Source organism: Lampetra fluviatilis, chromosome 25, assembly GCF_964198595.1.
Source record: "Lampetra fluviatilis chromosome 25, kcLamFluv1.1, whole genome shotgun sequence".
NCBI classification, from domain to species: Eukaryota; Metazoa; Chordata; class Hyperoartia; order Petromyzontiformes; family Petromyzontidae; genus Lampetra; species Lampetra fluviatilis.
This window is the reverse complement of record NC_136299.1, coordinates 12,598,436-12,670,524: the sequence shown is the minus strand read 5'-3', so window position 1 is coordinate 12,670,524 and position 72,089 is coordinate 12,598,436. Positions and strand designations below refer to the sequence as shown.

Below are 72,089 nucleotides of genomic sequence, written 5' to 3'. Positions count from 1 at the left end.
CGACCACGGGGAGACATGCAAACTCCAAATATACAGCAGGCGTCAGGGTCGAGATCAAACCCATGACCTCCTGTATATTAGGCGAGGTAGTTAACATCTCGGCACCGTGGCAAATGGAATACAGATGATGTGACAATGCAGTGGATGGCACGATTAAACAATACAGTGGAATGCAGTGGGTGGCATGAAACATAACAAAATAAATTAAACTTAATCTATTGAAAAATAATTCTACATGAGATGTTTTGTAGAATGCAACAGACATCTTGAGCAATGGCAGAGATATCAAATGATATGGTAATAGCAATGGCATAAGCCTACATTATAAGAACAAACATATTTTACCAGTTAATTTAATTGGCCAATCAGTACTACATTTGCTAGGACAAACCATATGCTGCAAAGTATGACCCCTGTAAACATTCCACATAACGAATAAATCATGAAGAGGAACGGAGAGTGTAGCACGTATGCGCATTGAAGACGTGATTCGAACTGTCGTGAAGAGTGAAGGTGGGGATTTGGCAGGAAACGCTGTCGCTCGAAGGGACACGTCGCTTGGCTGACGGCAAAGAGTGGTGATGGAATGGCAGCGCAGGGATGGAGCGACGACCGCCGAGGCAATAGAGCGAATAGAATGTGCCTTGCGCACACACAGCAGGTGGATTACTACATCGCAGGATCGTGAGGGATTGGGAGGGCCTTTATCCAGCAGTGGATTGATCATGGCTGATGATGATATTTAACATTGTTGTGGTGTAATACGTTGTCGTAACTTGTATATATTCATTATCCAATTCCATACAGAAAAAACTGACTTGACAATTGGAAAAGACTGACAGAGATGTGAAAATGAAACACTAAATGTCGACATCATGGGACCTCCTTTGCCAGTACCAAAATATGAGAATAGGGTTTCCCCTTTTTTCTGGCAAAAAAACAGGTGTTAAGATGTTAAAACACCAAACTGAAACCTTTCACAAGAAACCACGTCTACATTAACCACAACACTTGTGGTCGTCCTCTGGTCTTACACCGTTTTGAGACGATGAAAGCTGTCTCTGGTGTGGTCCAATCAGTTTCAAAGACAAAGCATATATTATCAGAAAAGTTTTTGTTTGCATTCTGACTACAAGAATTGTGGTTAATGCAGACATGATTCCTTGTAAAAGGTTTAGCTTGGTGTTATAACATCTTAACACCTGTTTTGTTGCCAAAAAAAGGAGAAAACCTATTCTCACTAAATGTCTAATTACAGTACATACAGTACGAGGTTTTGTTTTACTGCTCCGGTTCATGGTGCAGTATTTTCTTACCGTAAATCTATTTTGTTTTTACAGACTGAAAGTAAAGTACGCGTTGGCACGTTGCACATAAAACATAGAGTACAGCTGATGACGTTTATAGGGCGTGACAAGATTAATATATCATGAGACATGAAAAAACAATTAATTTACCAGGTTAATTCATCTATCCCATAAATGCCTAAATGATGAAATGATATTATAGCTATGGGCTGATGCTGTGGTGTGATGGTTAGCACACTGGACCTGCAATACGGAGGTCGTAAGGATTCATCTCTCAGCGTGGCAAGTTTCTGAAATCCGCCTGCCTTGTTCCAGCCGGCAATGTAAAGTTGTAAACGGATCGACCACGGTTGATCGGCAGGTCACGTGTGGCGGGGTAAAGCGTGGGTAGTCCCACCTCTTCTAAGACGTCTGGCCAGCGTGGAAGAGCAGGCCAAATACCCTCTAGAAAGCACCCTCTCGTGGAGGTTCTACCACCAGCAGTGGCACGAGATAGAAATAGCATGTCTGCACCGTTATACATTTTTTATGTAGCTATTCTGTAAACAGTAATGTTATTATGACTGGGCATAGTTTGTTCATATTAGTGCAATTCAAGAGCCGAAGAGATCCCATGTCTTTCTAAAGCTCAAGATCGGCCAACCTTGACAGCGTGACATTGAATCAATGTTCACATTCTATGTATGTCTGTACTGAAATGTTTATCTCTGTGTTAGGGTTACATATTTTTTTCACGGTAAAACTGATGACAATAAAAAACACACACACAAGGTAGTTTCTTTTTTTCATGGCATTTTTTTTTCGAACTAACGAGAGCATTCCACCGGAACGTAAACAAATGTGATATGGGAACAAGTGGGAGAATCTTCACATGAACACGACCCTGCGATCCTTACTCCACTCGTGTCCTCGTGTTCCCCTCTCACTTCATCCGACAAGTTGAAACGCACGGCGACAGCCAAGCCTCGGGGCTTTTATTTGTGCACGGGTGGATTACGCAATCGTTCCCCCGTGCAGCACAGGAGACAATGCACGCTTCACGTCTCCATCTCTTGCGCGTTATCATTTGAGAATGTTCAATCTTGGACAACTTTTTGTCAAATTGTGTGTGCTGACTTTCACGTTGTTTTTCGCGTTTTTCGCGAAGAATTCCCCCGAGTTGAGACGTCTGACAAAGAGAGTGTGCTGTGGAGCCACGCTTCTTATTCATGTCCCCACTCATCATAAGTCACAACCCTTGGCCTGCCCCTCAGAGACCGCGTAATAATCCCCTTGCCTTTTAGAACCATGCAACTCCGACTTTCCAAACGCCATAAATTTTGCGCTGCAGACATTCCACATTTGAATAGCCTGGGGATATTTTTCCGAGTGAAATCAAATTCTCGGTTGAAAGAAACTTGCGATGGTTAGTTCTGACGATAACTTTACGATTTCTTTATCATCCCGCGTTAATTAAATGATGCACTGTGGATAATGAACACTCGCAAATCAGTAATAAATCATATTTCTAAAACATTTACAAGCGGCTGTAGCTAATTCCTGCGCTATTTATGGGTCGCCTGTTTATGTGATGCACGACTTAATTCATTAGCATCATTTCCCCATGAAGCTAATTGTCTTCTCTAACCAGCACGGTTACAATGACAATAAAGCTGAGTACAAGAGTCAGCAGAATTATTTATGAAAATACAAAGCATGGAAAAGTACGCTGCCAAGCCAAACAGCTATACCACGCTGTTGTATAATAATGTACAGGGCCAGCACTTTGAACACCGTCCTCCTAATAATTAAGTCGATTAATTCGATACGATTTCCCAAGGTTCAATACCACGGGGCAGAGTGCATCCAGATGCTCCTGCTTGACTGCGACCTACCGCGCCCCTTGGCAATCTTCCAGGTGCTCTCCCATTTTCCCAAATGACCCGTTGATATATTGTGTCCGACCACTCCTTTCTGCTACCCCTTCGTCTTCGGTCAATAAGGCTGCCCTTACCGGGACCTCATTATACAGGGTCATGACTGGGTTAAACAGGCCCATAATGACATCAAGGAAGACAATATCCACGATTTGATCGATGGAAAATACCTGGATGGCAGGGGCGGGTACAGCAACTGACGGACAGTTGTGTGTGAAAGTGCTTGAAGGGGGTTGTGTTATCTCGTCTGTGTATGCTTGCAGAGTAGTTCCACAGCTATGAGATTTACATGCCTGCGATAACACTTAGCAAACAGTTCACGGTAAACACGTGCTGTTACGGTTTACAATGCATCCCATTTCTTTTTAGGTTCTGGACAAAATTCCAGTTTTAATTGTCACCGCCTAAACTCTCCCTTACATTCTAAAAACAATGCTCAAATAAGCTTCGAGTTGTATTTTATGTGACCTTAAAACCGGGGTATTGATTCAGTGCTGCATGCCCTGCGTTCATTTACAAAGAAGCTTTTAGTATCGCGCCAATGTCACATCTGCGCCAGCAAGAACTTTTTCAAGAGGGCACCAGAGGTCAGAGTGTGAACCAATAGTTGACCAATGGACACCAGACAACACGGCTTCGGATCATTCTCATTAGGTATTTATTTAGTCTAAGTACTAGGCTGTGGTAAACCAGAATAATCATCATACCTGTTGTGTAATGATATCTTTAGCAGAGTATATATGCAATGTAAATGCAAATGCATTTCATGGGAATCATGCATTACACAGAGTACTGTATAAATACGACAGTTTTCACATCATCATCACGACCCATGGGCAGATAGCACGTATGTGTCCGCTGCACCTTTCGTCATTTGTATCCAAGGTTTCACATCGATATAAATCCGTTTACTGTCAAACATACCCAATTACAGCTATAGCCGCACTTCTTTGCAATGCTGAATACGGCAGTGGCAGGTATACAGCGGCTAAGCTGCAGTGTGGACAATTCATTTGGGTAGGGAAGCGCATGCAGATAGATCCACGTTGTTACTCTGCTCGTCACAGGCAGAGGCGTTGCAGCGATCCACGCAGCTCCAGAGTCTGTTTATTTGCATAGAAAGTCGATCGTGTGCAGCTCATCAGCAACGAACACCCAACGGCACAGCGTAGAAGAGTAATGATTCGTGTTGTTCATCGACGTCTTGACTCGAGTGTGTTCATGCAGCTCTTAGTAGCGTCCAAGGGAGTGATAACGCGTGGTGGGCGTTCAATGTTTGGATATTTCGGTGTTGTAGGTTGCGAAAACTTGGCAGAGTGGGGACATTGTAATGTGTGTGAGTAGCAAGGTTGATGTTGGCATTGTGGAACATTGCAAACAGTTTTCTGTGATTATGCAAAACTATCCACCGGTTCTGTGCGCATCACAGAGGCGTGTGCATGCCCTGAAGGTGACATGCAGGTGATGAACGCCTGTTTTATTGCCAGAAAGGGTAAAATCTACTATTATATTTTCATAATTTTTCATACTGGAACTAAAAAGTTCCCATAGAGGTAACTGCTTGACCCGTGCTAGACGTGCGATGATACGCGTGCGATGATACGCGTGCGATGATACACGCGCTATGGTACGCGTGCGATGATACGCGTGCTATGGTACGCGTGCGATGATACACGCGCTATGGTACGCGTGCTATGGTACGCGTGCGATGATACACGCGCTATGGTACGCGTGCGATGATACGCGTGCATTATCTCCGTCCAGTTCGCTTTTTGGCGTCTTCTGGTCCGACACTGGCGGTGAGACGCGGCCACAGAGAAGGTTGTCTCTGGTGGAGGCGAATCAGTTTCAAAGACGATACATCAAATATCATCATCATCAGAGCACGTTTATTTTCATGTTTTGCCACACGTGTGTGTGGTTAATGCAGACCTGGATCCTTGCTAAAGGTTAATAATAGGTGTAAATTTCGATTTAAAGCTTTCGTGACTGCAGGGATTCATCCTCTTGGTTCTTTCGGTAAAGTCACGTAGAAGGGAAGTAATAAAATAATAAAAATAAAACATAATAAAACAATTCTCACGACGTTTCGGCCACAACGCAAGCAGCCGTCCTCAGGCGAAGAATGAGAACATTATCAAGCTAGGAGCTTATATAGGTGTAGCGAGGAGGAGCGCCTTAACAAAATAATGTGCATATGAAGAGGAATTTAGCATACCAATGGACAATGCGTAGGGGGTGGGCGGAGGGGTTTCAAAGTCCCATTATGCCCATGCATTATGCAGGATCAACAGCACCACGGGGGGGCGCAAGGAACAGCGTTAATAAAGGAAAGGAATGTTAATGATATGTAGCTGCATTTACCAAACAACCACGTAGAAAACCGAAGTGAAAACTACATAAAAAAAAACTAAAATATAAACTGATACTTACTATACTCTACAATAAGCTGAGTTACTAACAACAAATAATAAAATTACAATTCTACGTCGTAAGAAGTATATAATATACTTCCATCTAAACTTTATTCTCTTAGCATATACAGTACTATATACTGCCATAGATAAACCCAACATTAAATTATATACTGTATTGCTGTAAACCACCCTATACTTTATACATTTTAATATAACACTATGTATTATTCAACTCACCCTAATGTGTATCGAAATGGTTTATTACGTCCTTCCAATGATTGCTAAGCCTGAATCCATCTTCTCGGTTAAAATTGTCTCTGTGTTTGTATATGTGGATCGCCTCATGAACGAATCTCTCATGATAGCCAGATGGCTTGCAGAGAACCTCCGTCTTGGAGAAGTCAATGTCATGTGAGCCCACTGAGTTGTAACAGTGGTCTGCCACGGCTGAGGTGTTTGTCCTACCGTGTTTTAGATCAGCTTTATGTTCACGAATGCGGTCTGAGACGTGTCGTTTGGTTTCCCCAATGTAACTGCTACCACAGAGGCAACTTAGTTTGTAGACGCCAGGGTACTGTATGTCTGGAATCACATCTTTTACAGATGGTACCAGATCACGGATTTTATGTACTGTGTTGAATCGGACCTGGATCTTGTGTTTAATCAGGATTTTGGAGATCTTTTTTGTGACCCCAGCAATGTAGGGTAAGGTGATGGTCTTGAAAGGCTCCTCAACAGGATCTTTCTTGATGGTTGGAGTGATGGCTTTGCGGATTGTGTAGTCGGAGTAACCATTAGCCTTAAGAGCTTGGCGTACGTGTTTGAGTTCACTGGAAATGTGTTCATGGTCGGAGATGCATTGGGCTCTATGATATAGAGTCTTGATGAGGGAATTCTTCTGGGATGGATGGTGGTGGGAATCCGGTTTTAGATAAGCATCCGTGTGGGTGGCTTTCCTGTAGACAGAGTGGCTCATTGAACCATCAGGTCTCCTTTTGATTAGGACATCCAAAAAGGGTAGCTTGCCATCATTTTCGACTTCCATGGTGAATCTGATGGCTGGGTGTATGGAATTGATGTGGTCGAGAAATTGGTCTAGAGCAGGCCGGCCATGTGGCCAGATGACAAAAGTGTCGTCTACGTACCTCTTCCATAAGGTCGGGCGTAGAGTGGCAGTCTGGATGGCGTCCGTCTCAAATTTTTCCATGAAGACACGTCTCAGACCGCATTCGTGAACATAAAGCTGATCTAAAACACGGTAGGACAAACACCTCAGCCGTGGCAGACCACTGTTACAACTCAGTGGGCTCACATGACATTGACTTCTCCAAGACGGAGGTTCTCTGCAAGCCATCTGGCTATCATGAGAGATTCGTTCATGAGGCGATCCACATATACAAACACAGAGACAATTTTAACCGAGAAGATGGATTCAGGCTTAGCAATCATTGGAAGGACGTAATAAACCATTTCGATACACATTAGGGTGAGTTGAATAATACATAGTGTTATATTAAAATGTATAAAGTATAGGGTGGTTTACAGCAATACAGTATATAATTTAATGTTGGGTTTATCTATGGCAGTATATAGTACTGTATATGCTAAGAGAATAAAGTTTAGATGGAAGTATATTATATACTTCTTACGACGTAGAATTGTAATTTTATTATTTGTTGTTAGTAACTCAGCTTATTGTAGAGTATAGTAAGTATCAGTTTATATTTTAGTTTTTTTTTTATGTAGTTTTCACTTCGGTTTTCTACGTGGTTGTTTGGTAAATGCAGCTACATATCACTAACATTCCTTTCCTTTATTAACGCTGTTCCTTGCGCCCCCCCGTGGTGCTGTTGATCCTGCATAATGCATGGGCATAATGGGACTTTGAAACCCCTCCGCCCACCCCCTACGCATTGTCCATTGGTATGCTAAATTCCTCTTCATATGCACATTATTTTGTTAAGGCGCTCCTCCTCGCTACACCTATATAAGCTCCTAGCTTGATAATGTTCTCATTCTTCGCCTGAGGACGGCTGCTTGCGTTGTGGCCGAAATGTCGTGAGAATTGTTTTATTATGTTTTATTTTTATTATTTTAATAGGTGTAAACCTCATTATTATTTTTTCATAATTTTTGACACTGGCATAAAGGTCCCGCGGGTAGATGTGGCGCAGAGTTGAAGGGTGAACTCGCGCTGCGTCCATGTGGCCAGGCCAGTGCAGACCAGGGGACTTTCTTAGAGGAGGCAGACCTCGACATGCACAGCAGTGCGAGAAATACGGGTATGGTCACGGGGCCGCGTATTGATTCGCTCATCTCGAGCGATTTGATTATCATGATCAGGGGTCGCGGAGCAAATCCAGAGTCAATTCTTGTCTGGGTTTTCGTTTCACCGTTTTTGTTTTTCCGTGTCGTTTGTACAGTTGTGTCTGCTGCTCCATTCGTCTAATGCAACACGGCTACTGTAAATTGTCAGCACAGAATTTTTTTTTAACACAAGATTCTAAGGGTGTATTGTGAGTGTAAGAATATCCGTTGTTTTATGACTTCATGAATTATTACATTCTGAATCAAAAGCCTTCACCAGACACTTGCTTGCCGCATTGTCCACGAGAGGAGCGGTGGTGCAGAGGTTAGTGCACTAAACTAATACTACTTTTATTTTACCGGTTAAAGCCCTTAAGCGTGGCTACAAATGATAGCTCAACAAAGTGGCTTATCATCGTGTGCAAATTTAAAGTAGCAAAACACTTTAAAGGCATTTTTCTAAATGTGGAGGGAAACACCGAAGGACCTGAAGAAAAATCCACGCGACCACGGAGATAACACGCACACTCCACATATACAGCAGCAGGCGTCAAGGTCGGGATGAAATCCTCGACCTCCTGTATATGCGGTGAGTTAGTTAACATCTCACCACCGCGGTACCCACCGTGCGCTATGAACCCAACGACCTGAGTTCGGTTCCATGCCACGGCTAACATGAGTGACGAATGGTATTGGAACCGGTTCCAGCACCCCCGTCCACAAACCCAAACCGACCAGCGTGGTGAAGTATGGTTAAACAGATCCCATGGCTGACAGTGTGGGGACGACTTTTCCCAGCAGTGGATTGACACAGGGTGATAAACAATAATTATTTTCAAATGCCATGTTTTCACGGTGTTGATGATTATCATTGAAGCAAAGCAACTTGTGTTTTACATGAACTGATTGGGTACACCAGAGTCAATTGGCAGGTCACGTGTGGTTGGTAAAGTCCGGGTACTTCCACCTCTTCCGAGACGTCCGGTCAGCCTCAGAGTAGGCCACAAGCCCTCTCCTGGAGGGCTTCTCTTGGACCTCCCGCGACGTGGAGGCCCTTCCACCCACGTAATTGCTGGGCTCTGCCTCGACCTTAATTGGCAACTAAACAACTCAGTGGACTGTGGCCCATAACTCAGTTGCTTTTCCTTGCACTCATATGACTGATGAATACTCATATTTGTGCATCGTTGTTACCAGGTCCGAGTGGTCCATACCATCGGAGTTAAGCCGCGTGACGAGGCAGAGCTTCCAGTGGGACCCACAGCAGCTGCACGGCGCAAAGGTCTCGGCCCCTTCGCTGCCGGTGAAGACGACGGAAGTGGGCTTCTCGTTAAGTCCCAGGCGTCAGGGCACAATCACCCAACAACAACAACAACAGAAGGCTGTTGTCTACAGCCAAATGGCTTCTGAAGAGAAGGGGGGAGAGCAGCACCAAGCACGTGGCAGTGCAATATGAGCAATTAGGAATATGAACAATTAGGAATATGAACAATTCGGCTGAAAGTGTTAGCAGCGAAACTATATTTAGGTATTTTTTCAAGACGTGACCAAACATCTAATTATAACTTTCCCGTGTTTATTGATAGTGTACTAAATGTAGCATGCCTCGTTCACTGCTCACGAGTTTCAATCCAAATTGTAACGTTTGTCTGTGTTTGAGGCATAAATATTAGGACATCAGATTTTTTAAAATTCTAAATTCCACAATAATTATGCATTGGTTGATAGATGCATAATATGATAAACGCATCATATTATGCGTGTGCCATTACGTAAATTTAAATGTATATATGTTTCATGCGATTGGTGGTTTCATTAATTCTTAATATCATACTGTATCACCATTAATCACTTAATTTCATATTGAACATTGAACTACAAAATAATAATCCACAATATATAGCTTGGAACAAGACAAAGTTTTAGTTCATAATCCACAATAAATCCACAATCACTGTTTACCAATTAATCAGACTTTTAACCTGCTTTATTTATTTTGTAAATGATTGCTTTACATATTATATCCACATCAATTTTGTGAGATTATTTTTTTGCGAAAGCACTTCGTTGACTGGATAAGTTATTATAGTAATAACTAAATGTTTGAATTTAGGCTGTACTATTGTATGGGGTCTGTAATGTACATTTCAACAATGACCACGTTGCTTTGGAATGAAACTATCAGCTGCGCAAACTGCCCAAATCGCTCGCATTCCAACCTGCAGGCAATCTCCTCCTGTGTCATCTTGTATTACAGCTGTGAAGATGAAATGAACAAATAAAAAAAACTGTGGCATTTAAACCTGCCTTGTAATTTCTTTAACCATTGTTGTTCCAAGTTTATGAAATACAAATTATGCTAAACACGGGGAGTTCTTTTGCAGCTTTGACTGTTTTTTTTAAAACCATGTTCAGACGTTGTACAGACATTTATTTCTATAGCGACCTAATAATTCGATATAACAAGCAACCCTACGGCGATGTGCGCGTTTGCTCTCCTGCGCTCACCGTATGCTTCACTTGCCTGCCATCAAGCACCTTTCTAAAAACCATTAATGCTCGAGACTTATACATTTATTCAAAATTCCAAGCTGAGTCAAGTGTAGGAATGCAAAGGCGTGACGTCTAAAAGCAAAGCTCTCAAGCTCGCCAGAGGGCCAATAACCCCTCCTGACTGCTATACACTGGTTCTGCTGGAAAAACCACTCCTTGCCTGGCAAGTCTCTGGCAATACACAGCAAAGTGCTTTTGGCAAACAGCGCAATCAGGTACTTGCCGAATACAACTCAGCTGGTCTTCTGGGAAGAGGTTGTTTTCTTTTCTTTTTCTCATCGATCACCAGAGCCATGGTGTTTTATCCCCTCCCTTTGCAGTGAGCTGCCAATATTTTCCAATCTGCTATGCATGAAATTACGTCGTGGATTGGTGTAATTTATTTGAAAGCCCATGTTTGTAAAACTATAACCAGACTATGACTTATTTTTATGTTCCTGGTGTACACTTTGTTTTTGTTCTTAACAAGACATGCAGCCATGATTTGGAATTATTAATTGCATCCAATAATGGAAAATGAAAAATTATTGCCAATAACAGCTTTTGGGGAGGATAAAACAACAACCCATTTAATATAGACTCATAAACAAATATATTACGACAGTTTTGAGTAATACAAGAATGTGGCTCATATATTCGGTATGTAAACCAAATTGCAGACGGCGTAGGTTTGTCGAGATTGTGCTGCACGGCTCTGCGATGCATTGTCGGGTTGCACTTTGCGTCACGTGACGTGCGGAGGGTTTGACTCCGCATGCGGGCAGCTTCGCCAGGAGCTGCAAACGATAAGACATCATGCTGATCAAATTACAGTTGTTTAAACATCACTATTAGTACAAAACACCAACCACAATGGCATGCATATGAGCATTAGCATTTAAATTATAAATCAATAATTACATTCGCTATCATTACAATTATATTTTTTTATTTACAAAATCCTTCATCAATCTATTGCTGGATGAAGGCCTCTTCCATACAGCGTGGGTCATGGGTGTTGTTTGACCATACTTCACCATGCAGGTCAGTGTGGTTTAGTGATGTAGTAGGGCTCGGTTTAGTGACGGAGGATTGCCCGTTAACCACTGTGTCATCAATCTACCCACCCCAATATCATTCGATTTGAAGTTGTTTCATGATATTTTCAAAGATAAGATATACTTTTGAAAAGTAATTCACTACAGCGCCCTACATGTAGTAAAACACGGAAAGCAAAATGCGGAACGGCAACACAATTATAGTCTTCATCATTATCAGCCATCACCATCTTTCACGATCCTGTGATCCACCTCGCATCTGCACACAATTTGTTTTTACTAGGTAAGGCCCACTGAGCTATAGAGCTGTTTTTCAGAAGCGACCGGGTCACAAATGGCAGCTCAACAAAGTGGCTTATAGTTTGGAAATGTATAGCAGCCAAATATTCTAAACGCGTGATGTTGATTCTAAATGTGGAGGCAACAACCGGAGGACCCACGGGAGATCGCGCAAACTCCAAATATACAGCACCAGACGTCAGGGTCGGGATCGAACCCACGACCTCCTGTACACCGGGCGAGGAAGTTAACATCTTGCCACCGATACGCCCCGATCTCACGAGCCGATGTCATCCCTTGTACGTGATGTGTTTAGCCTGCGGCTGTTATCTAACACGTGCACAGATTTTTTTTCTCTTCAATTTCGGTTTAGGTTCGCGAAAATCATTCTCCCTGCGCTCCCGTGTTTGCTCTTGGTCATTGTCAGTTTCTAAACATTGGCGTGGCTAAACACAACGCTGCATATATACGCAGATAGTTCATCGGATGCCTCCAGTATAAATAAATGTTGTGATTCTTCCTTGTAATATTGTCATATAACTACTGTGTACAACGTGTAGTCCTCTGTAATGATGTTACGTCCATCAGCACTGTGTAGGGGAGCTGTGAGAAGCAGTGGTCCGCACATTGTGCTTGGCAGGCAGTCTGAGTCTGGTTTACAGTCGTCTCTTCACCAGTGAGTGCTGACCAAATTGGTGAAGTATGGTCCAACAAAGCCCAGGAGGACCTTGGCTTGATGGAGTAGTTACGATGGTAACGCGGGCGCAATCGACACTTACGTTTCCACCATTCGTACACCACAAAGCTGCGTCCAGTCTAAATGAAGTCAACGCACACGCTTCACTCGCTACGCGTGCTCTCAAGAAGGAGCATTGACAAATAAGTAGTTAAGTCGTTTTTTTATTGGTTCTTATTGTGCACCACTGTCGACGGAACATCGCAAAGCGATTTATTTCACCCGATTGTCAAGACCCATTCCCAGCTTGTATTTGCTTACAGAGACAAAGATCCACCGTGTAGCCTGTAACACTGTTGGGACAAGTGCTGTTCGCGAGCACCTATGAAGGCCGGCACGGTACACGAGAGGGTGGGTGGCCAGCACCACGCCCGGCCGTCTTTGTCTCCCCAGTGGCGATGTTTATACACAGCACCAGATAACTCATTTGAGGCTGAGTCGACCTAGCGGAGGCCCAGGACCGGTTCAGATAATCGTCACCGGTATTGGCCGTGAGCGGGAATCGAACCCAGGTCGCCAGGGTCGTAGCGCAGCGTAGCGCTAACCACTGCACCACCGCTCCCCTTGACACACACACAGAGTACAGTCCACGTGCGTCTTACAATCCGTGGCATGCAGCGGCGTGTCAGTGCTCTGTTGTCGACAATGACTTCATTACTCCCAGCCACGCTTTCCCGGAGTCCGACCTGACATTTCAGCACACACACTTAAGCTAATAAAACAATACACACACACACTTAACACGATAATACACCAATACTAATCACAAAGCACCCGCAATGAGTCACGACTGACGGAGTCACGCGCACGTGAAGAGCCAAGTGACGCAGCAGCAGCAGCAGAGAGAAGACTGACTGGAGGTGGCGTAGCGGCGCGATGATGCCCTGCAAGAGGCAATGCGCATATTGACATGTACACACGCGCGCGTGTGTGTGTGTGTGTACACGTGCGTACGCGCACACACGCACACCCCGCCGCTATATAAGACGCGACTCCTCCTGCCGAAGCCCGCTTCATTGCAGCACAGCGCGCACAGGAACCTGCCGCATGCCTCTGGGTGGCAGGGCTGACAGTTTGCGGATACTGACCACCGGCAGCTCAGATCGACTGCTCTACGATCTCAGGCAGACAGCTTCTACAGCAGCAGCAGCAAGTCACTCAAATCTACAAAACAAGATTATACTCTTTTCGCCGGTCTAACCAACGGGCCCCGCTGCCCCTTGCGTTGTTCGTTGACTGCTTGTGCAATTTTTTAGTGTTGCCGTGTTGCTTTGGTTCGGAGTTGACTTGTAGCCGCTGGCTGCGGCAAAGGCTCCCAGCGAGCGGGCCCAGCACAAAGTGAAAGTTGCTGGCGCGCTGCTGTTCGCTGCTGGTGGGTCACGTTGGTGGGTCACGTTGGTGGGTCACGTTGGTGGGTCACGTTGGTGGGTCACGTTGGTGGGTCACGTTGGTGGTTCGGCGCAGGGAGGACGAGGATGAAGATGCTCGCGATGCGCCTCAATATGTGCGCTGTCGCCTGCGCGCTGCTCGTGTTCGTCTCAGTGCGTGAGTAGCTCCGTGCTGTCCCACGCATCCCCTCTCACTCACAGCTGCCTATTCGGTTTGTCTGACTTCAGCCGTTCTTAATATCTGTTCACCGTCTGTCTATTCACCCAGGCGTGTCTATGAATGCAAGCGCCTATTCACCAAAGCTGTCTATCCAGCCATCGAGCTATTCCTCTGTCTGTCTATTAATTCAAACGGATTTATCAAATCTTCCCATTCATTCTTGATTTGAAGCTTTCGTGGCTGCAGGAATCCATACTCTTTGGTTATTTCGGTAAAGTCACGTAGGTATAAAATTCATCTACTCATCCGACTGTCAAATCAATCATCTGCTCACAAAATGTGTTCATCCTCGAATGTTTGTGCTGTGGGCGAAATCCATCCAATCTCATCGTGTGGTCGTCAATTCACCCGTCTATTCATACTCTTGTTCATAAACAATGTTCATACATGCGGCTAATCATCCGTCTGTATGTGAATGCAGTGTCAATTAATCAATTCTGTCCATCTATCTACTCATCCGTCTGTCTATTAATCAGTGTATCCATCCGTCTCTACACATGTCTATTAACCAGTCTGTTAATCCACCGGTCAATGTGACTATTCGTGCATCTATTCATCCACATGTCTATCCATCTATTCCTACCTCTCTCTTATTTTCCCCTCTCTTTGTTTTTTTCATCCATCCCAATATTTGTTTTGCACTTCAACGCACCAGTTTTCTGTGCCCATATACGGAGCAATTTAAATTGCATGTCAGTCGACGTTGTAACTTGTAAGCATGGGGAGTGGGGGGGCTACGGGCGAACTTCACTCGCGCAATGATATAATTCACGATGACTCGTGCAGAGGTAACGGTCTGACTCTCGCGCGCGCCAGAGGGAGCGGCGGCGCGCAGATCGTCCGCGCGCTGTGCCGCCAACACGGCAGTCTCGGTTCGATCCCCGACCGCGGGCTCACATAAGTGGCGAGTGGAACTAGTCCTGCACACCCCCAGCTTTACCAACCAGCACTAACCAGTGTGAAGTAGGTCTTCGTGCAGCAGTGGACTAAGCAAGGACTGAAAAAATATTTTAGAATGATCTAAAGGAGTAATTCATGGTACGCACACGTTATCGATCAACTCTGCAGTCTGTTGTTGTTTTTTTTATTTTTGGTTCTTTCTACGTGACGTTACCGAAAGAACCAAGAATATGAATCCGTGCAGTCACGAAAGCTTTACATCGAAATTTGTTGTTTTCTTTAGTTTTTTGTTAGTGGTTTTAGACATGACATGTAAATGCCATATACTCACGATGGTCTTGATGGTAATATAATTTAATGAGTTAATTTAATGTAAACTTACTCGCAGGCTGCGTTGTTTTAAAAACTTTTCCATCTCGTGTATTATACCTCGTAGAATTTTATTTTTAACCTCCAATGATTTGATTACACATGTACTTTATACAATAGCTATAACACAATTTAAATCGCCGTAAATAAATGCTTTGTTGTAATAGGCTAATGCCCCGTTGAATAACTGAAACAAATGTCCCTTATTATACCACTTCTTATTCCAAGAATGTCTTGGGTTTTTTTAAGAAACGTGATATCGGCACAAGTCGCGTATACAGCCCTCAGGGTGACGTGCGAGCGCTCGGGGCTTCTCGCAATGTCAAGTGCAGTATTAGCGAAATGTTTCAGTCCTTTGTGTGCACTTATCCTCTCCTCAATAGGACCCACATATATGCAGTGCCTGTGTAACTTGCATTGGTTCCATAAGCATCCTTTAGCCACGTGCCATATGTTGTACAAGCAGAGTAAAAGAAAATCACCATCATAATCCACTGCTAGATGAAGATCCTGATAAACCTCCACCGTCTCTCACGACTCTGCGATGCGATTCTACATCCGGCACCTGCAGCACACGAGCTGATTTCATTGCTCCATCTCCTTCAATTGTTCTCTGAGACGCGTTCCATTCCTCGGCCACTCCGTCAGAATTCTTGACCGTCTACCATTGTGCTTTCTAGCGACATGTTCTGCCCCGACCGTATTTGACATAAAAAAATACGTCTTCTACCAATTAGTTAATCATTTCTCAGACAATTACAAATTCTGAGAATGCGCTGCATGTGTTCCAGCTACCAATTATTTCACATTCCACCCAATTAGCTCGTATTTCCCCTTCAGCCACCGGCGAAGCAAAGACAGTGATTTATATGTCACGCCAGTTTATTCCCTCCAACGCCACCAGGTTTACACAAAATCCCGCGGGTAATCACAAGCTCCAGAACAGAAGTGTTCTCAACTGAGAGCCGCACGTGACATATCAGCGCATTGTGAACCAGTGAGTCACATTATAAGTGGCCTGATGAATATCGGGGAGTCACTGGTGCCGTACCCATACATTATTAACCGAGGGTGTTGCCTCGAGCGCACGCGTGTCAAGCGTTTGCGTTGTGCACAAGAGGGTGTCCTGTTTAGTTTCAGCAGTCGCAGTAGTTGTGGCCTCAGACGGAGAGAATTCAATTGGGCAGTGCGGGCACCAGCATTTTTATCCATAGCTTTGCCATGGCAAAAATCCAGGATATAGCAATTTCCGTGAGATCTGAAAGGGCTGCCTACTAATACTTGAACTAGTGCCAAGGCTGCAGGATGGCCATCCGCTATTTTGAGATGGTGAATTGTTTTGCGCGCGCGCGCGTGTGTGAGTGTGCAGCAGTTGCTCAAAAGAGCATTTCTTTTAAATGTGGGTTTTATTTAACAGTATCCTATTCTCGCATACTCTCTGGATTGCTAATACAGTACATTGCCATTATGTTGCCAATCTACTACTGGATGAGGAGCACCCCTCCCCACCCCATGTGGTCACAGAGGGTTGTTTGAACATACCTCATCATGCTGTGCTTTGAAGTTGCATGAAGTGGGGTCCACTCCGGTACAGATATCACTTTCCAATTGTGTTAGCCGTGGCTGGGAATCAAATTCAGGTCACCAGGTGCAGAGTGCATTATGCTAATCAGTGCCCACGGCTCCACCCTGCACATATAAATATATAACACACATTCACATCCTATTACTTGACTATAGAGTGGACGGTGCTGGCTGTGCTGCTAGCGATCTTGTCTAAGGGGATCTTGGTGTTTTTCAGCTCAAATGTAGCATTAGCACCTTACCCTGAGCAGCCCACTAACTGCCAGTGATACATTATCAGAGCCAAATATGGATAAAAGCTGCGATGATTTAATTAGAAGACTGGGACAATATAAATAGTCCCGAATTTTTCTGTGGCTAGGCACCCCAGTATTGAGTCTGGGAATTAGCTGTCTGATTTCAAAACTGGCACAAAGCAACACATGCTTTGAGATGATGATGTTGATGAAAAACACCTTCCTGGGTGTTGGGAGAACAGCAGATTGCGCTGGTCCATTTAGAGTCGATTGATTGGTCCAAATGTCAACATCATCAACAGAGGTACTGCTGTACGTTTTAAGGCACACAGTCATTTACATTTTCCCTCATTGGAGCTGCAGGTAATTTCCATAGTTTTGATTGAAAATCCGAGAGATTAAGCGAATTCTCATAAGAGAAGGCTGTGTCTGACTTCCCGTGTCCTGTATTTGGAGTCAGCTGCTGTGCCTTCTCCTCCACGCCAAATATATTTAGAATACAAAACAAACAAATCCCCGTGATTTTGTATTTAAACAGTTTAGAAATGTAAAAGCTGTCAGCCACATTGCAGTTTCCATTGATATATTAGGAACACGGCCACATGGTAAAACATTATTTAAGAGCAGCATATATTTTCAAACAAGCAGTTCATTTTAAACTTCAGGATAGTGTCATAAATGAAACACCAATGTGGCATAACATTACACACAAACATTCATCTGCACGGCATATATTTGGCAGTTGTGGATTGTTCAGGCCATGGCTTCAGAAAACTCGCAACTTATGTAACGTAGACCTTCACATCCACTTCATGGCAGATGGTACACTTTAGGAGAAATTCCAGGCGACAATTACTCCGCAACGGCATGAATCAACCCATTGAGTGCACGAAAGTAGAGGCCAGTCCCAGTGTTGGGCGCTCTGACCACGAGGACATCTCAGCCACCCATGGGCCAGGCAATGATTATGTTTGAAACCATCACCCTCATCTACCATGATCAATCCACTGCTGGATGAAGGCCTCCCCAAGCCATGGACCGGCACCCAGGAGTCTGTACCTTCTCACCTTGTTCTGCATTGGCTCCCTCTAGGGTCTCCGGTTTCCTCCTACAGATCATAAGAAACCCCACACAATGTTCACCGGTGTTGGCCAAATTATCCCCAGTGCTCACAACAATTACCTGCGAATGTACTCAAACGGGATTACGCACAGCACCCCCTTACCCCCCCGACTACGAAAACCTCGGCAGGACCCCCCTGACGAGCACAGCCTTGGAACTATGAGCGAGGCCTCCCCCTGGGCCACGTCGCCGCTTGTCCGCAACGATGTCCGTGCCACGCTGTGCCCGCAGTGTGCAGCGTCGGCGCGAGCCACCAGCAGCAGCAGCAGCAGCAGCCGCGGCAGCAGCAGGACTGGGTGGAGTGCTCGGCGGCGCTGCGGCTGTGCAAGGCGGAGGCGGCGTGCAACCAGTCGTTCCGCAGCCTGGACGCGTGCGTGCACGGCTCCCCGGGGCGCGCGGGCGCCGACTGCATGGACGCGCTCATGGCGCTGCAGTCGCAGCCCATCTACGGCTGCAAGTGCAAGCGCGCGGAGAAGAACGAGCAGCGCTGCCTCAAGATTTACTGGACCATGCACAGCAGCTTCGAGCAAGGTTGCGCGCGCGCATACCCACCCACGTGCGCGCACCCACCCAGCCACGTGCGCGCACCCACCCACGTGCGCGCACCCACCCACGTGCGCGCACCCACCCACGTGCGCGCACCCACCCACGTGCGCGCACCCACCCACCCACGTGCACGCATCTTTGTGCGTGTGGCACTGGGGGAGCGGTGGTGTGGCGGTTAGCGCTACACTGCGCTACGAAACCGGCGACCCGAGATCGATTCCCGCTCATGGCCAACACCGGTGACGATTATCTGAACCGGTCTTGGGGCTTACCTAGGTCGACTCAGCTTTAAATGAGTACCTGGTGGAATGTGTAAACCAGGGGGGACAAAGGTGGCTGGAGAGAGAATGTACTTGGGAGACAAAGGCGGCCTGGGCATGGTGTTTGCCACGCCACCCCCTCGTACGCCGTGCCGGCCTTCATAGGTGCTCGCTAACAAAAGTCTTTTGACGGCTCCATGGGGCATCCTTGTCTCCGTGTGCAGGTAAGAGTGGGGGACACAGATGGTGCATCTCCTAGTTGTCTCAGTCAACCCTCTGCCACGTTACCTGCTGCCAGCAAACCCTCGACATTTTGCGTGGCCTCAAAGCACACCTAGCCTGGCACAAACGTTGTGGTGACATCACCGTCACGTAATTTCGAACGGCGGCTGTTGTTGAGCATTTGCACAAAGAAACAAAGACAAAGCTTGCCTGTGTAGCCTACATAGACTGCTGGGGCGAGTGCTGTACAGAATAAAGTCGGCATGGCGCACGAGCGGGGGTGGTTTGGCTCGCACCAAGGGTTGCCACCTGTGAGACACAACTAGCCGGGATATATCATGGGAATAAGATGAATTTCTCACAAGACCTGCAGATGGGAGAGCTGCCTGCAAATGCGTTGTCTTGAGTGGTGTGTTATTAGCATCTGTCAAAAACGGTACTTTTAAAGTTTAGATTTTTGTCAGAAAATCAGGACAGGTGGCAACCCGACTGGCTTAACACCAGGTACTCACTTAAGGCTCAGTTGAACTTCTTTCGCACCATACGTAGGCAACCGTACTAATGATAACCGTGGCTGGGAATCGAACTCAGGTATGCTGTATGTGTAGGGCAGTGCGCGAGCCACTGCACCACCACTCCCAAGACACTTAAGACCTATGTAGAAACAAAGTGTTGCCACGTTAGTGTGACGTAATTATACACACGGTAGATTGATTTTTTTGTTATCCATTTCCTTCCTGCGTGACTTACCTGCACTGCTACTGTGACGAGCCCGTTGTTTTACAACAGCGGGGTCTAATTAGAGTACACGATTGTAGGTTTTTAGTTGCACAAAGTCCCTGTGGTCGGAAGAACACGTTGTGCGGCCCTCTGATTTCGCAGCCACCTATTGGACCTGTATCTCAATCCAAAGCGTTTAAAGATGTTTCTCAAATTGTTGCCATACGCTGCCTTCGTGGATGTGTACCCGATCCCAGCTGGTGGGTAACGACAGTGGGACGCAATCAGGCCTCGGAAGGCTTCGTGCCCGTACCTGCCAATGAGCAGATGCCCATAAGAGAAGGCACCACCAACACGGAGAGACATTGAGGCTTCTAGACAATGCTGTATGCAATGTGCAAGTGTGCTGTGCATACCACGCGTGCATGGTAGAGCCAGTTGTGTCAATGCACCGCTGGATGAGGGCCTCCCCACGTTGTGTGGGTTGTAGGGATTATTGTATCATACTAATCTAAACTAAAACTATTTTATTCATACAAGGTAAAGTCCACTGAGTTGTATAGTTCTTTTTCAGAAGCGACCTGGCTATCACAAATGATAGCCCGACGAAGTGCCGTATCACGTGGACATTTATAGCAGCCAAATACTCTAAACGCGTGATGTCGATTCTAAAAACAAGAAGATCCCGAGAAAAATCCACGCGACCACGGGGAGAGAGACACGCACACTCCAAATATACAGCAGGCAGTCAGGGTCGAGATCGAACCCACATACCAGGCGAGGTAGTTAACAACCCCCCCCACCCCATGGGTTGGTCAAGGTAAGGAGCGGAGATGTGGCATATACAGAGCATAGCACGGCACAGCAGTGGATTGTGCTGCACTCCCCCTCTGCTGGCCATAAGGTAGTCGCGCAGAAGCCTATAGCACCTGTTGGCTCATATGTGATTGCGCGTCCATGCAGGATCCAGGCTGAGGTACGGTAGAGTGCAACGCATGTACCACATACGTGCTAAACGGGTATTTTAGATGTGCTTGTTAGTCTGGGTGAGGATGTTTAGCGTTGATTTTTCAGTCTTCGTGCAGTTGTCTTCATTATTGTATTCGCCTTTATAAGTCAGGAACCCCTTGATGAATCGACTTGATGGGTTCTCTCACCTGCTTGCACTATACATTAGCTGCCGTGTGTGCATGTCAGACTTATATTTTGACATAATGACTTTGGGGGTATAAATGCATACATGCAGGTAGATAGATGCAATTAAACAGACGATAAAACACAACAGCACGTGGAAATAACATCTTGTTGTTTGCTTTTGAAAGATGTTATTCAGCTACATTGCTACAATTAAGGTTGCCGAGGTTGTGCTCTTGACAGTGTGATTAATTCGCGTTTTGGAATGTTGCCTTTGACTAACGTGAAGCCATATTCTTTGCAGAAGACGACATGCAGGATACGCCTTACATCCCTCTCCAATTGGGTAAGTCGTGCAGCTCCAGTCACCCACAGGAATCTTTGGCTATTGTTGTTGCTATCATGAGCACTGAGTTGTAAGTAACAAAACAATCCTCCCACCTGGACGACCGCTGCATCTCCTTATGCGTTGCAAACCCGAGAGGAGAATCGATGTCAACACTCAGAACCAGGGGGGAAGCAGCAATGGCAAATGGGAACCTGAGAAATTGCTTTGGGGAATATGTTGTTTTCAAATTTGGTATTTCAGGTCTCAGTTGTGTCATCATCGTCATCGTCATCATCCATGATCAATGCACTGCTGGTTGAAGGCCTCCCCAACCAAATCGCCATCCCTCATTGACTCATGGCACAACGATCCATTGAGCTCCGACGCACAATCATCGCTGAAACTACCTCGATCCACGTGAAAACTCTTCACAAGTTGAAGCGAGTCACGTACATACAAAGCAAACATACGTATGCAATTTTCTGTAATACACACAATGATGCAAACCTTTTAAACCAATCACAATGCGAATGCCAAGTTGCAATCTGCTCTTATTGCTCAGTGCAATGTATATCGTACACGAAAAGAAATGGCAGGTTACAATAAAGTCTCTTCTTATTAGTATTCTGTGCAAAGATCATTTTACTTTCGCAAATGGAAATATCGCCACGTTTCATGAAGAGTTATTATGTGCTGTTCTCTTAATTAATTGGATGCAAATTCATTACTGTGCAAACGGTTGAATAATTGAACTATGCTATTAATTGATTATTGCTGTCATGGAGCTGTTCAAGTTATAGGTCCTGACTAAGGATTTCCATGTTACAAGAGCCCAGCCATGTCTCTGCTCAAGTCCTGTGATATTAGTACCTATCTGCGCACGACATTGACGGTGTGTGTATGTGGCAATACGCAACGTATAGCCATTCATGAAATATATGGAACTAAACTTTAAAAGTGTGCAAAGAATCATGGAGAGATGCATGCTTGTAATTGCACTGAGAGGCAGAGAGAGGATTACGTGGATTGTAGAATATGCGTGGGCAGCTTAGTGATTTATTAACTGTTGGGAAAGATAAGTGGGTTTGGGCAAGCCAGGTCACTTATAGAATGGCCGATGTTCAAGAATAATAACAGAGGGTCAGCCAAGGAATGTAATCCGTCGGATCACCGAGTAGATTGAGCGATGAATTCAGTTCATGTGCAGGCACTGGTTAGATTCCGACATGGCCAGATCAAGAGGGCTAGTGGTAGTGAGGAGAGGCCTTCATACAGCAATGGCTTGAACATGGCTGGTGATGATGCAGTGGATTACAGTTCAGAAAATAAACATGACATACTTGCTTCGATGGACAATTAGTGGCTGGTCTTTCCAAAATACATAGAGTTTTGTTCCTTCACAATGTGAATGACTTATGCAACACAAAAACACGTTTGCCAGGGTCATGTGGACATCTGCAATCGCTTTAACTCTGAGCCAGCCTCTCGCTTGTTACACTCGACGGCGTCTTTTGATGGAATCCTGCCTCACTCGCACGCCTGAACTGAGCTCAAATCCGACGCAATCTACTTGAGAAAATATCTCACATCACAACATCAATACTGCGTGGCAGACACTTGGAGTACGAAACCAACAGGTTACGTCTGGATATAGTTTTTGCGTGCTCTGCACTCTACGCTTTGGAACTGTTTTTATTTCAAGATGACGGGTTTCGGCCTCACCACATTTATTAGCTCTCAACTTCACATCTCCTTCTAGTTTTTGATTGTCACCTCCACGCTTGAATGGGCCAGCCTCGCGTGAGCGATTCAACGCAGATGGCTCGAAGAGACAAGAGGCTACGACGCTAATTCTTGAGCTGAGAGCCAGGAGTTGTTTAGCCGATTAAATAAATCATATCATCATCACTGGCATTGTACGTATGTACTGTCTGTATGTTGAACTTCATGTATGTATGTTGAACTTCTTGTCTGTATGTTGAACTTCATGTATGAGTGTTGAACTTCTTTCGCACCGTACGTAGCCAACCGCGCTAATCGGCAGTGCGGGGAGGGACAACAAACTAAACACAACAACAAGCAGCTCTAAACAAATGAGTTTTCAATTCAGTTGCCAGATTTGGTACGAGCTTTGCTGAGTGCTGTTCGCCGTGGATGCGTGGAGAGCTCATCGCGTGCTGGATATTTCCCGCGGCGATGCCGGAGGACGTGCGCGGACGCAGAATCTGAATATTTACTTCGACTGGAGGAATCCGATGAGCTGTGAAGCTCTTTAGCACAGACCGCCAGCCGGAGCGATCGTCGACGCTTCCCGCAGCAGCGGCGGGGCCGCGTTCCGTCTGGCCGGGTCGCGTTTCAGCTGGGACCAAAGATGCCCTGGCGGGGGGATCATCGGTGATCGATATGGTGGAGTGGTACTCACAGGTCCTGTAGGAGCTCGCAGCGGGGAACAGGGAGGATGCACTTGAACAACAGAAACATTTTGTCTGGGGTTTTATTTTTGGAGTGTGTGTGCGGGTATTGCTATTCAGACAATTTCGTACATGCACTGTATATGCATAACTCATGTCCAGTATACAATGCTATGCACACGAATGAAACCCTCTAAATTAAAACAAAAAATCCCCTATAAATAAATACTGTACCCCCATTATATTCCCTGTCACTTTCAATTAGGCTAACAGGCTATGAGTTACATTCCCGATGGGAGAGAATTTTCCTTTTAATCACATCGCGTATAGCGCTTCGGTGATCAAAAACAAAGTGGGGATGTTCTCAGGTTTTTTTTCGGTAAAGTCACGTAGGTAAAAACATTAAAATTAATGAAAGTAAAATAAAACAAAATAAAATTCACGACGTTTCGGAGGCAACACAAGTCTCCGTCATCAGGTGGGACCGTCACAGCCGAATTAGCTGCATCAAGGTGGGGATGGCCCCTGAATGCCACATCAATGCGTAGGGGAACAGCTACAGGAGGACAGAGCGAGGGGGCCCACGCTCTCCACCCAGCCTGGAGGAGATGCACTCATACATATCAAAGCGACGATGACAGAATGTGTTTGTCTTGGCAGCACATCTGTGAAGGATACATCGGATGTAGCCTTCGGCCTCACTCGGAAGTTTCGAGCCTTGCATACAGTTCGGCCTCTCTTTTAAAGACATCAAACGAGCAAAATGTCGCGAACAGCATTTTGTTAAATCTCGTATTGCCCATCTATTATTGATCTTCATATCAAATTCTTATTCGACACACACTCTGAAAGTTTATATCTGGCATTCACGTTACAAATTTAGTAATTTTCTTTCACAGCAGCAATATCAAAGTTCACGTACAGTATGTGCTGAACACGACGTACATAGCTAATTTTAGGTATAGCAAAACAATCATGGTGGAACCTTGTAGTAGGCAAAGGTGTAAAGGTGCAGCGCTGCAATGTCTTGCTGGCAGAGGGATCTCTATTAGATGGAGCTCCAGAAAGGGTAAAAACTATAAAATGTTTTTGTTCATTCTTTAATACTGGAAAAAAGCTCCTATTTTGTAGATATCGTCTGCAAACTCCCGCTCTGATTGATGCATACGCTTGTTTAACTTCTTTCGCACCGTACGTAGCCAAACGTGCTAACTGGAGTAGCGCAGAGGGGGGCGAAGCACGAACAATCTAAGAAAGCAGATTATACCCCCCCCCCCCCCGCGTGTGTCGCCGCTGACCGTTCCGACAGAGGGCGAGACGGGCGTGACGGCCGACGATCGGATGGACTGCGTGATGGCCACGTCGGAATGCAACAAGAACGCCTCGTGCCAGTCGCACCGCACCGAGTTCTTCATGAAGTGCATGCAGCCCTCGGAGAATCCGTGCGACCGCGAGGCGTGCCACATCGCGCTGCGGCGCTTCTACGACAACGTGGCGGTGGTGCGAAGCCGCAGCCTGCTCTTCTGCACCTGCAGCACGGAGAACTGCGAGGACCGCCGCCGCCTCACCATCATGCCCGAGTGCTCCTACAAGCAGCGGGAGCGCCCCAACTGCCTCAACCTCCGCGCCAAATGCCTCCACGACCGCGTGTGCAGGTAGCTCTGGGCTGTTTCCTGACATTCCCCCCCCCCCCACACACACTTGCGGCATCTGCCATCCTGGCCCTTTCTCCATTCATTGCTGTCCTGAGCCTGAAGGGCGCAGCCACAGTGCCTGTCGGGGTGTCCAGACACAAGATTTTGGGCAAAAATCACACGTGTGTGTGTGTGCGTGTGTTTTAGTCCACGATTTTCGTCTTTCAAAAAGGTGACATGAATGCTGCTGCTGATGATGATGATCGAACCGTTAATTACACAGTAGTGCATGAACAGTAGACTCAGTGGCGAGTCCAGTGGTTGGATAGATTTAATATAGTTGCAGTAAAGCAGAACTCCTCTTTTATTATGGACGTCATGTCCTCGTGTTCAAATGTTCATTGGGCGTTTGCAATTATTAAGCTGTTTCCCTCCTTTTTCCAGATCTCGGTTGGATGACTTCCGGATGAACTGTGCCCCAGTGAGCTACTGCAGTGCTGGCTGCGAGACGGACAACTACAAACGATGCCTCTACGCCTACACTGGCCTCATCGGTACGCAGCGCCGGAACACCGCCACGTTCTCGATGAGTCACTGCAATGACAACCTACAAGGAGCATTGTTGACATGATGGTATCTCGAAAACACGTGCTGCAGTAATACATTTATAATTGATAACTGCAAGGAAAGGCACACGTAAGAATCAAGTGTCTCTCGCAACGTCTGCCTTAAATAATTAACAAATGCAAAAAAATCAATAGGCTTCAGTTGTAAGCAGCATTTTATTGTGTAATGGCGAAATGTGTTTTGTGCAACGCTAATGACGGATGATGGACGCTTCAAGATGAACTGCGACGCACTATTAATCTTCGTTGTCTTCACGATGCCGGCAGTCGCGAGAGGCACGTGTTGCCCTTCAGGGCAGTGGCGTCGCTATCGTTGAGTGTGCCGGAGGTGCAGCTGTCCCGTGGCCCGGGCACCGCGCGATGAAGAAGGCAGCAAAGCTGACAGAGGGCTCCGTTTCATTCCCCGTGCCAGGGCAGGGTGCGCGCCAACCACGCTGCTACGCTGCTGCACCTTTGTTGTTGTGCGTTCCCAGGCACGGTCATGACGCCCAACTACATCAACACCAGCCTGGCGGTGTCGCCGTGGTGCACGTGCGACGGCAGTGGGAACAAGCTGGACGAGTGCCAGTACCTGCTGGGCCTCTTCACAGACAACCCCTGCCTGAGTGAGTCCCTCTCAAGCCTGCCCTCTACACCACTGCTGACAGAAGGGAGCTCCATAGAGCTCCCTGTCATCATCGCGATCCATGGGCAGATAGCCCGTAGTCGGTGTCCACTGCACATCTCGTAATTTGTTTCCACTTTCCTCCTCTCTATCTTCTGGTGCCAATATGCTCAAGCAGTGCCGCATCTTGCTGGCACCCATCTCGTGATGTCGTCGTCATCGTCGTCACGCCGCTCTCTGTGAGGTCTTCCTCTCTTTCCGCTTCCTTCCATTTCTCCGAACAACAACACACTTTTAACTATCCTGTTGTTCTCCATCCTACATGTGTGTCCAAACAATGACAGTTTCCTTCTCATCACTGCCTGCATCAAGTCTTCCTCTATGTGCAACCTTAATCTTTCATCAGCTTTGGTCTCTCTTTGGGTCCAGTTTACATGCAAGAACTCCCAATAGGGGATGTTTTGGCCTATCCTTCCACGCTAGTCAGACATCCTGGAAGGGGCACGATTACCCACACTTCATGCCACCCTCCTGGACGCTTCCTCCTGGTCGACTAACCGCGGTGTCCCCAGTTATAATGCTGGGTAGACAGAGGCAAGGACTATTGGAAAAACATAAACTTCCCTATGCCCGGGAGATCACACGGGCAACCTTGGGATTGCAAGACCGGTCAGTGTGCTGTTATGCCACAGCAGCATCGGAAGGAAAATACAAAGTTCTGTGCTGGGAGGTGGTAGGAGAACAAACTACGCTCGAATAGAATACAAAGAGGATGGGCTTCAGAGTCGAGAGAATTGATCATCACCCAGCATCGGCCAAGAGAATGGGGAGTTCCAAAGAGCAGGGCCTGAGGAGGAGGTGGAGCGACTTGGTTTCTGGCAGAGGTTGAAATCACAGCTGGCGAGCATAGGCCCAGAGGGCTCAAAGCACCAAGCGGCCAGCAGCCAATGGCACTGCAGAGTTGAAGTTGTGATAGACAATGGTTCTCGTGTCTCTTGGTAGTTCCGTGAATGCAATGGAGAGCACGGGCGAGGCAATAGACTGAGGCGAGAAAGGAGAAGCTGTGGTGAGAGGCGAGTAAGGAGAGGCTGTGGTGAGAGGATCCAGGGAAGCAGAATGAGCAACGGTTACTGTAGCACAGAAAGATTGGCAAGTGGTAGTGGTAGTGATGTGCAATGTGTACGCTTTAATACAGATGGACCGTGCTTGCCAGAGGTGCACAATGTCTCATCCATCAAGACAAAATGTTTATTGAGTCCAATTGGTCCACACGGCATTGCTACGGCAGTGTGTGTGTAATTTCATGGGAAAACCAGAAAACAATATGTAGTCCAAAACAAACTATGAAGATGATATATCACTTGAATACTCATAAAATGAAGGAAGGAATGCAGACCTCCAAATAACGTGTAGCCTGATGATTCATAATAATTTACAACCCGTTGTCAATCCACTGCTGGATGAAGGCCTCCTCACGATGTCTGTCAATGGGAGTTGTTTTCACCATACTTCACCACACTGGTGAATGTGGATTTCTGAGTTGGATATCACCCCCCATTGAGGTTCTGCCAGGTTGCTGGACTCATACAGTATGTGAACTACTACACCACCACTCATCTGCAGCCTAATTTTAGCCCTTATTACATCTAACAGATAAGGGAGCATTTGAGCTCAGCTATTTCAGTAAAATTGCTATACAGCAGTTATTTATGCATACAATCAAGTTACAGGGAATGGGAGTTGAACAGCCTCATGCCGTTCGATGTTTCAACTGATAACAAACATGAATCCTTCTCTGGCTAGGCGAATGGAGGTTTAGCATTTAATGAGGATCCAAGTCCTTAGTCGGCTAAAACAATTATTTGCTCAAATGCACAGGGCATGTAATGGTTTACGGGAATTATATTGGATTGACAAAAGAATCTGTGTGGAACCATGCCATTTCAACTTGTGACATTTACCAAAAGGTAGTAAACAGCCGAATGTCAACAAACCACATGCACGCCACAATTACACGTATCTTGATAGCAACTGATGTAACTGCTCAAATTGGGAAATTACAAACGTTTCCATAAAGGGTTGTGCACGGCAATGCGTTGTAATTACTTTTCTATGTAGATTAGTAAAACAATGTCCCTTTGCAGATGATAACAAAACGAATGTCTTTGGACGTGTTGCATGGTGTGCTTTAAAATGGAAAATATGGTGAGATGCTTGGAATGGCACTGCTAGTGATAATGGGACTGTGAAATGTGCGAGATTAAGTTAAACAGTTGATTTGAAATTAATAACCTGATAGGTGGCCGTTATTTTTACTTGGACTTTTGATCAAAAGGATTGCACGCACATGTGCAGTGATAAAAGACACCCGGTTTGCGTGCTGTATTTATTAACATCAAAAAATGTTGTAACTCCATCAGAAAGCGCCATCTATCTGTTCACTGCAAGAAAGGACCAAGGCGTGATGGGCAACCACAACTGTGCAACACCAAACCCGCCCAACACCGAACACATCGCGGCCATCAACGAGAACGAGACCTCGACAGCGGCCAAGGTGGTGGTCATTACCACCGTCTATAATGACACACAGCAGGTCAGTGTGTCAACACCTATGTTAAAATGACGACTAAATCGCAGGTCTCTGTCATTCCACTGTTGGATGAAGGCCTCCCGTACGTGTGTGCAGTCCGTTCTCCTATTGCGCGGCGGTGGTTGCGTTCCTGAAGAACATCGCCTTATGGAAAAATCTACTTTTAATAAGTAATATATGACAACGCGAATAAACCGAGATAGCACGTGAGATGCGTACGCAGACTGAACACAGACTGAGGCTCGCGAGTAGGATCGAGAAGCATCCAGCAGTATCCCACCGCCTTGTGCGATGACGCTACGCACGACCGCTTATTCCTACTCGCGCTGCGACGTAGTCCCGTTCACTCGATCGTGTTATTTCAAAGTCGCGTTATAAAAAATGTGTTCCCTAATACATTAATCGCGTTATATCCAATTCTTGTTATGAAATCATGCGTTATAGGAGAACAGACTGCATGTTGAACTTCTTTTGCACCGTACGTAGCCGACCGTGATATTCGGTCACGGGTTGTTGTTTGGCCATACTTCACCTTGATGGTTAGTGGGAGTTGGTTAAGGGTGAGCAGCCTGGTCTGGTTCAGAGTATCGGGACTCAAACTCCTCAGGTTACGGGGTTCATAGCGCAGTCTGTTATTCACTGAGTCACCAATCCTCGCAGGTCTCCACAAAATACTAAAACTGTATGGGTATGGAATAACGAGCATGGCTCATAATATATACAATCTCAGAACAATGTTTTATGGTGCTCATGCGTAGATGCTCATGCTGTTTGGTACAATGTGAGTATAATAAACCTCAAAGAGGATTCTAGATTTGAAGCGGTGACGGTCCCACCTGATGACGGAGACTTGTGTTGCCTCTGAAACGTCGTGAATTTTATTTTTGTTTTGTTTTATTTTACTTTCATTAATTTTAATGTTTTTACCTACGTGACTTTACCGAAAAAACCTGAGAATATAAACTCAAATAGGATGTTTTGTAAGCAGCTCAATCAACACGCCATGAGCTTCAAAAATGAGGTTTAAACGTTTCAGTAATCATAAATGAGTGGAAGGCAGTGCTGGGTTGTAATATTGTTTTAACCATGATTTGCAAGCTTTGCCCCTGTGGGGGAAAGACTGCATTTCTAAGCATGCGCTAAATAAGTTGAATGGCATTTTGCATAATTTACAAGGGTTTTTATGTCTTCATTTTAGAATTGTCCGAGCCATGCGGAAGGCCATTATTGGGGGGTATACGAGTGCAGTGGGAGAGCTGATGTGAGTGAGGAGTGAAGCTGCTCATGCACCCGTGCTATGCTCGTTGCTATTGTGTCTAAAGAGTTCTACGTGTCTGCTGCTCAGTCGGCCACAAATGTTAATATTTGTTTTAGAAATTAGTGACGAAAATGTCATCGTATTATTAGCTTATTTTGGGTTAGATCGTGTAGGTATGATGTCACTTTTTTAACAATAACCCTCCACCACCCGACAGAGCCAGTCAAATCAAGTTATCAAACCGGAATGTTGAAAGGCCAGAAAAATGCAGACAGCTTTGAACGACGTTTCGCCAGCGATAACATCCAGCATCATCAGCTGTTAACAAAGCTCATCTCTCGCGTTGAAGAGATGATGATTCATAATATGGGGCGGGAAAGCCCTCACCTGAAGACGATCGCTTGTGTTGCGATCGAAACGTCGTGATGTTTTTTTTATTATACGTGGCTTTGCCGAAAGACCCACAGAATACCTACGGAAAGTAATGTATTTATTTGACGCGACGATGACTCTGAGTGGACAGAAATCACCAAGCGTGGCATTCACCACAACTACCAGATTGTAGTGCACTGAGGAAGAGCACAAGTACAAATTGGCTAGACACAGCATTTACGTAAAAAGTTTTCCCAAGTTCACTGATTAGCTGACCTGATGATATGTTGGTGTAGTATGGGGATTACACACCCCTCACTACTGATAGTTAATAACCAAAGTTTGACGACATTCGTGACTGCTTTGGTCGACAAGAGAATGAGTACATTTTATTTACAAACGAAAAAACTCGACAAAAAATGCAACAGGTTGCCATTGACTAGGCTCAGAAAGTCTCAGACCACATTTATTAGAAAACACTGCAGACTATAAACCAACACTGGTTACCCACCCTTGCACTTGAAACACATTTTTTTCCCTCAAGCCAATGCGAATATGTTGCAACTTGTGGCCATGGGAGATCGCCCAAGTGGGTGTCCAACTCGCCAGCGCTTCTCTTGGGAGCCGCTGCTCAGACCCTGGCAGTGTCATGTGGTAGAAGCACAATGGGGAGTTCTATGGAGGGCTCAGGCCGAACGAAGGGGGAGGCTCAAGCGGACCCGGCGCCCTTTTAGCAAAGTCATTGGAAGTCGTAATAGGATCAGCCGGAATCCATTTGGCAAACACAACGAGGGCTTTCGGGGCGAGGTCCCCGTGGAGAATGGGCCACCTTGCATAATGGTCTCGTTTAAAGTTATCGTACAGTGCCTCGGCTTTCTTTTTTTGTTCACAATGGTTTATGATGGAATTTTAACTCCAAAATGAAAATATCGCCTAAAATGTTCAGCTGTATTTTGTTACGTTTAATGTTGATTTGCTACGACAGCTATGTATAATTTAACGGTGGGTAAAATGTAGCACTGCCACATACATATACGTACTGTGTTCATATTGCGTGCACAGTACGTGACGTGTCTTCCGGTACAATATATGTGATAATGTACAACTTTAGGAAAAGGCCCAAACTTGAACACTATGCGGTAGTAGAAGGTAAAAGTTCAAGGTGCAGCCCTGCAATTGCTTGCTCACGCCATTACTGGCAGAAGGGCCGCCACCAGAGGGAGCTCTAGAGAGCCCCTCTAGACTGTATTTGGCCTACTCTTCCATGCTGGCCAGACATCCTACAAGAGGTGGGAGAACCCCCACACTTGACCCCACCACAGGTCACCTGCCGAGTGACTGACCGTGGTGCAGGGTGGCTTGAGGGGTGGGTGGTATTTACGACACCACCACCATTGTATAAACTGCCACACACAGAAACAACTACAAATGCCTACATATACAACCGTATTTGACTTTTATGCTACAACCAAAGCAACTCTTTAACAACGCCAGCCTCAACGCATAATTGTTAAATATATTCTTTTAATCATCTCTTTTTGGGTCACGTTCACACAACTAACTTCAGATCCACTGCTACGTATACATCAGAGTCCATCTCAACCTCATGGCTATATTGCAATGCGCCATGTTTGCTTTGATATGATGGCATTGATTTAATGTGGTCGAGTGTCAGATGTGGATCCTTGTTTTTTTTATATATTACACTTTTGTTCTCGCATGTGGAACATGGGAAGGTCGCTGGTATTGCGTTACACAGCAGGTACATCGCGCTCAGCAACTGCGTGCACCTGCAGAGATGATCACACAACTCTGCTACTAGTCCAGACACACACCGCCCGAGTTAGGTTTTCGCCCCACAATGCCACATTTATGCGCCTTTGGCTGAATAGTCGGACGGTCTGTGGTGCGCGATAGGGCTGGGACACAACGTCAAGAACACGTGTGTGCAACCGTACACTCCCTTCAAGGGTCACGTCATAAGGTTGACGGACTATTTTCACACCTAAATCCCTCGACTCGGCCTCCGCATTCAGGGAGTGCTACAATGCATGCGCAAGAAGGATTGGTTCTTTAGATGTGTGTGTTTTTTAGATTACATTTATTTCAGCAAGAAGGGTCCATTGAGCTGTTCGGTTCTATTTTAGCGGCGGCGTCCTGCGACGGTCCGGGTGGCATTGCACAGTTCAGATCTCAGTTGCAATCATGGCTACAAAGGTCGCGATACAAACGGCACGTATTGGCACGCACTCTTTATGTTACAGGAATAGGGAAGTCGAAAACATAAAAAAAACTTGACTACATTCTTTTACCAACAAAAATAAAGAGAGGGGAAAAAGAGAGGGAAATGTAAAACATATATATAATAACTTAACACACATGGTGTAACAGTCAACGCAGCAGAAAAATGCAAGTAAAATGTTAACATTCGGACGATTAAATATCTTGGTCGACTAAGGACTGTAATGGGCTTCGTGTTTTGCGGTCGACGACTCGAGCCCCTTTCAAAAGCGGCCCGGTGCTGACCCCGTGCGTGTCGAAGGTGGGCAACCCCCGCTCTAAGCCTCGCCCAGCGTCACATCCCGGTCCATCACCCCCCTCCATCCAGTGGCAGACGTAGGAACGGAAGTGAAACTTTTCACCCCACAACTAATTTTTGTGATTTAGTAATCAAACGGATTATCAGTCGAGTAATTGATAACTTAATTAATCGGATAGTCCAGCTCAAGAAGCAAGCACCAGCGATATATTCTAAAAAAAGGGTCATGATTTCTCCACATGTGTACGCGGCATGTGCGTGTCAGTGGTTGAAGACCTTATTAAAGGTCACTTGTGATTTCGTCAGGAATGTTGAAAATAAAATAGCAAGAGTCCCGGCATAATTAATGCATGCGCAAGTTCTGAGAATGTTTCTGCGACTGCCTGCTGTAACACGTCGACGATTTTTGTAGCGTTCTCAAGGGTTGCCTCTCAGTGTTGTGGTTGCTGAGCAAAGGTCCTCAACAGTAAGCAGCCAGCAACAAACAGCATTGTTGAAGGTACAATATATGAGTTAATACATGCCTTGAGCCGAGCGAGGTTATAACGGATTCGGAAAAGAGACGAGCAATGTGAGTAAAAATGAGGGAGAGAGAGAGAGAAATGTTTTGACTCGGAATGTGGTGGGTGAACACAGTAAAGTCTTGTTGAAACACGACAGTCTGGTCGACCCAGCCCTCAACATGGGGAACGAAATTATATCGAAATGTGAATATTTGTTATTAAATCAGCGGAATCTGTAGTGTGGTAAACAGCTGTTGACATCGTTGCGGGCTACCTGGGCGAGAATGTGTCTGCCAATCGAACTGAGGAGGAGGACACTGGGGTTGTCGTGGGGCAGTGGATAGCGAGACCAGCGGGCGAACACAAAGAATGCGAATAAGAGGCGACGACTCTGAGAAACATTCCCATCAGGTGCCCCTTTCTTCTCTTTGTGCAACGCCCCTGAAAATGTGCCTCGTGGGGCCGGCCCACTTTGATCTTGAGAGAGAAACAGGAGCTGAGTCGCCTCTGTTTACAAAGGGGGCCCGTAGCCCCAGAGGAGCAAATGGCAATCAGGACAATGCCGTCTGGACAACCATTCAGTGCTGTAATCGAAAACACAGCCCCCACTCGTCGCAGGAATTTTGGTGGTGGTGTTAACCCACGTGGGGCCCAAAGCAGACAATGTTTTAGTGGTCCTCCCCACTCCTTCAGCTTGCAACATTGTTGTGAGATGAGAAGAGACATAGACAAGAGGGAGATATCTGTATACAATATGTAGTGAGAAAAAAAACATTATTTGGTGATGCTGCGTTGGCAGTGGTGCACAAACAATAAAAAATGACTTTAAAAAATCGTCAAAAACGCAGTGGCCTTTAATTGAATAAATATAATAGACGACGTCATGGGCAATGGGCCCTCTTCATCGCACATGAAATAGAAGGTACATTTAGACAAAAATACATACGTAGTGAGATGAGAGAAGAGAAATGGAGACAAGATAGGGATGAGAAAGATAAATCAGTGTTTTCTGAGTGAGATTGTTTATGAGGATTTGAATGCGAGCTGATATTATTTGATGTATTGTACTTCTATTTGTTCATGAATATGGGATTCCTTTAGCTGCTTGTGGCTCTAAGCTTTCGCGTGCTTTTATTATGCAAGACAGAAACTGGCTACATTGTCCATCCAGCACGACAGGAATGCGTTCATGCGAGAATCGCGTTGGCGTAATAATTGCGGATAGTTATTGTGTAAGTGCACTCACTGGGTACAAAGAGTTTGTAAAGGTCACGTGATGAGTGTAGCAAGTTGTTCGTCTAAACAGATGGGGTTTCCTCGCATGCAAAAGCAGTGTGTTGGTAAACCTTAAGTATCCATGGAGTTAGCATCGCAAAGCCAACATGAGTATTCTCTGACCTGGGTTTTGTTAATCAATCAACCACGGATTAACAATAAAACAGTAAAATGTGTTTAGCATTAGCGGTGTACATGTATCAGAGTAGAATGAGAATGTTTTTATGAGCGTAAAATGAAGTATACAGCAGTCCTTGTTTAGGATTAGTGTAGATATTCATGTGATGAGTTTTTTTTTTACTTTTTGCATCTAAAAATCTCTCTGAAAGGAAATGTCAATATGGGAGTTAGGATCGGTGTATTATGCAAAAGTTATTCAAGCCTTTTATTCTTTTTTTAGTAGCATTCATTGGCGTTGTATATCGTGCTACGTACGGTGCGAGAGAAGTTCTACATACATAATCGCTTTCAGTTCAACAAAAAATAAATGTAAGCCATTGGGAAGTGCAGTATATAAAAAAACAGATGTGTATTTTCATTGTAAGACATGCAATGAATAATACGATTTTGTAAATCATAGTAGTTTTTGATGGTGGGGTTTGGTGAGAAATGTGACGTGGCTTGTCTTATTACATCATGAGTGTGTGTTCTACTGCTGCCTGTAGGTGTTTGCGGTAGTGCTGAGTAGGTCTATGATGTGCCGTGTGCGTGCTCCGACCATGATGTCCGACGTTTCACTTCCCAATGCTAGTCGCTTCTTCAGAACTGTCAGGCGTCATGCCAAGCAGCATGTGCAATAACCCGAAACACACATCTGAGATGTGTTGTCTATTGTTATTGGGGAATGTATTTTCGCGATGAATTTGGCAAAACAAACTCAAATTCGCGTGACACTTGGGTAAATCACAGGGCTGTCCTCGCATATTTAACTTGGACTACGCTTTTTTGTTAATGATTGACTTTTATATAGTACAAAGATTGGAGCTCTTCCCAAATTGTCATAAAACAATTGGTGTTTGTTCCCAGCTCTTAGACGAATTATGTCCGTTTACCCAGGCGAACCTGCATCGAGGGATATGTGATTGGAGGAGCTGTGTGATTAATCTCCAAGGTAAATATGGAACGACATCCATGGACTGAAGGATGTAGATTGTTTCCACAGTGGATCGGAACTTGGGGAATTTAGTGGCATTTAAGTTCCATGCATGTGGTTCGTCATCTGGCCAAGAGGCAAACCCAAGTTCTGTCACGTGTTTCATTTGCAAGCTGAGATACCTTAACAGGTGAGTCAAAGAGCAAAGCTCATACATTTTTAATAATGAAAAGTGCTCTTGTATAAATAACATACAATATGCAGTACATCCTTTGTGATACTGGTGATAAAAATGGCTGCCAAGAGAGAAAACTCCGACTAGCAAACAGATCAAATGGATGGAGCAATAAAATCAGAGCAATCTGTAAGCATGGGATTGATTGTTTCTGCACATCATTAGAGGAATTCGCATCAACACGGAGAGGCCTTGATTCAACAATAGATAGGGAATGGTTGGTAATGCTTTGTTCAGTGTTATACAGTCTACAACAATATTCTCCTATCCTAGGCGGGCTGTCGGTGGGAAGTTCTGTTGGGTAGCGCCTCATAAGGGCTGGCACAGCGGCACGAGATGGCGTGACCACGTTTGTCTCCCCAGCGCTGGCGATGAACACTGCGCACGGCACTAATTCAAGACTTCAGTCCATCTAGGGGGGAGACCCAAGCACGGTTAAAATCTATTGGACCCTGTCTTATCGTTAGGGGGATTCCAACTGGGGTCGCTGGGTTCATAGCGCATGGCGCTAACCACTAGGACACCACTCCTCCCATCTTTGTTCTTGGTACAAGCACAAACACATAAAAAAATGCACATTCTGTTGCAACCACGCCTCAACTTTGTAGGCGTTCTCTACAGGGTAAATGTAGATGCTTTATTTCGCAACTCTGCAAAAGTTTGAATTTTATTTCCCTGGCCCCACCTCGCCACCACTGCCCCGATCACTTGAGCCGCCAGCTTCCACGCGAGCGCCGTGGTGCCGAGTCTCGCGCCTGTCACTGGGTGGGCTACACACAGAGGTCGCAAACGGGTTTTGATTCCTTACCCGTACCCGGCCGCACCAGGGTCGCAACCGGCGACCCGTACCCGGCCGGGTACGGGTACCCGTTCCCTACCCGTACCCTACCCGAAATGAGTGACAAACGGTGACTCACCAGTGACTCACGGCCTACCCGTACCCAGCCGCACCAGGGTCGCAAACGGGTACCCGTACCCGACCGGGTACGGGTAGCCGGGTATCGGGTAGGGTACGGGTATCGGGTACCCGGTTGCAACCTCTGGCTCCAGGGCAGCCTGGGGCAGCTTCTCCTCCCGCCCGTGTCGGCGTCTCTCACAAAGGGGTTCTCTCCGAGAAATGCGACAAGTCCGAGGGAGACAAGCGGCTGAGGTCCACGGCATTACGTGGATTTAAACCTTAATCCATCATTAAAGTGCTAGGGAGGCTTGACACATCTGCTTATATAGGCAAGTTTTACGGCTCGCAATGTCAGCATTTCTTTATTTTTGTCCCCCGCGGTGAGGGGAATCAAAAACGTTAAACGGACGCCGGGAGATGAAATATCACCGAGTCAACGATCACGACGATGATGATGGAGCTGCGTGTTTGTGTTCTGCAGACTGACGCAAGTTGTCAACTGAATTGTAAATAAGGGGCTTTCTTGTGTAGTTTAATACATACGAATATTCACATCTGTGATCGTTCAAAGCAATGTTTACCATGTATACATTTTAAAACGCTCAAACATATTTATGGTGGAGGTGATTTTTTTTTTACAGATGAAAGTAAAACTACAGTCCTCCAAACATACGTGGAGTAAAAAGATAAAAGTGCAGCCACATATTCTTCAGTTTTCGGTAAAGTCACGTAGATGGGTTCAAAGAAAATAACAAAAAACTACGACGTTTCGATCGCAACACAAGCGGTCGTCTTCCTTCTACGCGACTTTACCTAAAAACCCAAGAATTTGAATTCCTGCAGTCACGAAAGCTTCAAGTCAATGTTTGCAGCTACATAATTGCCTGTTCACCCAAATGGAGGAAAGACTTCAACTTGAGGATTTCTCTACGGAGGGTGTTTTTGGCCTACTCAGAGGGTGTTTTGGCCTACTCTTCCTCCACCACACGAGACCAGCAAGCCAACGAGCTGTGGTGTTATGTAACGTGATCTCACCATAATGTGATATGCAGTACAGCAGTACACGCAGTATATGAACAAACTGCTACCAGCAGTAGGAATGCTCACGAGGCCGATGCAGTGATGGCACTGGAGCGTGGCCAGTCGCTGTGAGCCAGTCGCTGTGGGCCAGTCGCTGTGAGCCAGTCGCTGTGAGCCAGTCGCTGTGGCCAGTCGCTGTGAGCCAGTCGCTGTGAGCCAGTCGCTGTGGCCAGTCGCTGTGAGCCAGTCGCTGTGAGCCAGTCGCTGTGAGCCAGTCGCTGTGAGCCAGTCACTGTGGGCCAGTCGCTGTGGGCCAGTCGCTGTGAGCCAGTCACTGTGGGCCAGTCGCTGTGGGCCAGTCGCTGTGGGCCAGTCGCTGTGAGCCAGTCGCTGTGAGCCAGTCACTGTGAGCCAGTCACTGTGAGCCAGTCACTGTGAGCCAGTCGCTGTGAGCCAGTCACTGTGGGCCAGTCGCTGTGGGCCAGTCGCTGTGAGCCAGTCGCTGTGAGCCAGTCGCTGTGGCCAGTCGCTGTGAGCCAGTCGCTGTGAGCCAGTCGCTGTGGCCAGTCGCTGTGAGCCAGTCGCTGTGAGCCAGTCACTGTGGGCCAGTCGCTGTGGGCCAGTCGCTGTGAGCCAGTCGCTGTGAGCCAGTCGCTGTGGCCAGTCGCTGTGAGCCAGTCGCTGTGAGCCAGTCGCTGTGGCCAGTCGCTGTGAGCCAGTCGCTGTGAGCCAGTCGCTGTGGCCAGTCGCTGTGGGCCAGTCGCTGTGGGCCAGTCGCTGTGGCCAGTCGCTGTGGGCCAGTCGCTGTGGGCCAGTCGCTGTGGCCAGTCGCTGTGAGCCAGTCGCTGTGGCCAGTCGCTGTGAGCCAGTCGCTGTGGGCCAGTCGCTGTGGCCAGTCGCTGTGGGCCAGTCGCTGTGAGCCAGTCGCTGTGAGCCAGTCGCTGTGAGCCAGTCGCTGTGGCCAGTCGCTGTGAGCCAGTCGCTGTGAGCCAGTCGCTGTGAGCCAGTCGCTGTGGCCAGTCGCTGTGGGCCAGTCGCTGTGAGCCAGTCGCTGTGAGCCAGTCGCTGTGGCCAGTCGCTGTGGGCCAGTCTCTGTCAGCCAGTCACTGTGAGCCAGTCGCTGTGAGCCAGTCACTGTGGGCCAGTCGCTGTGAGCCAGTCGCTGGTGTCCACACCGCGTGAACCTTGCTGACTCCCCAGACTGGGGCTGCTTTCTCCCCCCCCCCACACTGCCAGGCAGGAAATCGATGTGACTGATTCATATAGAAATCAATGTTTTTTCATAATTCTTTTTCCTCAATCGATGCGAGGTGCACTTTATTTAAACAAGCGTTCGATGGAAACCGTTGTTCACCTCAGTGGTGTTGAGTTCTGGCTTTAACTGTTGCCAATCGAGCAATGTTTAAATACGACGTCACATTTTTCAGAAGCACCGGCCTTTGGCCCTCGCTATGGACAAATGGATAATTCAGCTCTAACTCACTCTCACATTGGAACCCTGTCATAAAAAAATGAATATTCTCTTCTGGTATAATACCGTGACAATGATAATAGCTGCGTCTCATATTGATCCCTGAATGTAGGGCTTGTATATAGCTTATGTTTTACTATTATCCCTCAAAAACTGCCTACCATTAAATCCTTGTTGATTAAATATATTACTAATAAAAATAAATCATTCTCTTATAGTTCTCTGATGTGTTTTCAGGTTGTACCGCGTGTTGCTCAGCGTGATGTCCAACGTTTCACTTCACGTGCTGGGAACTTCTTCACCAACGTTTATTGCAGTTGCTCCAAACACGTGCAATGCAGTTCCTGAAGAAGGCCCCGGAATGTGGAGTGAAACGTTGGACATCACGCCCAACAACACACCGTATATCATGAAAACCCGTCAAAGAGTTATATGCAGCGTAACTGCGATAGGAGACCAACACAAGCAGTAGAAATGCGACTGTTGTGTTGTGCGCTTATTTTCCAAAACTCATTTAGATTTGCAGGTGTTGGAAACCCTCTGGCTGGCAGATTTTTGCGAGTCGGGGTGTTGAATTACCCAACATGTGCAGGGTGATGGCCCATTACGTGTGCACTGTTGAAGAGTGACATTGGACATTTTAAAACTCGAACCTCGGCACCCGATGAGTCTCTCGTGAGCACGAACCCTGCTGCCCTGCCGGATGTGACGTCACCACCAATTTGTGCATAGCGTGCACCCAGTGGCAGATCACGTTCTAAGTAAAACATAGCAATTACAGTCATATTTTCATCATAACAATGGTAGTATTCATAACAAATATGTAGCCTGTGCTATGTTGGCAGTTAACTGTGGGTGTCTCACTGCCCCCGTTCACAGTCGTGTGGCTTTGGCAATTAACCGCCGTGCTACTTTGCTACTAAGCAGCTGTAACTTTGCTTGTCCAGTTCAACTGCTTTTGACGACATAGTCCATTGATTTAGGTTTGTTATTCCGTAACTACTGGTCCAAGAAACTGGTGGTAGAAACTGATGATCGTGGCTGTTATGATCATAGTGTTAATGATACAATGAGAGAACAAGTAACGGTGATTTTACATGACATTTTTATAATACATCGCTTTGTTTATTTTACACTCGTATATATTGAGCATTCATATCCATTTTATTTTATGTAAAGCGCTCTGATACACCTTTATTGATTTAAGTGCGTTACATAAAATAAGCAGGATAATCATTGAGCATTTTTGTGGAGAATATTTATTTTAAAAAATAACACAAAACGCCTCCTTCCAATGGCTGTTTCTCCACGTAAAACATATTTTGTACGACCACTCTGGGCTCTTACACACTCACGGAAGGTTCTGCGGCTGATGGGATGTGTAAAAAGTGTTTTTTCAGTCATGTGGAGAGACGAACATGTGGAGAATGCGTCATGTTTACTTATTTACTGTACAAAGAAAGATTGACTGATTTATTTTAATATTAATATATATTGACTTTTTCTTTTTGCATTTTTTTAAAGGGCTCAACCAAGATCCTGCAGTCGGTTGCAGGGAGAGATGCGAAGCTGAAGGGTAACGATGATAATGGAGGTCACAGGCCTCAGCAGTTTGCAGCAATTCTCATCACCCTGTGTCACCTCATGGCGACCACCATCTGCCTGTCGCCCTGAAGACGACCACGACCCACGCGTAGAGCACATGAGCAGATCAATGCGTGTCAGACGAAAGGATGAAGCTGTATGAAATGTACCCATTGCTGGCCAAATACATCGTTTGCCGTTTTTAATAATGCACACAGCAGAGATTTTGGCCGTAATTGTAATCGCACAGATTTCAGTTTTACGTCGGATTGCAGCCCCTTTGAGTTCATGTTCACGAGAAGCGAGACACAGTTCAAGTATTCAAAAACTTTAGCTTCAGATAAACCTGGAATTATATTGTTTACATGCATAGCACGGTTGGTAAGTAATTTATATTGCATAAATTGTACAACCTGAACTCACTTTTTGCTTCTGACATAAAATCAAATTGATGTTTGGCCAAATTCCCCATTACAGGGAAACCCTAACAGTTATAGTTCTTCATATCAATACCAGTCGTGAATTTCGATAAGATGCGGGCATATCTAATTGTTCTTCAGCAATGAGTCGCTCATTACACAGAACTCCTCGCTGCAATGTTTTATTGAAGGTTGAAAAACCTCAGTATCGTTATACATTATTGATTCCTTAATGCAAAATGTAGATCAATGCCACAAAGCAGCCCTCTCAGATTGCAGACAGTATTTTCCGCATATACAAAGTTTTCATTCGCTCGCATTCTGTACATACACGGGTATTATTTTGCTGTACATACATATAAACACATGGTTCTAAGTGGTGAAAGTGCACACGAGTGAATAGCATTTAGAGATTGTTCAGAATTTGACATGGGATAAAATGTAATTAAATTGCAAAAAAAACTCAAAATAGCACTTGTGCATGATTAGTCCCAGCAGCTATTTCACAATGAGGTGTTACATTTTTTTGATGGTCTGGATTTTATTTTTGCATCGGTTAATTAAACGAAGCCAGCGACCTCCACGTGTCCTACTTTAATGCCACTGCTGGGAGGTCTAAACCATTCGTGCGAGGCATCTACATTGAAATACTGTTTATTCATTACAATTACAGGACCTCTTTCACTATTGGAATAAGTCACCCTGCTATAACTGGTCCACTGAGTCTTTAGCATAACGGTGCACTACATCACAACACTACAGCGGGAGTAATGCGGTCATGAAGCGTGTGCCAACCACAGTCTAATAGAAGATCTGGACGTTGTAAGAAGCATGCTTGCTCGTGTTCTTTTGGTTCACACATGGCAATAATGCATTCGACTATTTAAATGTCCATCTTTTGCTTATTTTAAGATATTGGTCCTGTAGTGTCACACTGTTTAATGCAGAGGGCGGGGGGCATACACAAACTTAGGGGGGGACAGCACAGGCAATGTCAATCATTAAATGTTAGACGCGGAACAGAATGAGGAATGATATGGGACCCGCTTTTGCCTATTGTGCGTTCTGCTGCTGGAGCTCTCACTCCCTATGTGAATATTGGGCTGACATTTGATTTACTTGACTCAAAGAATTTAGAAGGGGGGACTTGGCTTTCATTATTTCAGCAGTGGGGGGGGGGGGGTGACATCCCCTCCAACCCCCCTTCCCAAGGCTGTGGAGTGCCAGCAATTAGCACGGTTGGCTACGACGGTGCGAAAGAAGTTCAGCGTGCGTGCATGCAACATTATTTTAGCCGAACTGCATTTTTTTTAAGTAGCTCGTGTTCTTTGGATAAATAGGACTTGATTGTAGTTATCTGCAACATGCTCCGGTTATTGTAGGACTCGTTTTATGTTGTTATTGTATCTGATTATTTTGTATATTTTTTTATAACCATGAATCTGGAATTATGCACTTATTTAATGAGTAAAACAAGTTAGAATAGGTATAAATCAAAACGATAAACATTAGGAACATGTTTAAATGTTTTCCAATGAAAAATACTCTTGGGGGTTGTCATGTAACTAAATCATACGTATACAGTTTAACAACTTGAAGAAAACCAAGCTTTAACGTACTGTGCTCTTTAGCTCTGATAGCTGTCTTTTAGCGTTGCACTGAGCGTTGTGCGTCGCAGTGTGCTACGTTTCACTCCACGTGCTGACAGCTTCTTCCCGGTCACTTGGAGCGAAATGTCGGACATCGCTTTGAATTCAGTTCTTCAAGAACCATCCCAGCACGCGGAGACAAACGTGGGACATTGTTGCCGAACGCGACAGCAAGGCCCCAAATACTCACCGGAGACGTGTTTAGAATGCTTGATACGCAATGGAGGATTGCACTGCCACAGGCCACAGACGAAAGATGCTTGGGAACGACTGGCATAATAAGCACGCGATCGACGATCCACGATTCGAGCGAGGGATGCCCTAGAAGCGTGGAACCTTGGCAGCTGCCACGGCAGAGAGGGAACGACCACCGCATCCAGGGATGAAGAGTGGGGCTGGGAGCCCTGGCAGTACAGCGAGTGTAGCACTGCCGATGGACTGATGATGTTGCTCTGTCCCATGAATTTCGTTACGCGGTACGAACAACGGCTATCCAGGGTGATCCGTTGATAGATACCCCGCTGATTTCTCGTGACCCTCGGTAGACGACTGAATATTGTGAAAGCGGCGGCGATATTCTGGAAAAAAAAGTGCATCAGCAGAGTGTTCAAATAATGTACTCGGTGTTACAAGATTGGTGCGCGGTATGCAGAGGCTTTGAAATTCAGTAATGTAGTTTTTGCTATAATTGCTAGTATTTTAGTAGGGGTATCTATAAACGGATCGCTCGATGGATGTTATATGGTTGAAATGTGGGACACGTAATCCCACTCTGGTGGTGGTACCCTTGGGTGTTGTGTTGGTGTGTCCAGTGTGGTTGCACAGTCTAAAATTTATTTTTAATGATTTTTTTTCTTCTACAATAACATTTGAAAACATAATAACCGCGTAGTAGTAATACAACTGGATGGGCCTACAGTACTCCTTATATTAGAACGGCTCGGCAGGGTGCGTTTAAGCTGAATCGGTGTCAAGGCAGTGTAGACAATGTGGGTTTGAATCATGCTGATGCTGTGATATTTCCGTATAAAGCTTTTAAATCCCGCGCTCAACATTGGCATGCCACACAATGTCTATTTTCGTCGTTACAAAATCCTAGGATCCTCCCATGTCATCCAACAAAAATGTACCCTCATCCTCCACATTGTTTGGAATTACATAAAAAATACAGGAGAGCGTAGAGGAGGCATTTACATTGCACCTCATCCTGGAGCTTGACAACACCCGTTTTTGTAAATTGAACTCAAAATAAGTTTTCTCGACGCTACATCGTGGGTACGAACATTAGCACACGCCACGTGTACCACAAATAGCAGTGGGATCCACATTACACCGTGGCTTATGCAGGTATTTATAAATATGGCAGTGCCATGCAGTTACCGCTGCCAGCAGATCAAGGCTAATTGTGTGGCCAATTTTAGTGGGGTATGGGGAGCAGGTGGAGGAAGGAACAGGGTTGGGGTTGGGGAGATTTAAAAAAAAAACCTCCCCTGTGGTTAGACCACTGTTAATATGCCACAGTAATGCACTGACACTCGCAAGTTGAAGCTGCTGTTATCAAACAATTAACTTTAGTCTCCTTGGTTACCTTATGTACAGGTGCATGTTACGAATTAGACACATTGTAGTGAGCAAGTGCATTTGTTTAAATGTAGCCCCTACTGCGTCATTCATATCCAAATGTCAATTTTTATTACAGTACAGTGAATGACATCGTTGTGTAGTGTAACGCATGGTATACAGTACAGTACTTGTATATGGCAATACTTATCGGTTTCTCGTTGTTAGTTATATTTAATTACAACATACGCTATTTTATTATTAAAGGCCTCTCGATTAAAATGTTTCACGAATAAACCGCGTGGAGACGTGTACCCACAATGCAGTGTTGTCTCGTATCTCAATAAAAACAACTTTATACTTCAAATCAAGATTAAAAACAACTTTACAAACACGTGGCTTGGAAGTCACAGCCTCCTAGATCGACTCACCCCAGTGCTCACGAACTCAAGGCTCATCACACTGCTCACCGACCCGGGCTTGCTGGACTTAAGAGCCCAAGGCAATGTCATTTATTACGATATAGAATCCAGTGCAAAAATATGCACACACACACACGCACGTGTGCCTTGTCGTGCATAGTGAAACTTTGCGTGGCTCACAAACTATTGTGCTTTACAATGTTCGGGGGGCGCTGCCGTGGGGTAAGGGCACGCTGGGCTGGCACATCCACAGGTCCCCAGTGTGACACGGCATGTGGAGCAATGGGCACGCTCCTTGAGACTCCCCGCCCAGCCACGTGCAGGAGATTGGTCCCAGGGAGCCGGCCGTGGTGTGATTTGGTCGTTGAGCGAGTGGGGGAGATGTGACTATGTCGCAGAAGCGGTGGTGGTGGTGTTGTTTTGTTGTTGTTGATGAAAGTCGATTTAAGAGCTTATTGGTTCAGAGGGTAATTCAAAATAAACTGAACTCAACATGTTAAAAACTTAATTTGTTCTGATAAGCATCGAGTTACCATTTTTTACCAAAAAAAAAACTACTTTATAATATTTAAACAATTGATATTAACACGTAAAGACACTAACACCATTATAAACTCAGAATATTAAAATAAACGTGGTTAATCAATAGCATTCACGAATATGTCCTGTAGCTATACCGCAGCACGCCGTGGAAGTGTTTGCCGCAGTGAAGTCTATCGGCGGCAGTGGCCTCCTGTGTAAGCAGAGCAGTGTTGGGCATTGCACGCCTGCCAACACACCTGCCAACACACCTGCCAACACGCCTGCCAACACGCCTGCCAACACACCTGCCAACACACCTGCCAACACACCTGCCAACACACCTGCCAACACACCTGCCAACACACCTGCCAACACGCCTGCCAACACGCCTGCCAACACACCTGCCAACACACCTGCCAACACACCTGCCAACACACCTGCCAACACACCTGCCAACACACCTGCCAACACACCTGCCAACACACCTGCCAACACACCTGTCCAGAGCGGAAGAGTAGGCCACAGTCTGTTCTAGGGTGGCTCTCTAGAGCTCCGTCTAGACCAGGCGGGCCGGTAACCATTCAAAGACAAAGGGATCTTTTGTTTTGGGGCTACATGTACACAACACGGAGCACAACACACAGCATAACACACAGCATAACACACTGCACAACACACAACACGGATAACAACACACAGCACAACACACAGCATAACACGCAGCACAACACACAACACACAGCACAACACACAGCACAACACACAGCATAACACACAACACGGATCACAACACACAGCACAACACACAGCACAGCACACAGCACAACACACAGCACAACACACAGCATAACACACAACACGGATCACAACACACAGCACAACACACAGCACAGCACACAGCACAACACACAGCACAACACACAGCATAACACACAACACGGATCACAACACACAGCACAACACACAGCACAGCACACAGCACAACACACAGCACAACACACAGCATAACACACAACACGGATCACAACACACAGCACAACACACAGCATAACACACAACACGGATCACAACACACAGCATAACACACAGCACAGCACACAGCACAGCACACAGCACAACACACAGCACAACACACAGCATAACACACAACACGGATCACAACACACAGCACAACACACAGCATAACACACAGCACAGCACACAGCAGCAGCAGGTAAGCAACAGATGGCAATCTAGATTTGAAGTTTTCGTGACTGCAGGGATCCATAAACTCTTTGGTTCTTTCGGTGAAGTCACGTAGGTAGAAAATAAAATCAATCACGACGTTTCGGGCGCAACACAAGCGTCCGTCATCAGGTGGGACAACCACGGCAAGAAACAGCTGCTGAAGTGAGCAACGTGACTTTACCGAAAGAACCAAAGAGTGTAGCAAATGGCAACGCACATTCTGACTTTAACAAAATAGGTGATGTAATAAACTGCGTCTATTTATTTTCTCCCCCGTTAGTTCAAGATAATGTATTTGGCAATAGCCCTGTGAGCCATGCGGCTTTAAGTCGGGTGCAACCGCAACGAACAAAATATGAACACAGAACATCTTAAAGCGACGACGCGTAACAGAAACATCCTGGAATAAACCAGCAAAGATAAAACACGTATTAAAACGCGAGTTATTCTTTAACAAAGAGCCACCACATGCGGCTCCCGGTCTGCAGGTGGCCGAGCCCAGGCCGAGAGAGACCCGACAGAGCCGCCTCGAGCAGCATCATCTTGAGACGGGCAAGGGGACACTTGGACATTTAGGAAGAGGAGCACGTGATTTGTACTCTTACGCCAAAGTCTGATGGCCATTGACGGTAATGTAACACGTTGATCTTTGCCCACGCTTCCATGTGCCTGTGGCGTCTTGTTTAAGATTTGCTTGGCAGGTTCTACAACCAGAGCCAATCAATCATTGTAGGGGAGACATTTCGGCAGCGAGGTCCAAAGCTCGCCATCTGGAGGTGCCCCCTCGTCGATATCCAATTACTCAACACGACGGTGCTGCGCCTTCTGTTATTCTATCATCACACGCAGTTATCATGGCCCAATTGCAATTCGCGTGGATCCACCATTTTTTTATTCACAGCAGCAGGCGTATTCTGCCATAATCTGCGGTTTTATATTTCCTTCGACATTCCTTGCCACATGGCATGGCAATTCTGTTCATATATGCCCCCACCTCCGACGAGCACGCTTGCTACGTACAGGGGCGAAATAAGTTCAACAAATGTACATTGTAATGATGCCTTGCGAAGATATTTTTTATTGGATGGAAAGTTTTCCAGTTGATAAATAAGTCTTCTATATTACCATCATCATCATCATCAACACCACCATCATCATCACCATCATCATCCCCACCACCATCATCATCATCATCATACAAAATCAACTGCTGAAAGCCTCCCCAAGCAGTCGCCATCTGTCAAGGTTTCTGCAATGTAACAATCCACTTCGTTCCTGCACACGAGCTGATTTATAAAGTTTAAGCTATCTGCAAAGTCATATTCCTTTGCAGGAGCTATCTATATTCTTTCAAATGGTGGTACTGTATATCTCCAAATTACCACTTACTGCGCTTGTGAAACTTAACCAACGTGAAGCCAAGAGAGTCCATTCTGCGTTGTAAGCAGTGGCAAAGGGCCCATCTCTCCAGGGGGCCCACAGTGGAACAGCTTGAAGGCTACCCCCCATCTCAGCATGATGAGGCCAGGGGCAGACTCCAGTGAGACGTGCCCTTCAGGACCCAATTAATGCACATTCAGAACAGTCTGTGGCCTATGAGCCCACGGAGTTCATAAAACAGGAGGTAATAGCTGACCCAGATGCATGAAGAGAGACTTAAAATGTGTTTCTGTCTCTAAACCCAGGATGACCGGAATGGAGACCTGACCGACACAGATGGAACAACTTTCAGAGCATGAGTGAGCACGTGTGCTCATGCTAACGTACATGCAACTTCGTCTTGATTATGGCACAGTTAATAGCAATTTAAAATAGCTATATCCATGTTGGAAAGCCACACGATGACCTCAGGTAAGGCTGAATTTATTTTAAATCAGAATCGTTATTTATACTGGAGGAATCCGATGAGCTATGACGCTCTTTTCACAGATGTCCAGTAGGGGCACCGCGTAAGACAGTTACAACAACAAACAGTACAAAAACACGATAGGAGTGCAAAGTATGAGAAAAGTGTGCCTCGTTAAATGTACAAAGTTGGCAGCGGTTCACAATTCACTCTACGGCCTAGTCAGGGTCTCCGCAGTCACGTTCTGGGCTCCCTTTGAGTTTCCACTTGTGATGGTGCGGAAAGGATCTGGCATGGTGGCTTGTGTGGATCCCATGAGTCATGTCCATGCTGTTCACCCAGAGTTGTCTCCAAAGTTCTTTAGCATCAAATCCTGGGGTGCTGACGACCCCAGCCAGTTTCCAGAATGTGGTGAGCGATGGTCGTCGAGAAGAATTAAATCAAATGCTAAGCTACTACAATTACAATATATGCAGCTATACCGAATTTATTTGGTTCCTCTTATCCACAAAAAATGATAGAAAGCATGATGAGCTTAGCTACCAAAGTGACCACTGGTACCTACGGATACGGATATTAGCATTACATTTTACACATGTCTCTTTTGTTATAATAGGAAGAATTTCTCATAGGGTTACAGATAAGAAACGCCGTAATGTAAACGCAAACGTTATCCGCTCATCCTCAAAGAGAGAAAACGACTCAGAGGCACGAGGAGGAACGGCAGACAAACGGGAAATGCAGTCGGTGCCAAATTCTTACCCAAGCTCTGCTGTGCTCTATATATCGTGGTGTTATTGGCCGATGAATGAGTCTTTACATGTAGGAGGAAATCGGAGCACCTGGAGAGAATCCCACGGGTGTTAGGGGGCCACGCCGAGTCCACGCACTCTTCTTCCAGGAGGGTCCGGCTGCTACATTGGGTTTTAATTTTGAACCCTGTCCATGTTTTCCGACACGTCTGCAAGTTGCAGGGCCTGTGGGTCTCGTTCACCGCTGAATCTCGGAACGTGCAAGCAAGCGGTTCAGAGTTCATTTTATTTAGAGAGGCACAGCGCCGTTGTTTTTAAATACATTGTACTCATCGCTGAGAACCATAGCAACATGACCGCACTCTATGATAGCTGGCGCCAAACTGTGCCACACGCCCTCCTGCATGGGCTTGTGGGAGCCTCGTCCTCAGGTCTTGTGACCTGAAGACGTACGGGTACACATACGTCATCGGAACGGGAAAGGGTAAAGATGTTTTCAGACAATCTATGAGGTGGGTATATTCACGTGGGAGAAACCCGGAGTGCATGGAGACTATCACCGTACAGATGGAAATATGAATCCGCTTGCAGTTCCGTCTACTCCCGTGACCTAGGGTGTGGCACCTCGACGTCGAGAGGACGGGAGTGTCACAACGTTGGTGTGAGCCACCAACTCTCGCTGCCTCCACAGTGCTGGATCGCAGGTCACGTGAGTCATCATGGAGTGCACCTCACGGCACCAGCAGTACAAAGCCGTATTTGACATAGTTACTCCGTAAGAATGTAATAGCGTGCAATTTTCAATAACAGTGACGTTACTGTGTGGAATCAAAGGTATATACAACAATTGAGAATGAACAAGTGGAACAAATACAAAGTGCTTTAGATATTCGTACTGACACAACAGCACAAGCTTAAACAAATATGTATGCCTGTCTTTATCTGCAAACATAGAAACAAAGCAGCTGTTGATAATTATGAACGTTCTACTTCAAAGTGCACATTCTGCACGCTGCTAACTCGCATTATATGGAGCTGGTGAGTCCAGGATGCATTGTCCAACGACTCAAGTGCAGGCCACACATCACCACCACCACCAACAACAACGACGAGGAGAGCCTGCCAAATCCCTCGCCATAAACAACAAGGCTCATAAGCATGTGGCAGTGGCTGAGTTATTAGCCTTGTTATACGCTAAGAGGTCCCCTCAAAGAGAGATGGAATTCTCAATGTACATCCGTACACACTGAAGGAAAATGACCCCTCATCAAAATAAACACACTGAAAGGAAAATGACCCCTCATCAAAATAAAATACAAAGAGTTGACTGCAAGACAAGAATGGCATCACACTGCAGAGGACGATACGGGGAAGCACGTGCTCTTGTGCGATGCAGTCACGGTGGAATGAAAACAAAACACAATTTCAACACAACCTCCGATTACGTACAAGTCATCAAGTCTTCGCTTGAAATATTAAATTATGATTTGCATGCAATTTTGAGACGTGAACATACATTGTCGTCAATAACAGCTTCAACAAAAAGCAAATCTGTGTATGTAGAGTATACTGTATATTAAAACGTGTTATTTAATTAGTTTGTTCGGGAGTTGCCGAATGTTTAAGGGTTTGGGTGTGTAAACCAAATTATTTTATTATTTCCCTTCTACGTGACTTTACCGAAAGAACCAAGGAGATGAATCCCTGCAGTCACGAAAGCTTTAAATCGAAATGTATAAACAGTTGTTCAAACATCATTAACCAATAACAGTGGAATACTGGCATTTGCATGTCAATTATAGATAACATATTGACGTTGACGAATATTATAATACTCATACAACCCTCTGTAAATCCACTGCTGGATTAAGGTCTCCCCACAATCCATGGGGTTGTTTGACCATGAGTAAATGTTACCACCCTGCTCATGTTAGTGGGGTGGTCGTGTGAGGCTTAAAATCAATGCTGTGATCCCACGTGCCACTGATTGTTAGCAGTGGCTGGGAATCCAACTCGGCTCACTGGGTTCAAAGCATAGTGCGCTCAACGTTGTGCCACACTGGAGGAATAAATAATAGGGAAGAAAATTCTGAATTCATAATCTGCATTCGCGCGTTTCTGTTCACGAATTTCCAGCGCTCATTTTTGTACACGACAGCGGATTTCCAGAATCACTGCAGAGCCACATGGGGCTCTAAGTTTATACATTCATGGAGCCACAGAAAGCTGGTGTTATAACAGCTACTTGAGCCACATTTCCATGCGATATAAGAATAGGTTTTACCCTTTCTGGCAATAAACAGGTGTTAAGATGTTAAAACACCAAACTGAAACCTTTTTGCAAGGAATCAAAGAAAGGTTTCAGTGTTTTAACATCTTAACACCTGTTTCATTTCCAGAAAGGGTAACACCTATTCTTTTATCTTGATACTGGCAGGCGAGGTCTCATGATTTCCATACGACTTTGTAGCATTTATAAAAACCAGTTCAGCACACATTTAAGCCCATGCGGATACACATATAATGACTTATTATTTGGTAATTAAAAACGGTATTGTGACACAGCACTGCATCAACAGTGATACATCATTACAAATAACACGAACACTACACATCCATCGATTACGTTGCCCAAAAGGAAGCACAAATATATAATAAGTGACGGAATTCCACTCACGATATGTATTTGTATTAATTTGGCCCTAGGACGAAGGGCCATTGCGTGAAATACCACCAATAGTATATTTTGCCCCTCTTCATGGCAGTGTTATTGACGAATGTGTTACGTTTTCGTTAATTAGGCTTGGCTAAGATAATGTATTGCCAGGGACCCGCGACATGCTGTCTACCTTGCCCCGAGGCCATGTCAATGATCACAGCTGCGAGAGAGAGATGATCGTGGCGTCTATTGATCGTGATTGGAGAAAAAGAAAATGGAACAGCCTCAATAATGAACCCAGCATGAGATAATTTTTCAGAGGGAGACTGCTGATTGTCAGAATCAATGTGAAGCAAAAGATTATCCGCATGCTAAGTCCCTGGAAGTGATTGCGCGTTCAATCAATAAGCGAGGAAATTATTCGGCTCAGCGACGATTTCCCATCGTTGTGTCTGTGGCGGCACTGTAGACTATTGCACGCTAGCAGAGGTCGGTTTTATTTACGAAATTAGTCATGAAAATGTTCCCCAGCGAAGTGGTTTTATTTATTTTAGTTAATGGTAATACTGAGCAGACGAAAATCATCCAAGTCGAACAAAGTAGTAAAAAAGAATCCACTCTAGGCGATTAGTCCACTCTAGACGATTAAATGCTCGTGTGAGGGGAGCACCATTTTAGTAGATTCGGTATATGTCCGATTGACTGAATTTACACATATCGCCAATGACCATGTTTGTTTTCTCTACAGTGCACTGCAGTCTCTAATAATGTCACGAAACGAGCACACTGTGCAACTTTCATTCACTCAGACCTATTCGTTTCATCTCGTCATTGTCATGCTTTGCTATTTGGTGGGTCGTTGTAATCACCGCTATGCTCGCTGTCAACCCGAACGGTTTACCTGTATTCGTTTACAGGGAAGTTGAGTTTTCAATGCGGGCATTCTTTTTGTATCTTTGTTTGTGTTTCTCCCTTGTAATGGGACTTTGTAGGATGAACGTTGAGATTTATAAGGGCACGGGGTGACCAATAAGGTCTGAATTGATCTGTAATAAGGTAGCCACAGATAAGGGGTTGACAGGCGTGAAGTCAGCAGACGAACACTCGACGACGATCCCTCGGGTTGCGATCATCTGGACTGACTACGACTTCAGTCACGAGTGATGACTAAGTGAGTACTGCACGCTGGCCACGATGACGGCAGCGTGAGCTGCGAGGGTAACATTTGCCAGCCGACTGTCGTTATAGACTCCAATTGCATTAGGGGCATCAATTTATTTGACTTATGCGAAATGGTCAGAATTTGTTTTCGTAGTTAGTACAATTTCAACATGAAAGCGACGCAGCTGTGGCCAGGGAGAAGGGGGTCGTGATGGGCAGGACATCAGCGAGTAGGATGGAGGAGGGCAAGGTGATTGCGATGGGAGGTGGAATGGCACCAGACGTTGGCAGCCAACGTGAGGGTTTAAAAGCCAGATGGCGGGATATTGTAATAGCAGATCTGAGAGGTCAAGTGTCAAATGTGTAACAGTTGTGGGTGCTTGTAGCAGGATGTTTGGCCAACTGGGATGCTATTTGGCCAATTCATTTCAGTAAATTCAATACAAAGATGGGAATTATACTCAAGTTCTCCAAAGAAAGTAACAAAAATGCAATGGGGGGAAAAGTGGTTGACTACCACAAATTACAATCAAGTGACGAGGCGTTTAAAGAGCAAAGTGGAAGTAATTTCAGAAGTAGCTCTTTGATATCAGCTTCCCCTGACCATTTTGTAACCAGACGATGCACCATTGTAAGTTTTCTAAAATGACACTGTGTCTCATCATATGATGCTCGGAGCACAATTCTAATACAATTGGGGAAAGGGGAAACAATAGAAACATATGTTTTATTTTGAAATACGGTTTTTACATTCAGACGCAGTGAGATTATCGACTTCAATATGCCAGTATTATTTAAAATACATTTTATTAATATATTTACACAGTTTATATCATGTTTTTTTCCAGAATTGGCTGTTAAATAACAACTTACAAAAAATTAATGCGTTGTTGTTAAGCAAGATAACAATTTCAACTGATTTTTTTTTTACAAATGAACACCGCAATTAGAATCAGAATATTAATTTCGACTGCAGGAAAAATCCGTTGAGCTATGAAGCTCTTTTTCACAGTTTTCTAGTAGGGGCGGGTGATAAAGTTACAATACAATTACAGTCCACATAATTATAGATTGATCACTATAATACAGTCATCATCATCATCAGTCACGATCTCTCCACTGATGAATGAAGTCCTCACCATCTCTATCTCACGGTCTCACAATGTATTAATGCACCTCGCACCTGCACAGCCGCTGATTGAATCACTTCTATCTCAGCAGTGGGCAAAAATAGAGGAATTGAATATGAAAACAAAAACGTATAATCTGACAAATTGACAGGCCAGTCTAAAATACTCTCTCGAAATAACGAACAATTGCATACAATTATTTAATGTTTCTCTGAACTGTAGTAACTACTGTGATGTCAAGTCTCATTTGGCACTTGCACATATTTAACTTTCTAACTTCGAAATGTTTTATTTGCTTATGGACTCACAACATGACTCAAATTACCGTGGCATGCGTGCCATGTGTAGCACCTGTCTGCATTATGCTCAGAATTTCTCAGTGGAATTTGAACCATCTTTCAGCATTGGGCTGATACAGGAACATGGGACGTGTAATGCAACGACTGCAATGAGTTATCATAATTCTCTTAATTAAACAAATACCATACAGTCAGTGTACAACTTACCATATTTAAACCATTGTGTGCCACAGTCATTGCGAGAGTGGTAACTGGACCATTGTTGATTCAATAACCTCAAAATGGCACATTGGCGAATCTATTGACTGCAGTAGTAGATTACGGATGCGATTATGCATCTATTAACAACGATTCTTAGGCTGAAAGTTACTTGCATCAGACTTAATATTTGTAGACGTTGGTATGTAAAGGGTTCATGCTACCCTTGTCGTTGCTCAGCCGCTACTAATTCACGGCAACGTTAAAAAGAAAACTGATTTTTTAAAATAGAATTGTGAATCTCATTTGTGACAATTCATGGATTTGCCATCGGGTTGGTCTCGAGGTGAATCTTTCACCACAGTACTGTGATAGGCTCTCTGGCTGTACCAAACACGTGTTAAACATGTTCAATACAGAAGGTTGGCGTGCATTCGAGTGTGATATATTAATGAATACATCGCCGGAATACCACACTGTGGGCAGCAGAGAGCAGTGTAGATACGTCCATTATTGTACTGTTATTCTATGCTCCCGGCCTTCACCATCCAGCATGGCGAAGTATGTTCAAACAACCCAAACTCACACACGGCGTTGGGAGGCCCTTATTCGGAAATGGATTGCCCCACAAGGCTTGTACATGCACACGTGACAATGGTAACGTACTTGCATCATCGCACTGCTCATATGCAAGGGGCACGGTGACATCTCCTGTGCACTCTGCCGCTATGGCAGGGCAACACACGCAAGTGGTAAATGTTAATGTTTGTGTTTATAACCTTTATCATAACAATGACTTTAACCCACATTGGCTTCCATAATACAATGCAGACTCGTAAAAAAAAGAAACAGCTATTACCCGGCGTGACTAAATTACGACGGCAGTTTAGTGGACCACAGGCTGTCAATAATGGACTGTTAATTTAATGCACTCCACATAAGACGTCGTGTGCGTACCTTGGTCTCATGACGGGAGTCGCCCTTTGTGGGGGGGGGGGTGTGCTTGTACCCCATGTGGCGAGGTGGAATATGGGATTCATTAGCAACCAAAAGCATGAGTTTTACTGCCAATGCTTTTTTTTTTAAACCATTCAGCGAATAAAAAAGTGCAGCGCTGAGAATTCTCAGTGAACCTTTTCAGTGCAATCTCAACGACAACAACAACAGCGAACTTTGGTAACAATAGTATAAATATAAATGCTGCAATTATATTTATTGAGAACGTACCCACCGGAGGAAACGGAGCGATGAAATCATCTTCACACGCTGTGTTGGTGAGGCAAGTCAACTTGAATTGCCTTTTCAGAAAAGAGATCATTCCAGCTTCAGATTCAGCGAGTTAAGCAAAACAATGTCGAGGACGATGCTATTGCGTTGGGATGGTGCCCCGGTGTCACGACTATCACGCTGGACCTGCAATCCACTGACAGAGTGGTGCAAGTTCATTGAGTCCCCCTGGGCAAAAGGAGAGCTACTTCCCACCTCTTCCTCGGCATCTGGCGAGCGTGGAAGAATAGGCCAAATACCGCCTCGAGGGACTTGCTTCCCTCGAGCCTTCAGCGGCATAAGCAGGCAATTGCAAGGGACGCTCATTCCATGGATATTCAACAATAGCGGAAGGAAGTGATCTAGAAAATGTTGTTGGACTTTTCTTCTCCTCCGATGCCATCTGTTGTGCTGTCGAGCACAGTGGCAACATGTTTCATCAGGTTAAGAAGCAGACAATGAAGGAGGTCTCTGTGGTTTTGCGAACCCTCTCGGGACACGCCTGGCCAAATATACCACGGGCAGCTCTTACTCTGCCTGCGATGAATGTGTTTTACATTCAACAAAGTAGCAACAATTTAAATTGAGCTGGTAACAAAATACAAGCATGTCCCTGATCTCCAGATACACCAATGAAAGATGGCATAGAGCATCCCAACATAATACACATGATGACATGACGAATCACTGTGTGTATGCCATGGCATGAATACACGTGACGATCTATCTATGGATACTCCACTACATTAAACAATGGCGAAAAACTATGGGAAAGACCAAAAAAGCATTCTATGTCAAAGCCTCTACGTGTCTTCCACCGGTGTCAATGCACTTATTAATATTATTATTTAAAAATTCACTGTATTTTTTCACCTGAAGACGATTGCTTGTGTTGCGATCGAAACGTCGCAACCACTATTCCCATGTGTGCCGCTGGACGGGAGGTGATAGGAAGGATTACATTGCCATCATCGGTTGCATCGTGCTGGGTGGGGTATGGAGAGTGTTTCCTGCCTTCAGGAGGCAAGGGTGTGGGAGCGGCGTCTATTTCGTGTTTTAGTCGTCGTCTGAGCGATAAAAAAAAGCATCCATTGTCTTGCGACAGGCAATACACCTAGCACCATGATGACGAGGAGAATACACAAAGGTCTGCATTGAACACATCAACTGGCTTCATCACACATCATGACTGCAGTGATCACCCTGGACATGGTTTGAAGAAAACTTTTGTGCAGTTGTCTGCAAAGTGGAAAGCCACATAACCACTGCACCAGGTGGTAAGCATTTTAAAAATGACTTTCAAAGTGTTGGCATATGTGCCTCTCATTGACCTTGGCTTGTCAGAAGAGGCATTCAAGTGCTGCATGCTATCGCGAGTGGTCTCTGCGTGTGCTGTACTGGTTGGGGAGTTTACAAAAGGATATTACTTCCCTTGGGCAAAGACAACATCATTAAAGGCTTTGTAATGTTTTGCAGACGAGTTCACGGAGAGGAATCAAGAATCAGCTGATACGAATACAAAAACAAACACTTCGGAGAATATACCACGTGTTGCTCGGCACGATGCCCGACATTTCGCTCCACGTGCTGGGAGCCTCTTCAGAAACTGAATGAAACAGCTCATAATCTTCCTCCAATATGTGAAGTTGCTGGATGCTGCTGACGTTTCATGGAAGCCAGACAATGTTGTCCTTTATTGGCCTCGTCACAGAGAGATATAAAGCACCGCTGCAACAACAACAACCATGGAGTAACATTACAGGAAAGCTGAAATGCAAAGTGGGTCTCTTCTTGTGGTTCAGGTCAATCGTTGGTTGTTTTAAAAATAATTGTGGGGCACTAAGCTGAGGGCAGAGTGCAGGGGGAGAGGGCAAGGGTCTCACAAATTGTCCCGCGGCTCTTTGCCACAATGTTTGGCCCCGGTGAGAAGTCAATTTCCAATGTTTTGACCTGGTCATCAAATTGTCACAAAATGTAAGACTTCTAATTAATCTAAAGGCTTGGCGGTGGGGGGGAGAGGCACACAGACATTACCTAATGTGGAGCACATGAGAGTGCTTTACAGTTAACATTTAAGCAGTTCAGGTTTACTGGCCATGAGTCGCGTTAATTCATACAAATCTAAAACCGTTCTCTGTGAATGTTGTGAGCGGTACAAGCTGCATTTCTCAGTTACACTATCGCACGCTGAGGGGCATCTTCATATGATCTTCCCAGCAGAGGGTGCTAGTGTACCATCATATTCTCATGCGAAAGGATGGAAAGGCATGAAGCTTCAAAAGCAGGAACGACTTCATGAGTATTAATACTGTACTGTATTTTGTTTCAGCAGCGCCTCCTTCCAAGGCTGTGCAGTAGCCGGCGGTGTTACGATCTGCAATCCCAATTCAGTCACTTGCACACACATTTTCAGCATTGGAAAGTTTCTCCAATAGCAGTTAAAGCAAATGGTAGACATCAGAGAAAACAGAACCCAGAGGAAACTCGTGCCTGAACATCTTGTTTTAATGTAGAGCGCGCATTGACTACCACGCCTTGACTAAGGCGCTGAACAAAGAATTAGCGATTTGCACAGCCGAATAGTGTGATGAGATGAGTTGATGAGAAGGGTTGTCCAACGCGATTGAATATAAAGGTGCGGGAAATAAACGCTGCTGTCCGTGACAATGAGTGAGTGGTGAATGATGAGCGAGTGTGATGGATGGGTAGGCGAGTTGGGAAGAGGGATGGAGTTAATGATCGGGAAGGGGGTTTGGGCAAGCAAGGGGCAATCCGTGAGTGCGTTTTAAGGGTAGAGCGAAACACAGCGAATGAGGCTGATTGCTGCACGTGCAGGGGCACAGCTTGCTCCAATGTGAGGGGGCCAGGAGCGAGAAGGAACAGAGTGGTGATTGGACACAGGGGGACAGCGAGACAGCTGGGATTGTGAACGGAGAAGGAGCGAAGCACGAATTTAGGGAAGCGAGATGACGATGATGATGACGGGTCGGGACGAGAGCACGGGGAGGAGACGTGTCGACTCGGGCGAGGGGTGTTCTAGAAGGAACCCGCAGTCGACGCGAACGCGCTGCAGCTGGGCGAGGAGAGCTTCTGCGTGGGAGTGGAATAAGAAGATAAGAAATGATCATCCGGGCAGCGGAAGTTTGGATTTGTCGGTGCTGTTTAAACGCCCAGCATGGAAACCCGAGGGAGTTGTCGTAATGGAGTCGAGTGAAAATGAGGGAGTGAATTAGAGGTGTTGATGTCGTAGTTGAGGGTGAGGGGACAGACTTTGCGAATGTTGTAGAGGTGAAAGTGGCAGGAGCATCGGGAGGACACAGACTTGACTTTTAAACAACATTTATTGCCGCCAGCAGCAACAGCACTGGAGGCGATTTCGATATGAAATACACAAAGTCACCAGCAACACAAATGAAAACAAACGCTACAAATCCACGCGCTATGGCGCTAAAAGCACCGCGCACAACACGAAACAAAGTCACGTGGTGGTGGTGATGTGGTGGTGGTGATTGTGGTGGTGGTGGTTGTGGTGGTGGTCATCGCGCACGCCACGGTGACGAGCGAGCGCTTCAGAAGGTGAACACCACGAGGGTGCCGTCCACGCTGGTACAGAGAGGTGCTTGTCCGGCTCCCCAGCGTTCGAAGAAGACGCGCTGCACATCACCGACATGTGTGTGGTCGGTGATGTGCAGCGCGTCTTCTTCGGGAGGACACAGAAAAAGGAGGATCCCGAGTCGTGAGTCGAACCAAGGCCCTTCTTGACGTGAAGAACCACCCCACGTCACCACAGCCCCGAGCTGTCGCCCGCGAGCAAATGACCTGTACAGTGATGTGATACAAAACGTGGGGGGCGGGGGGGGCAGTAGAAGTAGTCGATAAGCCATCACTGTGCCGTAGAGAACGTTCCTCCACTCGTCGCGATCCACAGCCCCGAGCCGGAGCCTCCTGGAGAGGCGTGTGGTCCGAACCGTCGGGCCGTGAGCAGTCGCCAGGCCGAGCGTGGGAGTCCCCTTGGGCGAAACGGCGCACAGGTGGATTTGGTTCCGTCATCCGATGTTGACACCGGGCCTCAGGGCGAGCTCATGGGGAACGATCGGTTGGTTGCGAGCTGCGAGCCCGGATATGCCCAGCCGGGGGGGCTTGTGGTGAGCGATGTCACACGATGACATTTGCGACGGAATCAGACCGCATGGTCCCAAGAATGTGCGCTGGTGACAGCGCGAATGAAGAGCCTCCAGACGCCAGCAGCGTGTCGAGGTTTCTGATCAATTCGAGGGCACAAGCGGCAGGATGCCAGCCTTGCGGATGCATCGCTTTGTTTCGAGGCCGAGTCTGCCCTCGTTGGCAGATGTTGAGAGAGGCGAAGGAGGAGGAGGCCATGATAATTCATCGCCAGATCTCCCCGCACGGTCTCTCGGACCCCCTGGCACGTTCTGCACCTTGACCTTGGCCATCGAATGACCCTGCAGGTCTCCACGCGGTCGATGCCCAGGATGGAAGTGCGCCACCGGATCGCTGACGAGCAGTGCGGACATGGTCGACGGAGTCGCAGTGGCGACATCGTGCTGTGCAACTCGACCCGTCAAGGAGTCGAGAGCCAGGCAAGACGAGGGGATGGCTCGAACAACGCGTCCCTGACTCCCTGCCGAAACGGTCGGGACAGCTCTTGTCCGACGCTCTCCCTGGTGGGCGTAGCGCCGTAGCGGCCGGCCACCAAGTGGCGAGTGGCTCCGGTGTGCCCCCGACTCGGAGACATTTCCAGATTGGAGGCGGCGTACGTGGGGTTCGGTTGACCTCCTCCGGCTGTAGTTCAGAGAGGGGAGCGCTGGCACGGCGCTCAGCGCTACGCTGCGCTACGAATCCGGCGACCCGAGTTCAGTTTCCGCTCACGGCCAACACCGGTGACGATTATCTGAACCGGTCCTGGGCCTCCCCTAGGTCGACTCAGCCTCAAATGAGTACCCGATGCACTGTAAACATCGTCACTGGGCAGACAAAGGCGGCCGGGCGTGGTGCTGGCCCCACCACACCCTCGTGTCCCGTGGTGGCCTGCATAGGTGCTCGCTCACAGCACTTGCCCCAGCAGTCTGGTATGGCTATAAGGAGGATTTCTTTGTCTTTGTGGTTCAGGCAAAGCGTACTTGGTGGGGGCAAAAGTGGCGACAAGCAGCCAGAGATGCACGTTGGGAAATAAATGTGAGCAGCACAGATGGAAGGGTGATAGGACGGTAGCCCATGCAATAGGCTGGTGTACCTTTTCCATTTTAAAGATAGACAATAACACCCTCAAATACAAGACCCGTATTGGAGCGCATTATGAACCCCACTCCCTGAGTTTGTTTCCTGGCCACGAATGGTATCTGAACCAGACTTGGCTGCCACACTTCGTCACAAATTCACATTGACCAGAATGGTCAAGTATGAACAAACAGCCACCATGACCGACAGCGTGGCGTGACCCTCATTTAGAAATCGATTGACAAAAAGGTTTGAAGTTAAAATTGGTATGAATATGTAAAGGTGTAGTCCTTGCAATAGATTTTTGAGTTTGAATTAACATTCATTTATTTCTGCTAGTCTTTCTGACTAAATTCCGGTGTACTCGAGTCTGGCTTTGAGAGTTTTTACTGCCATGTATATCATGTTCTATGGTATCTATATTGATTCGTCTGCAACTGCAATGTCGTGGAGTCTGTGCGTAGAATACACACTCAACAATTGTATACAGCCTTTATCAATCGACTTGCTGGATGAAGGAGTCTGCATGCACACTGTGAGTTATGGGAGTTGTTTGACCATACTTCACCATACTGCTTAGTTCAGATTGAAAGGCAGAGAGCCAGGACTGATGCAGATAGCATTTGCCACTGATGTTAACCTTGGCCAGGAATTGAACTCATGTGGCCGTTTTTAAGGATCCCAGAACTAGCCACTGCGCCTCTCCTACGCCCATAATTTTTCAATATATAATTAAACATTCTAAAGGTCCATGACAGTGATCCGTCTGTTTACATTTCAGTAACATGCAAACAATGAATTGTAAACGGCATACGCGCATGCTTAGGTGACTGAACACGTCAGACCATTTGAATGTATTCGCCGTATCGAAAAGTGCTGAAATGCACGTTGCCACGAAAATCGTTCAAACAACCCCCAACTGAGTTCAACACTTAAGCTGCAACTGCCACGTCCCACAAGCCTGGGGTCACCACCTGCCACCCGCGTTACGGATTACAGAGACGGGGCCAGCCACGCGAATACATCCTCGTCACTGGCACCTCGTGCAGTCTCTGTCCTTTCTCAACAAGTGCGCATTTACACCGTAAAAGAAATAGAATAACGCCTCTAAAATGTGTTGATGGGGGGGCGAGAGGGATTTCAGATTCTGTTATCCACGCGGTTATCCGAGATTTGACACCACCTACTTGGCTGCAGCAATCTCGTTGTTGTTGTGTACGATAGGGAGAAGAGCTCTGCAGATAATAGGAGATACAAAAAAATACTCTTTCTAATCATGGTTCCTAAATCACGGCAATATATTGATTCACTCAATCAAGTCTTTATTTCTATAGCACTATTTCGTGCAAAGGATGCCATTCAAAGTGCTGTACAGATAAAACAAATATTGTTAAAAGAAGAATAAAAGCAATGTCCATACCAAACAAAATTGCATTGTAATAAATTGCTGTCGAAGGAATACAAAAAATAACACTATAAAATAATCTTAAGCAAAAGCAAGTTTAAAAAGATGAGTTTTTAAATGTAACTTAAAATTGCTTAATGATTGTGGAGCCCTCAGATCCCCTGGCAGGCTGCTCCACTCGAGGGGCACGTGGTCCCCCTACTTCTGACCCCAGTTTATAAATCGCCGCACTAATTCTATATTTTATGCATTATAAGTTGCACTTATTTCCCTGTATTTTAACAGCAAAACTTGGGTGCGCGTCTTATAATCCGGCAGTTGTGTGGGACCAGATTTGTGAAACTTTATTGACACCGGGAATAGGTTTGTGATGCGTCTAACATCCTGAAGCGTGCTATAATGTGGAGAATAAGGTAAATTATCTATTTTTTTTATTTCGTGCAATTTAACAGAGCGCTAAGACAATGTGCATCTATTAACAGCAACCTGAGAAAATTATTCTAAATGTTAAGGTTGCTTAAATACAGACTGCAGTACATTTTTTTAAAATATATATCATAGATCATTATCATTATTCTATTGGTGTCCTACTTATTCTATCGTTTTGAGTGATCAATATAACCTATTCCATTGTTCTCATCAGTCCGATGCCATCACCTGAATAGAGACTGCTTACAATTGGCTAGGATCACTGCTTTTGAAACCTTAACTGAACACACTATTTGCACTTCATACAACAGAAAAAAAATGGGCCATTGCTCATCACGTAATTTTCTTTCACGTGACTGGCATTTAGAGATATGTGCTGATGCGTGGTCTACTACTTGTGAAACATTACAATTGTGTTTTTTCTTCTTGGTTCTTTCGGTAAAGTAACGTAGAAGGGAAGTAATAAAAATAATAAAAATAAAACATAATAAAATAAAATAATTCTCACGACGTTTCGGCTACAACGCAAGCAACCTGAAGACGGCTGCTTGCGTTGTAGCCGAAACGTCGTGAGAATTATTTTATTTTATTATGTTTTATTTTTATTATTTTTATTACTTCCCTACTACGTGACTTTACCGAAAGAACCAAGAAGATGAATCCCTGCAGTCACGAAAGCTTTAAATCGAAATCCACAATACATTCCGTTGTGGAGGCGAGGCAGCACATGCAATCGTTATAACGTGGCTCGGCTAGCAAAGTGCTGGCAACCACTCAGATTTATGGGATCCAATCCGTGCAGCTGTGATTTAAACAGGTTCTCGATTGTAGAGAGTTGACTGATGGCAGTCCGGCCAACCCTTGCTTGCCATGCAGAGAGCTTACCGCGTTGGCTGCTGGGTCGCCATTGAAAAAAAAGCTGCTTTTGCTCAAATGGGCCTCAGCTGAAATAAACCGATTGACTTTACAAAAAATAAACTGACTACGAAAACATCGATCGCATGACATTCGGCTCTGCACAATCAGTCAATCGTTACTTTTAAATGTATATTCATACCGTGCATTTTGTACATTGTATCATTTTACAGCTGAAATATTATGCATTACACTTCGTCAGCATTTGTAAAATGAAGGGTTGTGCACATTATCATGTTCTTAAAAAAAATCGTATCACGCGATCACATATGTGAATGTGTTGCGCGATTCGTGGCCATGGCTACCATCAATGGTGAGTAACATCTACACGGATCCTGGGCTCATCCATCAGCAACCTGCATTGACCAGCATGGTGAAGTATGGTCAAACCACCCCCATGGCCGATATCACAGTGTGTGAAGCTTCATTCAGCAGTGGATTGACAAAGGGCTGTAGATGATAATGCATTATTACATTATTTAGGAGGATGTTCTGCAAACAAAGACTCACAATAATGCATTCCAAACCAACTACACTCGGTGCTTTCTCGAATATGTCAGCAAGTGACCTAAACGAAGTGTTCTGTGCAAACACGGCGATATTGTCACAAGCAGTACGAGCACTGTACGAGTTTGGTTAGACACATAAATAAAAATCAGCGGCAGTCATGCAAAGACCTTGTGTAAACGAATATACCCATTATCGAAGAGACCTGGGTGTTTGATCCCACTCTAAAAGATATGGTTGCTGTGACCCCATGACCACTCTCATGTTCAGTGACGCAGGTGGACTGCGTACATCTCCTCTCTGTCGTATGGCTGCGTCAGTGGAATATAAACACCCACCGCGGCTCACGCCATGCATCACATCACTGAAAGCGACAGGTTTGCTTGAGGCCCCGTCCGACAACAGAGCAGAAATGGCCTCATTGACGCCAACATTGTTGGTGCTGTACCTAACAGCAGGATATGTTGCAGCTTTTCCTTACCCACCCATGGGTGGCTTTACCGATCTGAACCCTAAAAGTAAAGACGTCAAAGATGTGCTGGATGAATTTATTCAGAAGACAAACGAAGAATCTGACAACCCAAACTGGGAGAAGATAGATACGATCTTCAAAGTGAGGAGAGAGGTAAATATGTTCTTGTGTGGTTGTGGTTGAATATCAGAAAGTTTGGGGCAGGGGAAATAAACTAAATGTTGATTCGATGATGTATTATGTTCTAAACATTTATTTATGCTTTCATCGCCAACACAGGACCATACAATACAGAAAAGGGAGGTTGGTCATCAAAGATTGTTCCACTATAATTTCCCAAGCCACAATCTTGGGAAATAAGTGAAAGGGTTGGTGGGAGGATGGGGGGAAGAAGGATACAAATAATAGTGGATAATAGAGGAAGGGTTGTGTGGCTAGGTTCACGTGAAGGAGTCAGGTCAAGAGAGAACAAGAGGGGACCGTGTATTCGATGACACCACCACAGCGATATCTGAGACAGATCCTCAGGTGTTCAAAAGTGGAAACTTGAGGTTTATTCGGCGGTCGAATGTAGGGAGTGACAATTATCTACCTTACTGTACATTGTTTTAAAGAAAATATTTTGTTGCTCTGCCTACTTAACAAATAACCACTGTTTGAGACTGTCCAATACTTTTTGTAGGAAATCAAGTTATTGAGCTTTTTTTGTAAAACAGCACTTCTAATATTCGGCTTGAAAGTTAATTCACATGTAAATGATGAGATAACCCAGATTAATTAAACCACAAAAAGACACCTGTCAAAGTGATTCATTTTCGCAGCAAACATCCTACTTGGGTTGTTTCGTCCAATTCCGTTGTGAGAATTCTCATCACGTGGGTGTAGATTAGCAGCCCACCTCTTGCACTGCCAGCTCCCTGCAAGTTGACGTCTCATGCATGTGGGGGCACACACCTGTAGAATAATGATCTGCACCTCCGATGAGCATGGTTGGCTACTTATGGTACGAAACAAGGGCAACATACACACACACCACTGTGGAGACAGCAGCCATGGTTGGTGGATCTCAGAAAGATGTTGTGACACTCCATTTTTGTGAGCGTCGAGGAGGTGCCATATTCTGGCTCGCCAGGAGAAGGCAGTGCAGCAAGTGAACTAATCGCCATCTGTTTCCATCTGTACGGTGATAGAGCGTTGTCTCGGAGTCCTCTGGTTTCCTCCCACACGTATAATAAACACTCATCATTAATTGGCTGAAAACATCTCGATATAAAAACCCCAATCGAGGACCCTCCTGAAAAAGAGTCCTATGACTCAGTTTGGCTTTCCTGGATAGATACATCAGTACATGATATTATCCAAATCGCCAGATTACTGGTGTTGTAGGTGTATGCCATCTCCGACTCGAAAGATGCTGATGGGCTCTGCAATCGTTTTGTGTTACTCCGACTACTGCTGCTACAGTGTTACAACGACGTGGGAATTGGAACAAGGGAAGAGACGAGGGCAGCTGCCCCCTGGCCATGGTCAGCAAGTGACACGTGGTGCCTCCTCGTGTCGCAGCCCTCACGGGCCTGCACGTGCTTTTTGGTTATCACGGTTGCTGATGGTATGGCCCAAAACGCCGAGCCGCGAGCAACAACCAGCACTGTTAAAGCTTCAACAGGTCCATAGTTCACGTGTGTCTGCCATTGCGCAAGGCCATGCGAACTTGGCAAAGGAGACGGACGGGAGGGAATTCCAAAACGGAGCACCGTGCCAGAGATAAGCTTAGAAACTAAAAGTGTTTTGGCCTGCATTGCCGTGGCACTTTGCACCCATAGCTTCAAATTATTCTCAAAATGTGATGCGCTAACGCATGTTATTCGGCAAAATTATATGTTTATAAATGAGGTAGCTCGTGTAACTAAATGTCTACAAAACTCGTAAACGACAAGAGGGTGCGTAGATTTTTGCAGGTCACACTATCAGCTATTAAGATAAATCATGTATGTGCGTATTGCCCTCTGTGTTGCAATGTTCTGTAAATGTCCGTGCATGTATAAGCGTGGGTTTGTACAGTGCCCGCTGGGCATGGTTATTTTCTAAGTGATAAAATTGCCAACAGCCACTCCTGCTCTTGCTGAATGCTACACTCTGTGGTGGCTGTAAAATGTATTATTATCGTTATTTGGTATGGGGGAGTTGATCAGAAACGTTTATATGTTCATGTCGAGTCGTGGTTGGTGAGTGAGCCAGTGGACAGCATTGGGGAGAAATGGACAGCTTCAGAAATGCTGCCAGCAAATGATAGAAGCAGGCCAGTGGCGTTGCAATGTTATGATATACATAGACATACATAGACATTCATAGACTCGCATGCAGCGGTGCCACTATGTGGTCCGTGATTTGTGAGCACAGTGGCACTGTGGACTATTCATTTCCCATTGGTGTTAGCTGGATCTCCTGTTCGATGTCCTAATTCGGCTCAATACAGACCATTGGTGGGGTTATGAAGTGCTGCGAAAGTCGATGATGATGGCTATTGCGAGCTCGTAAACATGCGTGCGCGTTGTGTGTGTGTGTGTGCACCTTTTCACAGTTCATCTATGAAATTCACTACAAGGCCACAGTCCGATGGCGTGAAACAGAATGCCCGAAAACCAAAATGACAACTTATTGTGCCACCTACAATAAATCATATGTTGGCAAGGTACCAATTAGAATTTCAGGTTTCGCGTTTGATTTTATTCCGTGGGCATTGTCTCCATCCCCAACATCGTAAACACAGCACTCGCCCGGGGCCACCGATGTCGATCAACAAGAACCACACAGCGGCTCCTTTGAGCATCGAGGCAACATTCATTTGCAACCTTTTTTTTACGCAACAGATCAGAAATCAATTTAGCCTAATTTGAAATTAACAAATACCATTAAAGATGTACACAAAACTTGCAACGACACGAGCATAATGGACAGCGACACCACTAAGGCTATTCAGCAAGCTTTGAGATGAAGTGCCTAAATAATTAATGTGTCTGTGGTTAAGGATCATTAAACACTTTTACAGTTCAAATTAACCATATTTCATCATAGAGCAAATATGTTATGTCTTTAACTTTGCATTTTAATTTAGAGTTCTAGAGGTTAAATTCATTAATTTAAATAATATCCTTGGATACAATCATATTATTAAGCAAAATAATGCATTGCTTAAATAAATGCAGATCGCTGGATGTTTTTTACGTTAAAAGCTAAACTCAGTGTAATTAATGAGTATATGGGAATACTTCTAGAATATTCGATTATTTATTTATTTATGGTATCTTTCCGGAACCTTCAATAGCAAATACATACGCAACATGTTGGCGAACAATTTATTTTACAGATAAATTAATCTATAAATATTGATTTAAAACGTTCGTGACTGCAGTAATTCATATTCTTTGGTTCTTTCGGTAAAGTCACGTAGATAGAAAATAAAATACAAAATTAAATAAACACATCAGGCGCCTAATGTTTTATTTTATTTTATGTTATTTTGTTGTTTTCTATCATCGTGACTTTACCGAAACAACCAAAGAATATAATCTTAAATAGTTACATATGTATTTCTTTGTTTGTTTATTTTTGGAGGCTCATCTGTGTGGTCATGGTACATTTTCCTGTCAGGTAGGAATATTCTACAAACCTAAATTAGCCAGCATAGATAAGTAGGGTCAACTTTTTTTTCCACAATGGTAGCGCAGCCTGAACCAGCACCCTTAACAGCCTACAACTTTGGTTTCACAAAATCATGATGTCAGAACGAATGTTGAAAGAGTAGAGGGTGTTGATAATTACTGGGTATGAACCAAACCCCTTAATTATATTGAGCATAGCTACATCTAATGTCTGACAATTAAAATCTTGTGAAACTGGAGACAGAATAGAGTAATATAAACTGAGATATATCAATTAAACAGTGGTAATCGTCTCTGTCACAACGGGAGAGATGACAGTAATTATAGATGAGTGGATTTTTAGTCTCTCTGGGAATCAAACATAGTTTTAGAATTCAAGAATACCTCGGAAAGGAGATCGATACTATTTACTCACTTTTTACACGGAAATGAAACATCTCAATACTAAATGCCTCAATCCTTTCATTCAAAAAGGGAGACAACGGTTTTGAAAACCATGAGCCTCCTATGATACGCATATAACTTATTTAGGAACATTATGAGGAGATGCATAATGGACACATTAGAAGTCAACCAGCCGTGTGAGGAAGATAGATTTAGAAAAGAGTGATCTTCCATTGATAACATACATTCTATCACTCGGATCCCAGAAAAAAACACGAGCACCATTGTGTACACGTCTGCACAACTACACATTGAAACAATCTGGACTCCATTTACCATTCAGCCTTATGTATAACCTTGATCAGAATTAATTTGTCCATCAATGTTTAGGTTATAATTGTACTGGATTTCTTCTGATATTCATAAGAGGTAAATTGCACTTGCCCAAGTTTGTCTAAACAGCAAAACTAAAACCCAACGACCCCAAGTAACGAAGTTGCCAACCCTACAGAAACAATAAACCCCTTCACATTCAAATGCTCTCAATTTCTCATTGCCAATTTTAAGTTGATAGATGTCGCTTACACGTAGAATGACATTGCGTAATTATTGTATTTCGCAAACATTCGTTGTGATTCATGTTTGACTAATTTACTTATCTGACAATTTTAATGCAAATGCTTTTGGAAAATATCTTAAAATACTCTGAACACCTTTTGAATTTGACTTAAGGTGGGCCCACACCAGAGTTGAGAGGAGTTACCCAACCAAATTGTGCAAATTAATTACCTGCTCATCTGTGGAGATCTTTGATGACTGAGATGTCCAAGTATAAGGGATACAGTTGCATGCAATGGACGCACCTGATTGATCTGGAGTTGGACCCGCCTTAACACTTCTACAAGTCTTAATCGAATATTATATTTGTAGAGCACCTTCACTAAAATAGCGTTGTAAAAATTGTAAATGGTGTTCTTCTACATATGTTCTATATCGGTTTTGTTGATACGCTAGGATGTTTTGCCCGTTTGCCATATCTGTTTAAACCCAGATCTCCCTTACAAGATAATGTTGGTCTCAATGAGCTCTTACCTGTCAACAAAATATGCAAGTGTGTGTAACTTGCAGAACATGTCATATAAAAAATCTCTTTATTGCTTTTTCAGTCCTACATCTGCGACCTGGATATCATCTTGATGCCATGGAAAAACTATTTCTCATTTTCCAAGGCCTGCTATTAACCACGCTTAGTATGGCAACTCATGAGGCATCATCACATCCTGGGCTGCTCACTGCGTAATCACTGCTCATTTTACTGGAAGAGGTCTCCCTTGAAATAGACTCCTGGTCTCAATGGGTTCATACCTGGTGTAAAGGTCTACTACTTTACTCTTTTAGTTTATACATACTAGTTGCAGGAGCTCTTTGAAGTCTTCCATGCCAGACCAATAGTTCAATTTACTATAACTTGGGCGACCAGCGATGCCAAATTGTTTCATACTGCCACAACATTACCTCGGGGACTCAGAGAAGAATCTTTAAAACAATTAAAAGAAGAGGAAGAAGAATACAAGTTTGAATTGAAATTAACTGAGCCAATCAACAAATCTGCCGACCCAGCAAAGCTACTCTGTCCTCTTTGCAATCCATTGGACGAAAGTAATGACTGTGTAGATGTCTGTGACGACAGGTTATTCTCCACATGTATAGTATGACCAAACCGAAATCATGTCTAAATCAACCCCCTGCGAAACCTCCAAGTGACTTCTTCACCGAGAACGATACAGATAAGCAAACCATTGCGATTAGTCTGCAAGATGTTTGTTTTTTGTCTGTTACCAACGATAAATTCCTCATGAAATTAGGGAATAGAGACGATGCAATGAAATTAACTCTGAGAATGTGCAATAAAAATGTACTCCAAGCATTAAAGAGTGAACAGAAAGCCAGAGACTTTAAGATCAATTGTGAGTTTGAAAAATATTATTTGGCATAACCAAGGTAGCTCAGTGTGTGTTTAAAAAAGATAATTTTCACTAAATTAACTTTTATAGCTGGGTCTGGCATTTTGAGAAAATCACCTAGCCAGCCTAAAAATATGGTTTTGTGCTAGTGTCATGTGGTTTTAATGACAAATGACCTACCAAATATGATTTTCCTTGTGTTACTGAGCATTGGCAGTGGCGGACAAGGGGACATTTTAGGCGATGGATGCTAAGCTATGAAAGAGGCTCATTGTCTGAAACATTACAGATTAGTGATATTACAAAAAA

At 45.2% G+C, this 72,089-nt stretch overlaps 1 protein-coding gene across 2 annotated transcripts; it reads left to right on the top strand.

The window, feature by feature from the left end:
• Positions 1-13,234: 13,234 nt before the first annotated feature.
• Positions 13,235-45,643, top strand: LOC144941836 (GDNF family receptor alpha-1-like). 2 transcript variants are annotated; one of them, XM_078868320.1, is made up of 8 exons: positions 13,235-14,097; positions 18,603-18,902; positions 21,561-21,599; positions 25,302-25,647; positions 26,071-26,180; positions 26,726-26,857; positions 29,277-29,449; positions 41,635-45,643. In XM_078868320.1, exons 1-8 carry the CDS (start codon positions 14,028-14,030, stop codon positions 41,782-41,784), a joined length of 1,320 nt encoding a protein of 439 aa, XP_078724446.1. In that variant the 5' UTR covers positions 13,235-14,027; the 3' UTR covers positions 41,785-45,643. The 2 variants fall into 2 exon arrangements, with proteins under 2 accessions (XP_078724446.1, XP_078724445.1); XM_078868319.1 differs by having other exon boundaries at positions 13,238-14,097; positions 21,558-21,599.
• Positions 45,644-72,089: the final 26,446 nt, after the last annotated feature.

What these genes read in the sequence shown, in the direction of transcription:
- LOC144941836 (XM_078868319.1), top strand. Translation starts at nt 14,028, where the DNA reads ATGAAGATGCTCGCGATGCGCCTCAATATGTGCGCTGTCGCCTGCGCG. An exon ending in GCTCGTGTTCGTCTCAGTGC is followed by an intron (nt 14,098 to 18,602) that starts GTGAGTAGCTCC and finishes CTGTGCCCGCAG; the next exon opens with TGTGCAGCGTCGGCGCGAGC. An exon ending in CGCCTACACTGGCCTCATCG is followed by an intron (nt 26,181 to 26,725) that starts GTACGCAGCGCC and finishes GTGCGTTCCCAG; the next exon opens with GCACGGTCATGACGCCCAAC.